The sequence below is a fragment of the Rhipicephalus sanguineus genome, chromosome 1 (assembly GCF_013339695.2).
Source record: "Rhipicephalus sanguineus isolate Rsan-2018 chromosome 1, BIME_Rsan_1.4, whole genome shotgun sequence".
Lineage (NCBI taxonomy): Eukaryota > Metazoa > Arthropoda > Arachnida > Ixodida > Ixodidae > Rhipicephalus > Rhipicephalus sanguineus.
The window spans coordinates 99,366,600-99,438,688 of NC_051176.1; the positions used below are offsets into that span (position 1 = coordinate 99,366,600).

At 48.0% G+C, this 72,089-nt stretch overlaps 1 protein-coding gene across 1 annotated transcript; it reads left to right on the top strand.

Moving 5' to 3' along the window:
* The first annotated feature begins 3,922 nt into the window (after positions 1 to 3,922).
* On the top strand, positions 3,923 to 42,454 carry LOC119394384 (uncharacterized). The gene is made up of 4 exons (XM_037661685.2): positions 3,923 to 4,147; positions 36,418 to 36,561; positions 38,868 to 40,070; positions 42,285 to 42,454. Exons 1-4 carry the CDS (start codon positions 3,940 to 3,942, stop codon positions 42,452 to 42,454), a joined length of 1,725 nt encoding a protein of 574 aa, XP_037517613.1. The 5' UTR covers positions 3,923 to 3,939.
* The last annotated feature ends 29,635 nt before the right edge of the window (positions 42,455 to 72,089 follow it).

Sequence of the window (72,089 nt, forward strand, 5' to 3'; positions counted from 1 at the left end):
TCTTCATACAGTCACATCGCGCAATACCAGTTTTGGTGCATACCAATCTAGCGAAACGGCCACGAGTGCGCCATGAGCATGGCATGTAAATCATGTCGTACATTTCATGCATGTCATGATTATCATGTTACCACCTTTCATTTACGTTTGTCATACAGTGGCGTCGCGCAATACCAATTTTGGTGTGTACCAAGCTAGCGAAGCGGCCGGGAATGCACAATGAGCGCGGCATGTAAATCATGACATACGTAACCTACATGTCATGATTTTCATGTTACCACCTCTCATTTACGTTCGGCATGCAGTCGCGTCGCGCAATACCAATTTTGGTGTGTCAAGCAAGCGAAACGGTACGAGTGCGTCATGAGCATGACATGTAAATCATGTCGTGCATGTCATGCATGTCATGATTTTCATGTTACCACGTCTCATTTACCGTCGTCGTACAGTCGCTTTGCGCAATAGCAATTTTGTTGTACATCGAGCTAGCGAAGCGGCCGCGAATGCATCATGAGCGTGGCAATTAAATCATGACATACATGACGTGCATGTCATGGTTTTTATCTTACCAGCTGTCATTCATATTCTTCATACAGTCACATCGCGCAATACCAATTTTGGTGTATATCAATCTACTGAAACCGCCCCTAGCGCATCATGAGCGTGGCATGTAAATCAGGTCGTACATGACTTGCATGTCGTGATATTCATGTTACCACGTGTCACTTATGTTCGTCAAACAAAAATGTCTCGTCATACCAGTTTTCGTATGTATCCCTTCATTTAAACGGGCGCGAGCGCCCCGAGACCATGTCATGTAAATCATGCTGCACATGACATGCGCGTCATGATTTGCATGTTAGGACCTGTCATTATGTTCGTCATGAACTCTTGTCACGCCGTACCAATTTTGGTATATATGAAATTAACGGAACGGCCGCAAGAGCCCAAAGGCCGTGGAATGTAAATCATGCTGTTCATGACATGCGTGTGATGATTTTCTTGATATGACCTGTCATTTATGTTCGTGATAAGGCCATGTTATGACACACCAATTTTGGTATACATCCGATGAACGGAACGGCCAGGGAGCCCAAAGGCCGTGGAATGTAAATCGTGCTGTTCATGACATGCGTGTCATGGTTTTCATGATATGACATGTCATTTATGTTCGTAATAAGGCCATGTTATGACACACCAATTTTGGTATACATCCGATTAACAAAACGGCCAGGAGAGCACAAAGTCGTAGGCGGCTAGATAGATAGATAGATAGATAGATAGATAGATAGATAGATAGATAGATAGATAGATAGATAGATAGATAGATAGATAGATAGATAGATAGATAGATACGCTCAAAGTCGCAGAAGTTCGCTAAGAAATGCTTCGCATTTAAAAAATATACAAACTAATAAACCCAATCAGGCTTTACGCTAACGCCTTATAGAAAGCTACGGACAGAGGCAAGCTCAAATCATGCAAATACACTTATCTGTCGCTGTCGTTCCGGAGCTCTCGAAAAACACGTCCATCCTGCCTGACAGCCAAGCGTGCCATTGTCGTAAAATGCCTTATAAAAGCCCTCCACTACGGCGTCACTCATAATCAAATCATGGTTTTGGGACGGTTAACACCGACAATTATTATAATAGATAAACGCCGTAATTTTACAATCAAGCAAAGAAGCATTCGCACCACTCAACATAGCATGGCAGAAGGTGGCCAGCGAGGTCACGTGCTAGTATTTGTTCACGAGTAGGCCGAGTACGCCAGGGCGACCTCTAGTGCCCTTCGAAATCAAAACTGCCTCCGGTTGTAACATACGAGCATACATTTAAACGTTCGTTTCGCGCTGAGGCAAATGAATTCTTCACCGCGATAAACGGGTCAGTAGCCACTGAGTAAGAGCAAAACAACAGAGGTTCACAAATATTGTGTCAGTTCTCCTTTATGCTCTCTGCGTCAAGTGTGTAAATTGTTACAAGACTTCAAGCTTGCGAATCGCTAGAGATCGCAGCGGCTCAGCCGAACGAGTTTTCAATTTCTTGCTTCCAACGTACGTGGAAATGTTCCCTTAGACGTAGCACCGGCGACGGATCTGATTGGATATGTACATTCTACGTCGCTAAACCTCCGGTGAAAAGCGAGCGCTGTCTTCCTGAGTTACAACACGAGCTGCTCGACAGTGTTTATCTCGATACTTTTTTTTCTCGGACGCTACAAATTGCCCTAGTTGCGTTGTGTGCTGCAAATCTAGTGATTGGTGACTTCTAAAGCTGCGACATCGTGTAAGGCACGTAGTGCAACTGGCGAGCGGAGTAGCTTCACCTCGTCGGTGCAGCGAGCGTTGGGATCTCGCCATCCGATCAACGCCATAATCCACGCGCCTGCGGCTGTAGCTTCACCCCTGAAGACGAAACCGTTTTGCCGGAGTTTACGCTTATCGGTGACCGTTTACAAATACTTTTTAGGAGCGAAGCTCCCTAGGCCCGCACCCCGCCGTCTCCGTTCAAGCTCCCTTCTCTTAAGAATCGCTTTGCGTTGCAGTGGCCAGTGATTTAAGAGGAAATGTTTAGGCCTTGGGCGATTTGGTTCTAGAGCACCAGAAATTTGAGGTTAAAAGAAATAAGCTCTTGCACAACTGGTTATAATAGTCGTCTTCACTTTCACCACCTTTACCGTGGATTGTGAAATGGCAACCATCAATCTAGCGCACTACGGTCGCTTTGTCGAAGGCAGCAGCAGACGATCTTCCCACCCGGCGCCGGCGCAAAAAGACAATGAAATAGTGCGCTCGCCGAACGCGCGCGGCGTTCCGTCGCCAGCGTCGAAGGTCCCCGCCGTATCATCGCTTGCACCCCTCTCCCACCTGTCTCCCTCTGCCTGCGCTGCGCTCGCCGCTCACTCACTCACGCAGTCGTTCCCGCCACCGAGCGCAGCAGACGCTCTCCCTACCCGCTCTCCACCCTACCGCCTCCATGAAAGCCAGCAGCGAGATCAGGCGCATAGTCGTTTGCGTCCCATTTCTAAGGAGCTCCGCTCATCGGTTGTATTCGTACACGGAACAACTGCTAGTTTTTGTTTGTCCGCATACTTGGTGTTTGCAGATTGTCGGCGTACAGGAAAATAAAATGGGAACGGCTGGTTGTGTTGCGGCACCTGGCGGAGCAGGTCTCAACCACCCTGTGATGCGCTTCGTCTCCGTCGAGCACGCTGCCATGCTGCGCGTTCGACGAGTTAAGGAAGAAAGGAAGTTCTGAGAAGAATAATCAGATATAATTACCCGTAGCTGCGTGTTCCAAGGCGCGTCGCTTAATTTATGGTGCGAATCATTTGATGACGCTCTGGCCTAAACGCTGAGGAACTTTCAAAAGCCGTTTCAGGGTCCCTTTAACTGTACATGCATGTGTACGTACTCTCAGATTCTTTTCCTCAATATATCACGATTTCATAACATCTAAACGCCTGCGCTCAAATTTGGAATCACGGAGTGTCGTAACTGTCGTTGAATGTTTTTGAGCGCTTCTTCCCATAACACTGAATTATCTATCTCGCCCAGCACTTCATCCTTTGAACGCATCTGTTCATGGCGGAAAAAGAGCTACAAAGAAAGAAAAAAAAGACGCACATTTATGTCTTTATATTTGACAGCTAACGAAATCTCGTTTTTCGCTCCTCAGATGCACGCGCGTGGACTCAATATTACTCGTCATTGCGTAGGAGTGAGGTGCGCTGTTTTCACGTCCGCCGAGACTCATTTCCTGCACATGTGTACACGTTCTGCTCAATCTAACCCTAAATGTGTCTGACTACAGACAGATCCAATTAAATCTAGACAGTGCGAAGCTCAAAAGTTACAACGGATCACATGCGACGCTTGTTTCCTCTAAAACGAGTCGGTGGCAACACGCAGGCTACCGCAGCTATCAGTGCGCCATGAGTAGCCACGTTCTGGGACACCACAACGTCGTGGTGGACAGCTGCTGGACGCTGCTTCCGCTGTTTACCCTGTCGGCTATGCTCGCTGCGATGGTCAACAAGAACAGTGCCTTGTTCTACGTGGCGTTTATGGACGAGTTCGGTGTAAGTCACCAGGCTGCCAGTTGGCCGATAACCATGCACGGAGTGGTGACGCATCTGACTGGTACGTAATTTTCTCAGTTATCTTGTGGGGAAGGGTAGACGACGTTGAAAAATTTGTAATCTGCCAAATTTGCTATACTCCCCTTTGGCATCGATGCGCGCAATCGGCGCTCCTTAACTAAACTCTGGGGCTGACTTCGGGCCACAAGAGCCCTGCTGCGCTTTCTCAAAACAACTGAGCTCTGCGACAGTGTGAGATTGCTCGACAAACTGTTGTCAAAGTTGCACACAGGATGGCACTCTCTCGCATGCTCTTCTGTAACCTCTCGTCTGTTTTCTGGTTCGCTACAAGATTTGCTCAACGTAAACTTCAACCAGATAGGCCGAATCGCCCCATTGTTGAATATAGTGGCTCGTTTTACTCCTCCGCATTACTTAATCCGGTAGTTCATGCAGGTTGCACTTATTGATTCTTTACCTGATTTAGTCGGTTGTTCAAACTTCTGTCACGTTTGCGCATCTACGGTTCAGGCTCGAATTTTACTCGAACATGAATATTCTACTGAGATCAGTCTGGTGCGGAAATAATTTAGGTTAGACTAATCGATTCGTGATCGTCTAAGTTATAATAAAGTTTACATCATGGGTCGTCTCTTGCCGCTTCCGTTTTCCACTACTTTGTCCGCCTCATTTCTGCGACTGAACGGCTTGACCACGGTGTATTAAACTGAGTTTGGAAAATGAACGTATCCCAAAAGTGTTCACACCACCGAGCACTGTTTTTTTAGAGCGCAGCTCTTAGGCGACCGTTCCTGTGTTGAGCGGCGTCGCCGTCGGCGTCGGTGGCGTAACCGAGCGAACGAGTATGTACCACAGGAATTGGGCAAGTCCCACTACCGTGTACAGCATGTGCGAGTGTCAGACAAAAATGAACACGGGAAAATGAGAGAGAGAGAGAGAGAGATAAAGAAAAAATAGAAAATAGAGGGAAAGAAACAGAGAGAGAGAGAGTGGAAAAGCAGTAGAAAGAAAGAGAAAAAAATGGAGAGAAATAAAGGGAATAAAGAGATAAAAATATAGAGACAGAGAAAGCAATAGAAAGAGAGCGAAAGAGATAGGAAAAAACAGGCACGAAAAAGCGAAAGAGTAATAAAGAGAAATAAAGAAAGACGGAGAAAGAAGTAGAAGAAAGAAGAAACGAGGACGAACGAGAGCAAACACGGAGTCGACTGGCCTCTAACCTCGCTTTTTTCCTCAGTCACGCGCGCTAGCCCCTCGGTCGGAGCTTGTGGGCATGCAGGGCTGGCACGTGCACTGCGGCTGGCTTCACTTTTCGTAACGGGGCTGTCGGCGTTTCGCTTGGTTCACGAAGTCTGCAATGCAGAGTGGTGTGCGTAGCACTCGAGCACTGGCAGTTTCTGTGGCAATATGTAACGAATGTTACATTGCTACAACTGTGGATAGCCAAAACTTCGAACACAGTTGGCGCTGCCCCAACACGAAGCTGCGCTCAGAATTCGCATGGGGGCGTCGGTAGATTTCTTTTTGGTGTGTCACTGGGACGCTTGAAGGATCCTTACACGTCAACTGCATCGGCTACTGTGAATAGAACAATGTTTTACTGTGACGCTGTGTCCCGTGACCTTATGATTGACAGCTATAGTGCGATTTCTTGCATTTGTTGACATGTCCATAAAGTTTTCTAATTCACGAATGACAGGGGAATGTGTCTTAAAGAAGCATGGCTACTGAAAGGTTGCAGCGCAAGCACGGTTGTGCTGAAGGAAAGACGTAAAAGCGAGGAACGGAAAGCAAAGAGGCACGCTTTCCGTTCCTCGCTTTTACGTCTTTCCTCCAGCACAACCGTGCTTGCGCTGCAACCTTTCAATATGCACTTTAACCAACTAGCCCAAATAGCCGTTCTTCTTCAAGCAAAGCTAGTTGAGGGAGTCGGTAAAGTTTCATCGTTAGTTTTTTGTAGACCGCGCCGCATGTAAAACCTCAGCGATGACGACGCAACACGAGCTCCATACTCACGACTCGAATTTTATTGTTAGTCCGAAAACGTAGAAACTGTGCTACCTTTCAAAATCCTTGGCGTTTAGTTTATTGAAAAGTTGCTGTGGGATGTGCACGTCAGTCAATTTTGCTTAGCTGTCTGACGTTTTATTGGTCTTTTGTACCGTAATATTTATATACTTCCTAATAAAATCAAATTGTTGCTTTTCAAACCTCTGTTCATGTACTAGGTGAATCATTGTCAAATCGTTTGGGGCACTACCACGCAGACAAACTTAGAAAAGGTCTATGTTCTTCAAAAGAAAGCTTTAAGCTTTATTCACAACTAAGCCAGAGATAACCTCTCGGCACAGCCCATTCCAAAGGTTTTTAGTATGTACAAATTACGCCTAGTTTGATATAAATATAAAATAAAAACTAATATTCAATGCTTAGCGAAGCAGCAGGACTAGCCAAATAGGTTTATGCGTACCCTTTTCGGCTTATGGAAATTGTCAAAGAAAGAACTTCACACATGAATGACAGTGCCCAAATGTTAAGAATTAATCTACCCTCTGTTTTAAATATTTTAGGAAGACATTGTGTTGATATTAATGTATGCCGTAAGACTGAGCTTCAAGTTTTTTAAGCTCTTTAAGCGAAGCTCTTAAAGCTCGAGGTAAAACGTCCTGAAGCAAGGTGTGAGTACGGGCTAGTTGGTATTCCATTTCAAATTGCGGTTACAGCGCAGGGGAAGACACGAGACAGGGACCGCATCGCATGCGGTTTTTATCGCATGTGTTGTTTTTCATAAATGCGCTTGTTCTTCACAATGAAATTTTAGTTGGAAGTCAGCGCTTGTCTTCGTCGGTCCCTGTCTCGTGTCTTCCCCTGCGCTGTAACCGCAAATGTAAAACGTCCGCCTTCCGCAAAAAAACCCTGTGCGCCGTTCGCCTAGCCTCGCATGCGCCGACGAGCAGCCGCCGCCAAGCCATGCCCACCGACGGAGACAGCCCACGGAACCGCCGCACTGAGTTTGCCTATGGCGTGGCACGTGCCGAGTACGAGCGACGAAAAGCCCGCGCTTATGCCGGGGGTTCCACAGCGAGGTTTCCACGTTAGTTTCTGGCGATGGAGTTTGGACATTCTTGCAATGTCTGTGACAGGCTGCTATTCGACTCTACTCGGCCTGCGCCTAGGAAGGACCTAGCATCAGCCCAGAAGGCCACGTTAAGCCTCTAAGATTGACCAGCTTCGCTTTTTTTTAAGCTTTGCTCGGGTCGTGTAAACTTCTTCATTTTTTTTTCAAATGAGGCTCATATCTGCAATTTCAAACGTGGAGTGGCCTTGATGATTATGTGTTGTAAGCGCATATTTCTTGCGTCTCTTGAGGACCGTACGGCAAATATGGGCATCTGGAACAACCGCAGCAAAAGTTTCCAACTACCAAAAAGAGGTACGCCGCAGGGATCGGTCATCTCACCGCTACTGTTCAACGTGGCCATGATCAATCTGCCAAAACTTCTAAATAAAATACCAGATGTGCGGCACGCGATGTACGCTGATGACATCACGCTCTGGACCACAGCTTTGAACATCGGAAGACAAGACAACTGCTTAAAAGATGCCGTAGATACCATCGAGAGGTATCTCCGAAACTGCGGCCTCCACTGTGCCCATGAGACGTCCGAGCACATTGTCCTCAAAACAAGAACTAGAGGCAGGCCTCCCATATACGAAGAGCCCGACCCTAGCGTCACCCTAAATGGGACAGTAATTCCAAAAGTCGAGACGCTATGAGTGCTTGGACTTCGCATCCACAAGGATGGATCGGGAGCGGCCACGTTACCGAGACTCCAACGGATACTCTCGCAACTCACACACCTCATCAAGAGGATCGCAAACCAACGAAACGGGCAAAAGGAACATGGCACCCTACGAATAATGCAAGCTCTGCTCACCAGCCGCATCACGTACGGCACGCCGTACCTCACACTGAAGACCGCAGAAATAGAAAAACTTAATATTATGATAAGAAAGGCAACCAAAGTCGCCCTGCTATATTACCCCCCCCCCCCCATGGCTTCTACTACACGTCTTCTTAAAATGGGCGTGCACAACACGTGGTAAGAGCTCGCCGAAGCTCACAAGAGCAGCCAGCTGGAACGACTAAAGCTCACGCCCACCGGGAGGTCGGTGCTCCGGTATCTCAACTACAGCGAGACGTACATCGCCGATGCGGACCTGAAAAAGCGCATCCCGCTGGACATTAGAGAGTCCCTCTCCATCGCGCCTATTCCGCGCAACATGCATCCCACATTCCACAAAAGTAGACGAAAGGCTAGAAGTGGCGCTATTAAACGAAAGTTCAAGCAAGACCCGGACGCCCGCTACACCGACGCGGCCAAGTATTCGCGCAGATACGCGTACGCTGTCAGCGTCGTAGACTCTCGAGGCCGAGAGTTAGCGTCGGCCACGGTCAAGGCACACAACTCAGAAGCAGCGGAAGAAGCGGCAATCTCTCTCGCCACAACCACATGTACAGACGCCACGGTATCTTCACCGACTCGCAAGCAGCTTGCAGGAATTATGTGAAGGGCCGCGTCTCAGCCGATGCACTTAACATCATAAAACGGCGAAGCACTCCACTCCCATACACCTGCGTAATAAGGGTGCCGGACACGAGGGTCTACAGAGAAATGAAGCTACCCATGCCGCTGACCGCGAGCACGTCAGCCGGGCTGTCCTCGACCCACAGGATACCCGACCCGTGGCTGAAGAGGTGGAGGCTGTACAGAACACTTATTCGTCGCTACTTCAGCACTACAGACTGGGGCGACGGGTGTATAGTGATGCAGAACTATCGATGGTACTATCGATACTATTGATAGCTGAGTCACTATCGAACTATCGATGGTGAAAAATACTATCGATAGCGCTATCGATAGTAAAAAATTCGATGGTACTATCGATAGTATAAGATCAACAGCGCGGACTCACTGCAGAATAAACTTGGTTCCCCGCGCGCATTGTACATAGGGGAGCCGGAGGAGCAGGCTCAAGGGCAAGAAAGTTGACATGCTTGTGTTCTTCACCAGAGTGCTTTGCTGACACATGATCATAAAGTAAGATTGTTCAGCTGTAGCGGAAAGGAAGCCTTTACATGTGGTGGGACTGCGCGGCTTCTAATTGATATTGCATTTTATGATTTCCAAATAAAAAAATATCAAAAAGTTAGTTTTAAGGTGTAGCTGGTTGCTTTCGGATACGAATTTATTGATGGATATATTCCGCCATTTACACTGCGAAAATAGTTAGTTTCTCTGCCGAAAATTGCTCATCAATTAAGCGAAGCTGGTAGTAGGCTATCGCAAATATTTTGGTAATATGGCCGGCCAGCAACCGCATACCACTATCAATAGTATTCACGTGGTTGTGACGGTGAAGAATGCTGCAGAAAGAATGGCAAATACGGAGCTCTTTATTTGGGCAAACTTGTGCCCAGAAAATCAAATCTCCAAATACAAGCGATACGCGCTGCGCACTGATAGCGGCGAGAACAGTCGTCGGCCGTTGAGCTCTCTCATCATCGGTGGAACGCGTCGTCCTTTATACATCAGTCATCAAACCTTCCAGCGTTATAACTGGTGCTCGGGTAAGCTCTCGAATGAACTTGACCATTCGCGCCCCGCCATGGTGGTCTAGTGGTTATGGCACTCGACTGCTGACCCGAAAGTCGCGGGATCTAATCCGGGCCGCGGCGGCTGCATTTTCGATGGAGGCGAAAATGTCTGAGGCCCGTGTACTCAGATTTAGGTGCACCTTAAAGAACCCCAGGTTCTCGAACTTTCCGGAGCCCTCCACTACGGCGTCTCTCATAATCATATCGTGGTTTTGGGACGTTAAACCCCAGATATTATTATTATTAAACTTGACTATTCGCGTCCGGTGCGTAATCTTAACAGAATGATCTCAAACAATTGTGAAGCTTCTGAAACATTATGGCGCCGTCTGCGTCAAAACGTTGCTAACAGTCTTTGTGGGTGAAACCCTAATACGTCAAAAAAAGCAATAAACACGCGTGGCAGTAATATCGCTATAGTAATATTAACGATGGTACTACCGATTGCACTATCGATAGTTTGTTTACGCTATCGATAGTTTCAAAAAAACTATCGATACTATCGATAGTCAATTTACCGATAGTTCTGCATCACTACGGGTGTGCCCTCCACCACATCCAAAACTTACTAATGAAGAAAGCGTGATCATCAGACGCCTGCAAAGCAACACACACATACCTGGAATATTAATGCACCGTCTCTACCCAACGAAACATAGCTTCATGTGCCCGCTGTGCAGCGTACCGGACACCCTGGCACATTTGCTCCTGGAATGCCTGTCCGTGTCATGTAAACCGCAGTATGCAACCGGAGACGGACGACAATCCAGCACCAAACACGAACGACAACCACCTAACCGAAACGTGGCAGGCCAAGCTCGCCCTCGAGGACCTGGAAGACCAGCGACAACTTGTCACCATGGCCAAGAGGGCAGTTGAAGCCAGAAGGTTCCTGGACTAAGGAGCCCTCCCAACTTAGGGTGATACCGAGCATCGCCCGGAACACTGTTTCGCAAATAAACGTTTGTTTCTCTCTCTCGAAGACAGCATGCGCACATAATCAATGTTTCTATTTTTCTTATTTGCACAGAATGTATATGCCGCCACTACGTAAAGACGGAACTAACAGGCTGGGAAGCCTAGTCAATCTCTCCTGAGCTTTTTCTTCCCATGCCCTATGCTCTGTGAAGGGTTATATAAATGAAATGAAATAATCGGCATATAAACGGGTAAACTCATCTGCGTGTCAAACAACATTTCAAATTGCTGACTGCTTCGAAGTACAGCGCGGTAAGAACCCGACACCGACAAGACTGCAGATCCAATTAATATTGTCACCTGGTAGTGACGTTGAAGAAGGCGGCAAGAAGACTGCGAAATACGAAATTCTTTATTCGGGCGAACTTGGGCCCGAAAAATGAGAGCTCACAGTACAAGCGATACACGCTGTGAACTGATAGCCGCGGGAGCAGTCGTCGGCCGTCGAGTAATCTGATCTGCGGTTAGGCGCGTCGGCATTTATACACGCGGCACCCAACATTCGAGTGTTTTTGCTAGTGGCCGCGCTAGTTCCACAATAAACTCAACTGTTCGCGTTTGTGCGCTCAAGCCTATCAGACGATTCTAAAATAATCGGGAAGGTTCCTAGACATTCGGGCGCGGTTAGCGAAAGACAGTGGTTATACGTGTGACGGTCGGTTACATCCAGAAAATTCATTCCTAGAAAATTCATTCCTTTGCGGCGTCTCGTTCGTGAAATCTCACTTACGTACGTGCCTCTCCTTTCTTAATCTGCTTGATCCTGTGAAATGAGATGGGCTCTTTACTCTATTTTCCTCAAGGTAATGAAATCACGCTGCATTAAAGACAGGCTTAAGCCCACACGCTGGCCAAAGTGATGCCCAAATGAATCTGGCTTCAGTCCTTTATTATGGAACATTGTCCTTGCACAGTGATATATCTATTCAAGATATTTCGAGGAATCTGTCCAGAAATCTTAAAAAATAAGGTAATACGTAATTTGCTCGTTGCCTTGATAATTACTTTTTCTGTAGCGGTATAAGTGACTAGGGAAATTAATTTCGTCCGTTAGAATGCATGGCAGCTGCGCTCGTAGGCGCTTCGGTTTCACTTTCGCCCGTGAACTTGGTCGAAATAGTTCTTCGCTACGCAAAAATTAGCAAATGACGCTTCTTGGAAATCTGAAAGCGAGCGGCAATGGGCTCTTCGCAGGAAGGACATCACTTCTTCCATTTGACCCGAACGACCGACTCCTCTAATTAAAAATGTTAATAATGTATATATATATATATATATATATATATATATATATATATATATATATATATATATATATGTATATATGTGTGTGTGTGTGTGTGTGTGTGTGTGTGTGTGTGTTTGTGTGTGTGTGTGTGTGTGTGTGTGCGCGTGCGTGTGTGTGTGTGCGCGCGCGGCTCTAATTACTTCCTGTGGTCTTCTTAATATGCCTGCCGCCTCAGAAGAAATAATTACGAAAGCGGCGAGCAAATATCGCATTTCCATTATTTTTAAGGATATCCGGGCACATGCCTTGGAACACCCGGTATACCTACGAGACTGGTCGATGTGACAACGAACAGCACGATCCTTCCTCACTGTTCAGTTCGCTTCATTCTCCCTGTGAACAAAGACGGACACGCGCAGCAGGTCGCACAAGAAAGCTTTGGCGGCTGACTTCGGCAGTGATCTTCGGTTGCTTCTCCCACAATTTTTATTACATGTAGGCACACGTAATGAAAGCACCATCCTTACATGGTTATAGGTGAGCACTAGCCTGTCGTTTTTACAGGTCAGTGCACCTGCAGAAAAGGTTATATCAACAAAACTGCCGAACAGCGATGTTGCAACAGATAGACGATTTGTTGCCTGCAGTACGTAGCACTCAAACCAGAATGACGCCAGCAGTGTAATGCGTTGTTCATTCGTGGTCTTTATAATATTGAACGGAATGATTGCGGAGGTGGCTGGGCACATGTGTCTCCTGCTAAGTGTTGACCGCAGAGCTGCAGCTGCGTTTTAGTTGAGGCAATCTTTGGTTCACAGCATTGCTTTGCAACCAATAACTTGCGATGTTTTCTCGGTAAAGGTGCTGCGCTAAGGCGGCGGCCCTTTGTTGCATAAATACGGAACCAGCTTAGTGCAGTTTCATCGAGCACTGATAGATGGCAAACATGCTGGGAAACCCCCCCAAAAAAGCTTACTTATTGATGTATCATGACGATGCTATATTTCACTGCTGAATTCGGTAAGTTGCCTAGCTGAGGTAACCCTCGTGTCAAAGTTGGCAACCTGGGAATGAAGTTCTATCAAAGTGCGTGTATTACTTTTATGGAGAAAACATATACTGTTAAAACACGATATAACGAAACCTGATTTCACGAAGTTCCCGATCTAAAGGAAACATTTTCGTTCCCCGGCAGGTACCCATAGGGTTCGATGTTATCAACCCGAATCGACGAAACTAGCTTGGCCACCAAACCCGATTTAAAGCAGGTTTTCGTGTGGTAAATGAGTAAGAAAGCGGCGATTTCTTTGTAACTTCGACACAGATGGCGCTTTCCGTCGGTTTACACGCTAACGCTATCGCGTTAAAGCGTAGGAGCCCTAGTTACGGCCCCAGCTTTACTTTGAAGAGGTTGCACTCCGAACGAATCGAACGTAGGTGTTCTGCATGGCAAGCAGGTGTCCTACCAAAGAGTCACGCCGGTGCTTAAAGGTGTTTTTGGGGGAAAAAACTATGTAGGTGTCATGCAGTGCGAGGAGTCGCGTTAACACATGTAAAATTGCGTGGCAGAAGAGTAAAATCGCACCAGGTGTTCACACCACCTGAACTGCACGACGTGTGGGTGGTTTAAATGACACCTATTACAAAGCGCTCAGGCATAATTAGCCATCATCACGATCAGCAGCAGCATCAACAAAGTGCGCAGCTTAGTAAGTGCGCCTAATGGCTCACGAATACGTAGCGGGCACTTACCTAATTCCCAAAATGACGAATTATGGCGCAGTGGGCACCTCGCAACTGTACTTTAGGTAGGCCTTCTAGGGTAATTTAGAAAGGGCGAAAAGTTCTTTTGCACGTGACACGGTTTACGTGTCCATCGAGAAGGCAACCCTGGCAAGCGAATGAGAAGACGATGCGAACGAGGCCCGATCACGCTATCGCATTCTACTCTCGAAGGCGGAGCTCAAGCGTCCTCCAAGCTTTTATTATTTTTTTAGCCCTCCACTAAAAAGAGCCTGAATAAAATTCAGCAAAACGATAACTACTAAACGAATACGCCGGGAGGTTTATAGAAAATCTATGACAAATAAGGAGAAGTACTAACCAAAATGGAAACGTTGAGAACAAGACAATACACAAAAAAACAACAACAAAGAAAAACAAATCGTAGAACGGCATTGTAACGTGCCCGGTGGAAGCCATAACCCGTACGTGTAAGAAAACGTAACGATTATGTGTGGTAGTTATACCTTGATGTGCCTGTTAGATTTTTTTTCCTTATAAATTTGATCTTGAAAAACAAACAAGAAAAGGGACTGCTTACATTAGCTGTGATGAGACGCCGGACTTCATAGCGTACGCCCCTCCGGACAGCATTACATATCCTGTGCAGTCGCACGAGCGTGCCGACGTTACCTCAAACTATAAACTTGTCTTTACAGTAGCGTCCGAAAGCATTCAAGCAGAGACCAAGTTGTATACCCAGAGTAGAGTGTATGGTGAAACTTCGCTACATATTGCTAAGTGCAGCAGACTAGTATAAAGAAGATGTGAGTGAATAAGGCCGGAAGGCGTGTTTCATCAGGTCGATACGGGTGCATGGGTGTTGCGATCCAGCAGCTCTTGACACCACGGCGAAGCGTAATGCATACGTAGTGCAGCCTACACTGGCTGCTCTTCGAGAGGTGAACATAGACTACACTACACGTGTCTGTTTTAAAGCACTATAAGCATTCCTTTCTGAATATGACGAAATCAATTTAAACCAACGCACACAGTACGCGCATTTCCACAGCTCCAACTGTCTCGTAAAAATCACGAACCGTTGGGCTAGTTGGTGTGATATTACCACGTTGAAGAGCGGAATAATTGCCGATAAATAACACACCGAAGAAAGGGATACAGGTCTGACAGGAGAGACGCTCATGACACAGTACTGACAGCGTCTTTCCTGTCAGTCATATGGGCCTTTCTTTGGTGTGTTATTCAGAAACAATTTTTCCTGCTCTTCAACCTAGAAATTGTCTCGTAAAACATTCTCGCCGAACTATGGAAAAAAGGAAGGAAACCGGAAGATATAAGGCAGGGAGGTTAACCAGAATACCATGTGGTTGGCTACCCTGCGATGGGAGAATGGTAAAGGGGAATAAAAAGGTGAGAGAGGAAGGAGGGAAGGAAGGAAATGAGTGGTGAGTGGTAAACTCGCTGACGCCTGCGGAACTGCACCTCTATAGTAGTAAGAGGCGTTCACACAAGCCCGTCGTCCTAAAGTAGCGCAAAAGTGTCTTCACTGCCCTGTCGCGTATCTACAATGTTCGCAATCGCCAGTGCAAGGCGTACTAGGGACATGTTATAGCAACGTTAAAATGGTAAATCGTTGATTACATGTCGAACACGCCCTTGAATTCCGTTATGGTCCAGGCGTACATCGTTCACTTAGAGTGTATTCTGCGCGTGATTGTTTCTTTTTATGTGAGGCAATATATCTTACCGGGAAATGACGGGGAGGGTTACTAAAGCCATTGAAAGCGTAATAATATACGTTTCGTGTTTTGTCGTTGCGTATCAGAGTCCGTGTGCTCTCTCATATGGATAGAAAGCAACCAAAGTTGGTTCTGCCGCATTTTTATAGCGATAGCTTTGCTCCTTCCCGTACAAACCCAGAAAACGATTTCGTGCACCTGTTTGGCCTTGAAGCTCAGTCACGGTCAATTTCTTCTTCTTCCTCCTCGTACTTGCGTCGCCATAGCAACCGTCATGAGCTGTGTCGGTTTGGTCTTCTGTCCCGCCTACCACTCTCCGTCGGCCGGCGAGAGCCGCGCGCCTCGATACCTCAACTCCTGTCACGTGGCTCCCGTAATAGAGTAATGGAGTAATAGAACTGTGGCTGCAGCTTTATTTGATTCCATTGCAAGTGCAGTTGGCGATCCTCGATTTGTAATGCCAACTTTCTTTGGCCCCAAAAGCTCTTTAAATAATTTGACCATAGAAAATAGAACATTCAGCTAGAAATGAAAAGTTGTGCGCTAACGTCATGTGAAAGTAAGACGTAAACATTCAAGGGCATGGTGTAACTGCGGGACAGAACTGACAAATGGAACCAGAATTTTAAGCGAATCCCTTCACAATTCATTGCTACGAGGATGCCTAAGAAATTACACAGATATACACAAAAAATATATCACACAAAGAATATTAGGAAGGCTCTTCAAATTCTGGCTGTTCCACTGCCTTGAATTCCTGCACGGCTCAACGATTTACAGCTACTATCTGATTAAAAAGAAACTGATACTTTGTTGATCGAAAAGTCGAGAAGTGTTTTGTAATATCAAATTTGCTCTTTGTAGAAGCCATGGCTTTTTTCTGATTACTCTTGACGATATCCTTGGATTCAAAATGAAAATATGATCCACTGTTGCTCACTGATTAAAAATTTTAGGAGCCTTGCAAAATGTCGCATGCGTCGAGCACGAACGCATGTATGGCAATGTTACAGTCGCACACTCTAAGAAAAAAAAGAGTATGCGCGACTCTTTTCGGAGAGTTCTGACTTGCCACGTATAGGACTCTCTTTAAATAGTCACGGTGACTCTCTTGGTGGGTCAGGGTCGGCTCGCTCTAGGAGAGTCCCCTGACCCTCTAGGAAGAGTGGAAAGACTCTCATCCGAAGGCTCACGTTACCACTTATAGGGAGTCGGACGACTCTTGCCGGTAACACTCCTACGGGGGTCAAGAGACCCACACCGAAGCGTCAAGCGACTCCACAAGTATTTTAAGCTACTCATTGGACCCTTGCTCTACTTTTGCGCGACTACTATTGAAAATAGTGGAGTATTTATTTTAAGCAAGTCCAATAATACTTGCCGTTCTGCCCAGCGACTGCAAAAAAAGAATAGTTCAGTTTTAGCATCATTTTAATAGAACTCGTCAAAACAACACATATTTTCCAGCAAAGTAATATAGAAAGCGCGTAAAGATGGTCTTTGATTTCCTATTAAGAAGTTTGGGTATTCCTCATTTACATGCTTCTATGAGTAGAGCCAACTAAAATGTGTGACTGGTGTGCATAGTGCCATATAGTGCAAAATTAACTGCAGAAATAGGCATCATGTTTCAATCTTTATTCCTTATGATTAAGAATAAATAAAAAAAAATGGTGACGGCTGGAGGCATCAGACTTGTGGCTTGCTAGGTTGTCGCTCCTGTTCAGCGTGAGCACCCTGAAAAACGGTATCTGAAAAGCAGAACGTGATATTATGATGAGAAAATGAAATTGCAGTAAAGGTTAGCGAAACCTACAAAATAAGTGGTTCACATAGACACAATGAAAGCTCACAACAAAACAACAAATGCAAACAGGCATGGTAAGGAGCCAAGTTTTTTGCCGTTATCGTGTAAAACACAACTTGCAAATAGTACCTTTTGTAACACGTCACTTGGCGACAAACTTGTAGCACAAGATGATGTGAGCCTCTTTTAAACAACAAACGAAATTGGTTTACGCTCCTTTGCGTGGGTGCCACTCACCTCTTTTCCGACGTCGTCTTGTCCAACCAAAAGAAATGTAGGACCGACTGCCTCGTTGACACGGCGAACGCCGCTGTTGATTTTCCCATCACGAGCGGTGAGGCGCCAGACCAACGGGGCACCTTCGTTTCCCCGAGTGTGGCTGTCAACTGGAGTGAAGAGGCGGCAGAAGTGATCCGGGATTCTGGGAATAACCAAAACACACACATTATTTGTATTTAAAATCACCCTTTGTTCAACACACCGTTATTGTACACACATCTGCCACGAGTGTTTCGTTCAAATTTCGCAACGAAAACAAATTTTCACGTAAAAGGCAGCGGGAACATCGTGTCGCAATACGCACTGGCTATACACGAATGAAAGCACTTCTTTTCTGAGAAATCGCTTCAAAATTTGGTTTCAGAATAAACACGGTTTTGCGCCGGCTTATTCCGACACCCAAGCACATCCTCCGGCAGTCAGGGGCACGCCGTGAGCGGTTACTGACCGCATGTTTTACGAACGTAACCCATACTCAGATAAACACATGCGAGTACGCGGGCCCGAACGACACCCAGCGCGTGCGGACGCCGTCTACGTCGAGATCAGACATGTCACATGCTAGAATTAGCACACATAACTCCCACAATCACGTACACTCACTTGATTCTGTTATAGCGACATCGCAGATGTTGGCAAACCATGAAAACAGCGAACAGTAAGGAAAAAAGTGCACGGCGGAGGGCGCAACGGGCGCCGTCGAAAGTCTCTAGCATTTTCGCCTTACCGGCGAGGCGTGTTCAACTTGAATGACTACCGAGTACGTTCTGCAAGCCACCGTACTATATCTGCACCTCAAACTACCGTCTTTAAGCCAACAAAAACCATTATATATAGCGCGTGTGAGCGTTCTGTACACAGGCTTTCTTTTTTTTTCACGTTCCCACGCGAAGAAGCACGCTGTACACTCAAGGTCGATGGAAATGTTATTATGAAGTAGACTAAAGTGCATCTCAAAACGACATCTTGCACCTTCAGTAGTGCTGACACAACGTGCGATCAGCAAGAAATGATCCTCGATAATTGTTTGCATCGCTCACTTTATGGGAGCTTGAACAGCAACGCGCATAACGGTGCCAACTCGTTAACTGACAGCTTTAGTTGGGCATCCGCAACAGCCCCGCGGACACAGGCTGCTGTTGGAAATGGCTGGCAGATAACTTCCGCAGAGCTGCTGCACACGCCCAGCTAAAGCTGTATAATTAGTGCCTACGAAAGCAGTACACTCACCGGTAACTGGCGCCCGTTGTCTGTATCCGCACCTCCATGAATATTCCGCCCTCCAAGCGTCACTTCGTGCACGGAGCCGGCGTCAACACCACCGAAGACGCGCATGAACATGAAACTGATGAAACTTCAAGACACGCAACCCGGGCTGTCAACGCAACCACGCAACGCATTCCAATAGACGACGACACTGAGACTGACTGAGACGACTGAGAGAGAAGCCAGAAGCGGCGCGCCACCCCGGCGCCAACCCCGTCTCCGTCGGCGAGCAACGCGCCACAACGGCGCCAAAGGGCAAGCGCGCGATATGTATGGCGTATCGGCGGCTCTTTCATGACGGAAGGCATTCGAAACGCGCTTCAGGAGCGTCCAGTGACTCCTTGCAAAATGTTAACTCTTTTTCTCTGCCTGTACCTTCCAAAAGGGGTCACATGGACGCCAGAAGAGGGTCACGGTTCCATGACCCTCTTTTGACTCTTTTTTTTCTTAGAGTGCAGAGGAGTGTTTTGAAGGGCCAGTTGGTCATGATACTGCGAGGAAACAGCGCAAAAAACGGGACTAAGTCGAAGTAAAAACCACACAAGCGCTGGGAGAAGCAATACAATCTCTAGGAATACAGTCGCAGTATTCCTAGAGGTTCAGAGAGCATTCGACACTATACAGGGTGCTTTTTTTAGACAACACAGATTTTTTTATAAGAATCCTATGACAGTAAGGCTCTTGTAGTTTTCGTACACGCACTCCACGTCGCGGCGGAAAAACGTTGATGCAGTTAAAATGACATTGTTGCCACTAATTAATAAAAACGCGTTCATTAACTTTTTAATTGTTGACTTGAGGGCAGGTGTTTATATAGAAAGTTGTAGTGTGTGCCAATTTATGGCATACTTATTTTTTACAAATCACAAAAGTTCGAGATATTCTTCATCGAATGTCAAGGGCGAAATCTAAACTGACCGCGCAAAGCGCGCACGAAGAGCGACAGTTCAGCTACGTCAGACTGGAACAACCCGTCACATGGGAGCGAAGAAATTTGAATGAAGGCGCGCCGCGCCCGTATGTGTTCCTGAAAACCTGCAAGCCATCTCACTGGTGCCCGCGCACCGCCTTATTTTCGCGCGTAGTGTTTGGTGCTTATCAGTTTCTTTCGAACTGTGCACAAAAAAACCGCGATATCAACCTCTTCTTTGTCTGGAAAGCATAAAACTCAGGGGCTGCTACTTCGGCGCTTCTTGCACACGCGCGAAACAGTCATTCGCACCTCTTTACAGTTTAAGAAAGAATCACATAAGCACCACCCATCGCACCCCAGACATTGAGCTGCAGGTCTACTTGGGTATTTCAGAATGCTTGCCGATTTTTCTGGCCAGATTCTGCTTCTGCGCGCCTTAATTCGAATTTCGTCACTTCCCTGTCACGTGTCGTCCCGGTGTTCCGCCGCACTTTGTGCGCGCTGGGTGCAATCAGTTTCGACTCCACCCTTGAAATTCGATGATGAATATCTCGAACTATCACTCTAAGCCAAAAATGGGAAACATGAGAGTAACTGCGGGTTTTAATCCTAAAGACCAAGTGTTACTCCCCAAAAAGACCAACTGGAACAAGATGGCTGACATGTCTCAAGGTGGGGGAGTAACCGTTTAGGGTTAGGTTGGAAGGGAGCAACAGAAGGACAAACGGCAACATTTGCTCTCGGCGCGCAACCGTTGCTCTCCTGCAGGACGCACCCTGTATCGGTCGATGCATGGGCCACATTTCCTTGCGGGCTGGCGTAAGGAAACTACTTTTTGTAAACTCAACAGAGATACGCACGCTAATAGGGACATTTAGCTTGTACGTATACTTTTTAACCTTACCGTGTTACCGGAACACATGTTTCAGAAAAGTTTTAGCTCCCCGTATGTAAACGTTTACGTAAGTACGTAAACGGATACCTTTACGTTTGAATAAACCATGAAATGGTGATGATAACTGCACTTCAATTATATTTAATTTAAATAAGATTGTATCACCGCTGCGGCAAAATCACGAGTGGTTTTTAGCGTGTACAGTATCCCGGTATACGCAAAGGGGTGTAGAATACCGAGTTATCCGACGATGGTGTCGCCATCTTGTGACGCTTCGTGCAACCATAGTATGGGCACGTTTGCTTTCGCCTAGAGTTTTTGAGGAAAAAAACGATTGAAAAGATAACTCATTCGTAATTATGCCGCGGCAAGGCATTTACACCAGAAGTAGAATGCACAATGTTTCTGCAATAACAATTTTTTGCTTGCCTGGTTCATCTTGTTCCCGCTAGATGGCGGCACCTATTCAGCCTGTCGGGGTATTTATGTCAAGGCTTCTCACGTGTTTACAGCTTCGGTATTCTATTTCAACTCACTCTAGTGACTTTAGCCGCTGAAACAAGGTGATCGCAATTGGCGCTCGCACTTCGGCTTATTTTTACTCGGCGGCTGGAGCCTCGGTAAAGCGGGTATCGCGAGTAGCCGCGAACGAAGGTGGATTTGCGAGATAGGGCTGTATACATGTAAAGCCAATCCGGCGAGTAGTTCACGTTCCGTAAAGGCCCGCGCATGCACAGATTCCTTCCGGCAACTCGTAACACGGTAACGTAAAGCTAAAAGCCACTAATACAAGCTAAACGTTCCTAATAAAAGGCATGGTTGCACTAGAACGCCAGCACCTGAAGCTGCTGTCGTCGCAAGCTAACTGGTGTGTTTGCGTATAACACTTGGCATAAATATATAGCCTGAGAATGTGGCAATCAAATGCGAAGCTTCGCGAGACTCCGTATATACTCCACGACAAAGAAGCGGTTGAGAGAAGTACACAGTTGATAGACTTTACATTTGCGGTTTTTTACTGAACGGCCGTCTCCAGTACAAATCAGCAAAAGCCCCGACTGCAGGGTTGCAGCAGAGATCACGCAACGAACACTTTTATTGCGATGCGCAGAAAGACTGACAGCGAGCTAATGCCGCTGCCCCCCCCCCCCCTCATCTCTACCTTGTCACTTGCTGATTTTGCTGGAGGGCAGCTATCGCAATCGGGTCCGGTAGTTTGACTTTGTGTTTAATCTCAGAGCAAATGGACGTTATCAGCTCAAGCTGTGTTGTCTTTTCAAAGGGGAGGTGATTCTTCCGCAAAAAAAAATTATTAATATTGATATTAATAATAATAACGATAATAAAGAAGAAAGCGCTCCTTCGGGCAAAAAAAAAAAGAAATTGCTGGCCTTTTAGCTAGCGCAAAAGGGCGCTCTGGCAAAGCCTGTGTTTTCGCGAGAGACTCATTACCCTGACGTTTTCAGATGTTTATACTGTTACTCTCGATTCTCTTTTGAACATCACCAATGGTTCTGCACGCCTATGCTCATTTCCTTAACGTGTCAGAACGCGCAAGGACCCGTCGGTGCATCACAGTTTCCTTTCAAACGGGGCCGTAGCGTGTGGTGGCTTAGACAATAAAGAAAAAAAAAAGCGTGTGGTGGCTTAGTGGTTAGCGTACGCGCATGGAGATTAAGGGGTCACGAGTTCGAATCCTGTGTGTTTGTTGCAAATTTTCTGAAATTTATTTCTGAGTGAGATGTCTGTATATCGTTTCTGCATCCAAACAAATATCTGTATAAACCTCAATATGCTCTGTAAGTCAATCAAAAACGAATTTTTTTTTGGCCCCAGAAGAAATTAAGGAGTAACGGGAAGGAGCATCCGTTGCTCCCTTGAGGAGTGTGGTGGTTCTTGGGCCCTCAGATGCCGGAAAACCAAGGCACGAACAAGAAACACATTTATCGACTTGACACACACAATTACACACACACAATTACACACGCTTTGTCCCACTGAACAATACAAATATCCCTCAAGTCTTAAATCTCAGAGTTTATAACCCACACGCGAGATGATCGGCTCGTCCTGAGGTATAGGCCCGTCGAACGTCACTCACATACCGCAGTCAGGTAGCGATGATGCCAGCACGAAGCGGACAGGTGCGTGGTGCTAAAGTGCCCGAACATACGACGACCTGCTCGTCGCGGAACGTACAGGCCCACGCTGACGACGGCCGACTCGGAGGTGGCACCACGGCCACGATCTCGGCTCGGGAAAAGGTCAGTTTGGGCGTGGCACCGAGGCCACGATCTCGGCTCCAGAAGGGGCCAGCTCGGGTTGCGCCGGAACCGCTTGGACGTGGCACCGAGGCCACGATCTCAGCTCCTGGCCCGCACGCTCGTTCACCACCGGAACAGCTGCTAGGCCCGGCCCGTGGTGCTTCCTCGTTCCCGGGACGCTCGTTCCTGGCCGCCCTCTCCCAGCCCGGCGACGTTCTCCAGCTCTCGAGCTTCGCGAGCGTCTCTCTCGCGCACACCGTCGTCGTCCTCTTTGGTTCCGTTTTCTACTTCGGTTGTGGGTTACAGTCTCTTACTACACTTCCCCCCACTTTCAGTACGTTGTTCCGCGGATAACGTTAGTATGAACGCGAACAACGGGACACAGCAATGGAAATGCAAATGCAAGCATTGCAAATAGTGCCGAGCATATGCAAATAGAGCCAAGGTTGCAAGTCTTCTGTCATTACACAAACACTGTTACTCTGTTCGGCACACTGTCACACAGAAGATAAGACTCGCTAATCGCACGTTTGATACGGCCGGCGGTGGCATATACGGTTTTATCCACCTGCATACCCCGTACACGTCACAACAAGGCGCGCGCACACTGCCGGCTCTGGTGAATAAACACTCGCCGACACACAGCACACACAACGCACGATTCACACCGTGGATGTCTAGTTGTCTTGCTGTCTTCACCTGGTCCTCTTTGCGCAGCGACACCACACCATGCTCGCGGTAGTCGTCCGAGTTGGCTGAGAACTAGGGCTTGAGAAGGCTGAGCTTAGAGAATGGGTAGAGAAAGAGTGTGCCCTAGCTCGCGATGAACGCGCACGGGAAAGAGAAGAAGCTAAAGAAAGCGCTGAGCGGCAACGCCTACTGCAGGAACAAGAGCTCAAGATTTTGGAGCTGAAGCTTAAACTTCAGGAAAGCGCGGGACGACAGTCAACCGAGGCTAATGAACCAGGGGGAGCGACCTCGAGCGTCACCTCGAGCACTACACGTGCACCGGAAATATATAGCCCTCATAAACTGATACCGCCCTTTGACGAAACGCGGGACGATCTCGACGCGTACCTACAGCGGTTCGAACGGGTCGCGACGTGCCAAGGGTGGCCCCGTGAGAAATGGGCTCTTTCGCTGAGTCTGTGCATGACTGGAGAAGCCCTAACTGTGATAGGCCGGTTAGATCCAACAGCTGCGTTAAACTATGACCAGCTAAAAGCGGCGCTACTGCAGCGGTTTCGGTACACTGCAGAGGGCTATCGGGAAAAATTTCGCAAAGCGAAACCCGAAGACAATGAGTCCGGCCTGCAGTATGCTTCTCGGCTTGCTGGGTATTTTGACCATTGGTTGGAGCTATCAAAATCCGACCAGACCTTTAATGGCCTTAGAGACCTGATTATCGCCGAGCAATTCATGGAGAGTTGTCTTCCGGCTCTGAGAGTGTTTCTAAAGGAGAGGAACTGCCGAACGTTGCAGGAGATAGCGCAGACTTCGGACAACTTTATGGATGCTCAGTCACTGGTGAATCTGGGCAAGGAACGCGCATGTAGAGAAACAGGTCCGCCCACATCTCCAAGGATGGAGCTCGCAAGGAAGACGCCTCGGGCGGACGACCGTTGTTTTCTGTGCGATAAAAAAGGGCACAGAGCGGCGGAATGCTGGTCGCGCACGAAAGCATGTTCCCCAGTGCATGGTCACAATAGTGACAAGTATTCCGCCGGCAGAGGGGACAGATGTGAAGCATCTTGCGTGATAACAGGTGAAAGAAACCATGAAAAAGCAGCAGGGAATGCAGAATGCGTCATTCTGAAAGATGGAGAAAAGATCCCTGTTGTCAACACTGCAGTCAGCCGCAGTGTGTTATCTAGGAAAATTGAGAACGTGCCCACTGTGGAAGGGTTTATGGATAAACGGCCAGTTACCGTGCTGCGCGACACTGGCTGCGTTACGGTTATAGTGCGACAGGCATTAGTGTCAAAGGAAAAATTGACCGGTACGTATCAGCCGGTACTCTTCCTTGACCGCACAGTGCGTAACCTACCAGAAGCTGTGGTCTTCCTGGATACACCAATTTTTAAGGGAGAAGTTCGTGCTCACTGCCTGCGAGACTCACTTTATGATGTTGTCCTGGGAAACATCAAGGGAGCCGTGCCATTGAACATCTCGAGAGTGATGGCAACCCAGACTACCAATCCCAGTAGCAGCGCAGACATCGAGGAAAAGACGCCTAAAACCCCTACAAATCGTCCTAATTGGCGACAAGACCAGGTCACCGTAAGTCGCGTCGCGAACCGACTACGTGCCCCTAGGCACGAACCCAGTGACAGCAGTCTATCTACAGCTAACAGCGATAACCAGACGGCATGCGCGAAGAGATGGCAAGCAATGGCACCTCCATCTGGATCGTCCCAGCCATCGACCTCGCCGGGGCTGAATTCGCGACCGGATTGGACACTTTACCGCGGTGCACCTACCCCACATGATGAGACATGGTTGTCTCTGGACACGACGCCCAGGGTACCACAACGTCGTCGACCCAGGCAACACTCCTACTTCGAGGAACGCAATACCGGTCGCCTCAGTCAATCACGTCCGGGTTATCTTACGCTCCGCAGCGATGGCACGGACAGCCTCAGTGCACAGATGGATCAGTCGCCATCATCGCCTCAGCCGCCGCTTCAACCACCACGTTCCCAGAATCACTTTCAACGTCACAAGACTAAGATGTACAAGCGACGTGACAACAATACTTACTGACAACGACTACCGGTGACGACGGCCGACTCGGACGTGGCACCACGGCCACGATCTCGGCTCGGGAAAAGGTCAGTTTGGGCGTGGCACCGAGGCCACGATCTCGGCTCCAGAAGGGGCCAGCTCGGGTTGCGCCGGAACCGCTTGGACGTGGCACCGAGGCCACGATCTCAGCTCCTGGCCCGCACGCTCGTTCACCACCGGAACAGCTGCTAGGCCCGGCCCGTGGTGCTTCCTCGTTCCCGGGACGCTCGTTCCTGGCCGCCCTCTCCCAGCCCGGCGACGTTCTCCAGCTCTCGAGCTTCGCGAGCGTCTCTCTCGCGCACACCGTCGTCGTCCTCTTTGGTTCCGTTTTCTACTTCGGTTGTGGGTTACAGTCTCTTACTACAAGGAGCATCAGGAGGGAGTAACAGCTAGTTGGTCCTCAAGGAGCAAGTGGGGGGACTAACCATTCATCCCCTGAAGGAGCAACTGAAAGGAGAGCAAAGGTTCATCCCCTTGCCGTTGCTCCTTTTAGGAGAGTAATGGGAGTGGCAATGCACTTGCTCCCTCAAAGGAGGAACCCCTATACCCCCGTTGCTCTCTTTTGGCTTAGAGTGTACGTCCAACTTTCGTGATTTAAAAAAAAATGGGAGCGCCATAAATTGACATGCACTACAACCTTCTAATATAAACACCTGCCCTGAAGCCAATAATTAAAAAGTTAATTAACGAGTATTTGTTAATTAATAGCAACAGTGTCATTTCAACTGCGGCAAAGTTTTTACGCTCGACGTTGAGTTCATGTGCGAAAACGGCAAGAGGCTTACTGCCATAGGATTTTTATAAAACATCTGTATTGTCTCAAAAAACACCCTGTGTATATGTCACGGGCTTGCTGGAATGTTAGAGCTTGGCCTATGTGATAGATAGCTCAGATAGATCTCAAGTAGTTTAAGTAAAACGAAAATATTCATGGAAACAACTAAGAGACAAAGTAAATGCCATGCCGCCAGTTAGGGCGTATCCGTAGGGGAGTGTTTAAAGTCCGCTTGTATTCAATTGTGTAATGGCAGCGTTACCCCGAAAGCTACCTTCTGGATTGCGGTATTCCCTGTTCGCAGATGACATCTGCACAGGGGCCTCAGGATCAGATATACACGAGATTCCAACAATTCTGCAGAAAGGTCGTGAAACTATTAAGGTGAAAGCCTTAGATACCTCATCAAGCACGAATGATCGAACACGAGTAATGCAGAAAAATGATCATCACGTGTTGACGTCACAGATGATAGATCGCCAGATTGGTGTCGCGTCATCATGACGTGACGTCACATGCGGACGTCATCACATGACCTCCTTGCTTGGTCAAAGGTGGGCCGATCCAGGAGGCAGTGCAAAACAAGTTGAGCCGCAGAAAGCTTACACTGCCTCCAATCCTGGAGGCACTGCGAAACCCCGTTGGCTGCAGAAAAAAATTTGGAGGGGGGGGGGGAGGTCCAATACTTCGACCTTAAAGAAGAACATGGATTTCGCCATCGAGTCGACTGAGGCGGATGCATAAGGAACCCTGTGAGTTTTAATAACATTTTTAAGGAAAGAGGCATGAATCTCTCATACGCGAAGACAGCTTTAGTACGTTTCACCAGACGTCAGCTGAATAATTTCAAACTTAAGCTGGAAGAACAAACGCTGATGTTCGTGAAAGAAATTAAATTTCTTGTCACTTTCTTGACCGACACTTGTCATGGGCATCACACATCCGTACAATAGAAAGGCACGTCAACACAGTTGTAAATGTACTTCGCCGACTCGCTGGCACAACATGGGCGGGATTAAAACTTCACTTCGACAAGTTCATAACGCAATCACAAAACAGAAAAATTGCTTATTCGGCATCTATTTTTCATGGCGTACCGAAAACTTCCAAGGAGCGTCTTCAATGCTTACAGGTTGAGGGTGTCTCGAGTCGTCCCTCAGGCAACCTCGAGTTCTCTAGTAATCGCTGAAGATCATTATCCGCCATTTTCCGTCATGTGAATTATCGAAGCCTTTCGTCACATTTACCGTATTTTAACTCAACACGAGAAGCATTCATTGAACTTCACACTTAGAGAAGCCCTTAGCGAAAGAAACAAAGTCAAAACTTTCCAATGTTGTTCAAGAACATATTATTATTACTGAGATATGCACAGTGAACATTAGTTACCCTGCTTGGAATCTCGAAAAACCAAAAATACAGTTATCGGTTGAGGGGCAATATCTAAAAGAGGCACGATTCTGATAGCCGGACTGCAACTGGCACTTTTCCAGGTTTACATCATATATCCGCAGTACGTCCATATTTATACACAGTTTTTCTCACATAAATATCTCTACTTAGCTTTTGCAATGCCACATTTGGTGCTCGAGCAGAAATTTAAGACGTCTCGAGTGACACCGCCTACCGTTTCAGAACTGCTCACAGTTGAGTGTGCGTTGCACCTTTATAAGATCAGTAGAAAATGCGCCAAAAAGAGTGATTTTTAGTGCTTCGCAAGGCGCTCTCCCTTAGTTGCTCAACACTCTACGTTATTGTATGACACTCTCAAGGAACACACAGAAGCAAGTACAATGAACGACATAATCGCCTTTCAATGGATACCAGGTCAGTGCAACATTCCCGGTAATACTGCAGCGGACGCAGCTGCACAACGACCGTGCAAAAACGTAGAGGCAATTAATCTTCCTTTTTCACACAATGAAATCCATCTGCTCCCGAGACAGATATCCTGTAGCCTCAGCAATAACAAATGGTTCGATCAACAATTTAAAAGGTCGGACTTGTATTTAATAGACCCTCGTATAAAAGTATCGAAGCCGCCAGATCTGAGCGAAACTAGAAAATTTGAAAAATTTGTGCACCGCCTGCAGCTTGGTACTGCATTTACGCGACACTTCCTACGCAGGATAAAGCGTGCGTCTACCTCACAGTGTTTTGTCCGCCGCGATGGTACCGTCGTTATCAGTGGCGTACCAACTTGTTCGCGAGTGGGGGCGCTGGCCTCCCTCGCTCAGGCCGCCGTACATACATACATATATATATATATATATATATATATATATATATATATATATACATATATACAAAGAGAGAGAGAAAGAGAACTTAATTCGTACTCACTTTGATGTGATTCTTCATATACGCGTACAGAGACGAAATTTGGTTAGCAGCGTTCAATGACATTAGCGAAAAAGCACAGTCAGTCCTGCGTAGCATATACTGGGACAACCATAGATATATATGCTATGCGTGTAATAGCATTGCAAGCAACGCTTTTTATAAATTCCCCACTTTACTTTATGCTTGATGAAAACTTCAGCGCAAACCCGGACGGACCACAAAGAATACATGAGACAAGCACTGGCAGCACAGCGCCAGTGCTTGTCTCATGTATTCTTTGTGGTCCGTCGGGGTTTGCGCTGAAGTTTTCATCTTAAAAGCCATGTACTAATCAGACCCAAAAGAAGTTTTATTGACTTTATGAATAAATACAATGATACCGGTAGCGGCCTCCCCTGTAGTATAGATTAGTATCATTCAATGAAATTTCGTTAACGCACGTCTACGCGCTGCTCACTAATAATTGCGTTTTTTAATGTAGGCAACAGTGACTGTACATTTCCTTTTCCGTAATTAGTACTACACTTTCTTGCAGATACGTAGGTTTATGTATCTTATATTTTGCCTTGTTTGCTCCATGTCAAAATAGTGTTTCTGGTCCATTGTTATTATTATTGTTACTATTGTTATATTAGTATTATTGTTAACATGTCAACCACAAGTTCTTTTTAAGTAAGAACTCGTGGTAATAGGGGCGTAGTACATTCTTTAAACTCCTCGTATTTGTATTTGGAACTTTGTTTGGAGTGTGCGAACTTCATAGTAGAAAACAGCGCAATAATAGAAGACAAGAAAGACCAAACAGGACTAGCGCTGAACAGCGCCGGATCTGTTTGGTCATTGTCTTCGTTGTATTGCGCTGTTTTCTACTTTGCTTGGAAGGCCTTCCGGCCCCTGCAAGTAATTAAGCCTATGCAAACGGTGTAAGCACAAATTTTCTTTGAAAAAAAAATACGGGTGATTATAACATAAAAATATCCCCCTTCCCTTTTTTTTTCTTTCCGCATTCGTCGTTAGCGGTTTATGATTGGTCGAAATATTCTGGGTCATACACACGGCACCTGCTCATAACGCGATGCAACAAATGACCCCCAAATTGTCCACTGCGTAATGACCACTCGAGCACAACAACATAAAAAATAAGAAAGTACGCTATTTTCAATACGGCATATTTTTGATCATTGGTTCTGCGCCGTTCGTCAAAAATTTCCGGTGTGCCTTAAAATCGCGTGCTTGCTACGCGACATCATAAATTTGTGAAATCTCGTGGCGTTGAAATGACGTGCGTGCACTAAACAGCGCTTACTATGCTGAACAATACCCAGACATTTTTTTTTTAATAGACGGACAGTGCCTCATTCTGAATGTAGTTCAAGAAGGCTGCCCGCCAATCACATTGGCATCGGCTACTGATGGATTCATAGATGGATTCACATGAGTATAATAAATATTTTCACTTGTATAGTATAACGATGTTGAGCTGTTTGTGCGCGTGTATAACTCTGTGAACTCATACTTGCTGAGAAAGAGGGAGGGAAATGAACAGCGCTGCGCTTGTGTGCTTCATTGTTGTTCGAGTTGTATTTGGCCTTGCGCAAGTCAGTTCGAGATGACTCAAGACCAACTAACCCGGCTGTCACTACAGTCTCCTTTGTCCAGAAAACCCAAATCGCGGGATGGAATCTCGACTGCGGCGGCCGCACTTTCGATGGAGGCGAAAATGTTTGAGGCGCGCGTGCCTAAATTCAGTTACACCCCAAGTGGTCGAAATTTCCGGAGGCCTCCACTACGGGGTCTCTCCTTTCCTATGAAAGAAAATGAATTTCGTGAAAGAGGAAGAGCGTTTGATCGGTCCATGAAACGTTTACTAGTTCCTTCCCGTATTTGCCTCGTCGTAAATGTAAATTTCAGGCCAGGCGCAGCAGAATAAAATCATGACAGAGTGCTCTAATGTTAAGAGCCCCTAATCAGCATTCTCTGCAATGCTGTAGCGCAAGGCGTTCTATAGGCGGCCTGCACCACAGAGAATCTACAGTGCGTGGGCGTGAGACACGGGAGGCGTTCTCCGCAGCAGGTGCGCAGGACAAATTTTAACGCGATAGCGTTAAAGAGCTCGTATCGCAGAAATTCCGCCGTCGGCGTCGGCGCCGGCACCGTTGGTTGTGAGCGAAAAATCATCATCTTGTCCGTGACCGAAAAATCGAAAAAGCTACAAATAAAATAATAAAAATGTTGGGTCCGAGTGAGAATCGAACCCAGGCCGTCTGCGTGGCAAGCAGGTGTTCTACCACACAGCCATGCCTCTGCTTGGAGCTGCACTGAAAGTAACTTTGATGCTTCCCAAAAATACGCGTCATGTATACAGGTGTCACAGTACGAGATGTAATATGGCAGTAATATTGCGTGGTACAAGCGTACATTGCCATCGGGCGTCACACCACGTCAATATCACAACGACTTGGTGGTTTAAAGACAGCCACCCATTACAAAAGGCACACACATTACTGCGCGTATTCCCTTAAGACCACGTAGTGGGTGCATTGCAACTTAGAAAAAGTTTCTCGCGCATAACTGCTCCTTGTTTAAAGCATGCTACCCATTACATAATTAAGGCACACACCTTATTGCGCGCATTCTATTAAACACTCGTTGTGTTCGAAGTATAGGGGCAGGATATTGCTATCGCGTTCAACTCTTAAAGGCGAAGCTTAAGCGTCCCCCAAATTTTTATTTTACCAGTAGCCAGTACCGAAGCAAAAGTTCGCCTCAGTTCATGGTTTCCCAGTGTGCAGCCGACAGTGAACACTGTCGAAAGTGGGGGAGGCTCCGCCCCCCCCCCCCCAACTTTTCTCAGTTGGGGGGCTAGCGTCCCCCCCCCCTGGTAGATACGCCTATGGTGGTTATGGTGCTGAGCTGCTGGCCCGAAGGTCACGAGTTTAAACCCCGCCGCGGCGGTCGCATTTCGATGGAGGCGAAATGCTAGAGGTCGGTGTGTTGTGCGATGTCAGTGCACGTCAAAGAACCCCAGGGGTCGACATTTCCGGAGCCGTCCACTACGGCGTGCCTTATAATAATATCATGGTTCTGGCACGTAAAACAGCAAAAAAATATTATTATTAGTTCGCAGTGTTCTCGCGGCCACCCAGATGAATATGTGCCCCATGTGCTGCTGGAGTGCGCGAAATATGATTTAGCACAAAGTGTATTACGAGCAAATTGGGTACATTTAAAGTGAAGACAAATCACTCGAAGAAAATACTTAGTCTATGGCGAACAGCCGGTGTTCAGAAAATAGCGCTTGTCGCCTCAAAAAATTTCCACGAGGAAACAAATACTCTCTGGAAATATTAAGCTTCAGTTTATACTGAAATCCAGATGAGTGACACAAATGTATTTATGTCTTCAGATGTGTGTGATCGTGCATGTTACCATGTGTGCGATTGTCTTCTGTGTTCATCGGTGTATGTAAAACTATGCAAAATACTTGACTATGCGTTTACAGGCTGTTTCACACTTAGGGGAAAACTCGGAGCCCATTGCAACGTGCTTCGAGTTACTACTTTACCTAAAATCGTGCTTGAACCTTCGTGACTCACACACTGTTGCAGTGTGTTGTGTTTCCGCATTTCGTGTTGTACAGTGTGACATATTTGCTGCTAGTTCCATTTTTCTGTATATTATATTCCGTTTGTTAAGTGAGAAGGAGTAGCCAGTACCGAAATAAAGGCGCCAACCTCGCCTACACGTCGTTTCAATTAAAAATAAATCACAGTTTCATCGCAAGGGCGAAGCAATGAATGCGATAGCGACAAATTGTAGTGTTACACGAAGTGAGGCTGGCAGCTTACTGTTTTGTATCCGATCTCGCGTAACTACAAAACGCTGGTTTAAGAGAATACGGCCGCTCCACGGAGATGCTCTCCGCATAGTAACTTCGCGTTGAGAGCGCAGCACGTAGAAGGGTATACGAGCCGCCCGCTGTGATGGCTTTCGTGATCGCTCGCGCGCCAGCGATCGCGACTGCGCCCTTAGATCCAAACTTCAAAGTAGTGGCTACTCGCGCGACAACACCCCACCCCGCTCCCCACCTCGCGTCTTTTTCCATGGTCGTTAAAGACGGCGGGGCGTTTCCTGTCTGCTTCGACTGCAGGTCTCCCGAGCGGGGTGATGTTATCGCATGCACCGCCCGAGCGACGGAAACGGGCCGGCTCGTTTGATCTCTGATTCGGCCGCGTTCGTCGCCCCCGCTCGCGCGCTTTTACCCGCGGTAGACCAACAATGCGCGGGTGGATCTTATCAATTTGGACTTCATACCGGAAGGACATGACGGCGACGGCAAAAACCCGTCGAGACTGTTTATATAATTGCTATCACAATAAAAAATAAAAAGAAACAGATGGTCTGTCCTAGCAAGTAAGTGTAGACCGTATACGTCGTTTAGCTACGTATCCCGCTTACTAAATGCGAGTACAAACGATTACAGAATGCTCTGCCAGACGTACTACAACAGACCTTCACCCATGGCTTACGTGGATGGCTCGCCTCAGCAACATAGTCTTTCGTGTCATGAGCTTAGTCCACACGTCAACAGGTTTAAGGGTAAAATGTGGCATAGATCCCATATATGTAAAGACAATATACGCTACGGCAACGTACAGCCGTCAACATGCTTAACACGAACGCTCCGCAGCCTGCCTGGACAGGTTTGACTGATGCCAGCCGCGAAGTGCTGGGCGCTGTTGCCGAGATAATACCTCGGTATGCTTGGATAGTATGTCTTAGTAACATCTAGGCAACAGAACCCAAAGCTACGCGGCGCTGGCGTCAATCAAACCATTTCAGGTCGCGCTACGAAGCGTTCGTGTTAAACGCGCTGACGGCTGCACATAGAAAGGGATATTTCCAAGATAATATTCTGTGCGACACACAAACGCTACGAACGAATCGCTGCGTCCATTTCCTTGTTTATGCCCTCCTGTGTGCCCAAAGTTTTGTTATTAAATGCGAAGCATTTCTTAGCGAACTTCTGCGACTTTGAGCGTATCTATCTATCTATCTATCTATCTATCTATCTATCTATCTATCTATCTATCTATCTATCTATCTATCTATCTATCTATCTATCTATCTATCTATCTATCTATCTATCTATCTATCTATCTATCTATCTATCTATATAGCTAGCCGCCTACGACTTTGTGCTCTCCTGGCCGTTTTGTTAATCGGATGTATACCAAAATTGGTGTGTCATAACATGGCCTTATCACGAACATAAATGACAGGTCATATCAAGAAAATCATCACACGCATGTCATGAACAGCATGATTTACATTCCACGGCCTTTGGGCTCTTGCGGCCGTTCCGTTAATTTCATATATACCAAAATTGGTACGGCGTGACAAGAGTTCATGACGAACATAATGACAGGTCCTAACATGCAAATCATGACGCGCATGTCATGTGCAGCATGATTTACATGATATGGTCTCGGGGCGCTCGCGCCCGTTTAAATGAAGGAATACATACGAAAACTGGTATGACGAGACATTTCTGTTTGACGAACATAACTGACACGTGGTAACATGAAAATCATGACATGCAAGTCATGTACGACCTGATTTACATGCCACGCTCATGATGCGCTAGCGGCAGTTTCAGTAGATTGATATACACCAAAATTGGTATTGCGCGATGTGACTGTATGAAGAATATGAATGACAGTTGGTAAGATAAAAACCATGACATGCATGTCATGTATGTCATAATTTACATGCCACGCTCATGGTGCATTCGCGTCCGTGTCGCTTGCGTGGTATACACCAAAATTGGTGTTACGCGACACGACTGTATGACGAGCGTGAGTGAGACGTGGTAACATGAAAATCATGACATGCAAGTCATCTACGACCTGATTTACATGCCACGCTCATGATGCGCTAGCGGCAGTTTCAGTAGATTGATATACACCAAAATTGGTATTGCGCGATGTGACTGTATGAAGAACATGAATGACAGTTGGTAAGATGAAAACCATGACATGCATGTCATGTATGTCATGATTTAATTGCCACGCTCATGATGCATTCGCGGCCGCTTCGCTAGCTCGATGTACACCAAAATTGCTATTGCGCGAAGCGATTGTACGACGACGGTAAATGAGACGTGGTAACATGAAAATCATGACATGCATGACATGCACGACATGATTTACATGTCATGCTCATGACGCACTCGTGCCGTTTCGCTTGCTTGACACACCAAAATTGGTATTGCGCGACGCGACTGCATGCCGAACGTAAATGAGAGGTGGTAACATGAAAATCATGACATGTAGGTTACGTATGTCATGATTTACATGCCGCGCTGATTGTGCATTCCTGGCCGTTTCGCTAGCTTGGTACACACCAAAATTGGTATTGCGCGACGCCACTGTATGACGAACGTAAATGAAAGGTGGTAAAATGATAATCATGACATGCATGAAATGTACGACGTGATTTACATGCCATGCTCATGGCGCACACGTGGCCGTTTCGCTAGATTGGTATGCACCAAAATTGGTATTGCGCGATGTGACTGTATGAAGAACATAAAAAACTAACATGAAACCTATGACATGCATGCAATGTGTGTCATGACTTACATGCCACGCTCATGGTGCATTCGCGGCCGTTTTGATAGCTTGATATACACCAAAACTGGTATTGCGCGATGTGACTGTATGATGAACATTAGTGACAGGTGGTAACATGAAAAACCATAATATTCATGTCATGTATGGCATGATTTACATGCTCTACTCATGGTGCACTCGCGGCCATTTCGCTCCTTTGATATACACCAAAATTGGTATTGCGCGATGTGACTCTATGACGAACATAAATGAGAGGTCTTTACATACGAATCATGTTATGCATGTCATGTACGGTATGATTTACATGCCACTGTCATGGTGCGCTTCCGGCCGTTTTGTTAACGTGATATATACCAAAATTGGTATGGCATGACACGAGTGCGTGATGAACATAAACGACAGGTCATGCATTTATGTACCCAGAATATGCGTTTTATTGGCATGGTGTACACTAAATTGTGCATGCATACGTGCATGGCAAACATGCGCTATATGGTGGACTATATGCCATAGCATGAATGATTTCGTTTGGCTCAAATACAAACAATGCGATGTATGCAGCTCTTTGCTGGCTGCTTCGCATTACATCGATTCCCACAGTGCGTGGGATCTGCCGAATTTTTTAGATCCAAGCAATGATGTCAGCTTGGTACTGCTTGGTCACTGAACATCGATATGCTTGGTGCTTCGTAGCTGCTCCCCATGGGCCATACGACTTCCTTAAGCTGGCATTGAGTGTAATATTATGCGAGAAGTACCTATTATGTATACATGATGGAGGCACTTCGCCTTTTAGTTTGCTGACAAAATAAAAGCTCGTTTTGAAAGAATTATTGTGTTGCATGCCAGCGAATAAGTTAAGATGTATATAACAAAATTTCTTGAAGAACATTGGCTACGCAGATAATTCTGTGCAGATCTCTGCAATGACTATGCAGATCATGCGCGAAATTATGAACTGATTTTAAAGCGCGCCGTAAATTCTTGTCTCCTATTTTGAAGGTCTGCTCGTCAGCCTACTCCAGAAGAAGCTGTCAACCTACCAAATTACTGTCTCAGGGTGTCTACTGAACTTCACAGCTCTGGTGGCGTCAGCGTTCGCACCCACGATTGTTTGGATGACAATTACGTTGGGTGTTATTGCCGGTAAGGCGAATGCCTTCACTAAAGTAGATTGTTGTTGAATTTTGCAATGAACAAATTTACAACTATCGGGAAGCGATGTTTTTATCGCGCATTGGAGTCATTATTCGCGAAACCTTTGAATTACAGTCAGCTGCTGTTTGACCTTTCAAAATCCTGAAGTCGCTGAAGTGGAGTTAGCTACAGCGGAGTCTGTTCTATGTTTGCACGGGCTTCTTGTCTGTCACAATCTAGAGAAGTTTAAAAATATTAATCTTACTTGTTTGATGCTAGACATAGGAATCACTGCAAAGATGAAGTATTCCATTAAGCCAGGAAAGAAGATCCCGATTTCGTTTTCTTGACTGCTAGAAGCGAACTCATATTTGCACATAAGAATGACAGTTTCTGATTATACAGTATGACGGTACCGTTCTTGCGGTGATATAACTTGGGGCTGTGCGTATGTACGTATACGTACAACAGTAATAATCAACGAACTAAAAGAAAGTGGCCGCTTCGATCGCAGCAAAATGTGGTGAGCGGCAGGCAACATGAAACAACGAGGTGTTTTACGATGCAGACGGACTTTACAAGGTATCCGGTAAATGAAACGTCCTCCAAATCAATTAGATGAGCGTTTAAAATAGCTTTTTTTATGCGTTAAGGCCTGTTTTATGCTTTGTGCTGCTACACTTTTAATGGCCTCATAAATATCTTGTAACACGCTATCATGAGGCACCCTACCTTGCTTAGTAACATGCGCTGCCTCTACTGGTGATAGTTACCAGCTTTACTTTACTTTTCCATGTGGTTGTTCTTATGTATTATTGCCAAATAGAACTAACAAAATTATTCATATTCTGAACAAACGAAAAGAGGTAAATGCTGATGCACTATCTTGAAAACTTTTTGCGTACACTTGATGTCGGCTTGAGACGTCTTTCTGAAAGCGACAAAAAAAATTCGAAAACAGAACTACTTGCGAGAGAACTGGATGTCATGTGCGGGACGAATTCGTTGAACGGGCAATAAAAACGTAGTCGACTATGTGAACAAAAGTGCATGATTTCGAAGGATAGGATACGTTGACATACTGCAATTCTGCAATATTAACCCTCCCGAAACTAACTGGTCCCTAAATACTTTTCAATGATCAGAATCTAGCAAGCTGACATGCTTCAAGCTCTCTTTATTTGCTTTTTTGCTTCAGTCTCAATAAAGAATCAGATGTGGGCTTGAACATAGCTAGCATATATTTGGAAACGTGTCCAATACATAGCGCTCGAAAAGAAGAGCGATTTCAGTGCAATTTCAGAGAGGCCAGTGTTCCGTGCAGGTACGCGGAACCTCACAGAGTATACGCTATGTCCCAATTATCTCTGGCCAAAGAAAAAAAAACAAAAAACAAAGACATACGACAATGGGACCAAATATGTTTTGCTAGCGACTATCTTGCGCAGACTGCCGTATTTCTCTGTCAGGATTGATAACGTAAATAGAAAAATTCATGACGCAAATTATTAACTGATTGCGCAAATGCTTAAGCTCGCATTCATGTATGTGTATAACATTTAAAAGCAGCATGTCCAATTGTTTCTAGCTCGCTTCATTTCGTCTATTTCTCAGTTTAAAAGTTGTTACGCAAAGATCCAACAACGATACGAACTGAACCATCAGCAGTGACCCCAAATGGGACTTAGGGCCAGAACAATGCTCCGTCGCTTACTTGGCGACCGCGAGGATGCGACATGCAGTCGCTTCCTTCTGGTACAAGCAGACGGCCGCTGGCCGCTGTATGCTAGAGCCGTGTGCTGCGGTTTCATTTGAAACCCCTTCAAAAAGTAGTGCTGTCACGCACGTGATCCGGCTTCCCACCGCTATTATCGTTTTGCGGTACAAAATTAGAAGACGAAAGAAACAAAACTAGGTTGTATACCTATAGCGAGTTGGAAAGGTTTGAACCTCATGCTCTCAAAAGGTATGCACAATTGGACGAGCGAGTTTGGGCTAACATGCAAGTAACTGACATTTCGAATAATTGTTTTTTTTTTCTCTAAAAAAGGCAATCAGTACTGACAAGGACATTCACGAGTTTGTGCAAGTCCGAGCTAAGAAAACACTGTTGTCCCCATGTATGCGTTACATTGCCTCTTTTCTCGATTAGTTTGACCCGAGTAAGCTGGGACATGTAATATGCGCATGTTTTGACAAGTGATACCCCATTATTTTCTGTTTTTTTTTTCAGTCTTGACCACGCGAGGATAAATGGTATAGATTGATCGTTTTGCAAGTCACCAGCATCATGCATTGCTCTCTACTCTTTTCAGGGGTCGGGTATGGAATGATCGTGCTCTCATTGTCCATCTACGCTATGGTGTATTTCGACAAGTACAGGGGTACTGCAAGCGGATTCAAGTACACCGGAATGACGTTGGCGCCACTCGCTTTCCCTCTCGCCCTTTCGGCACTCATACGATTGTACAACTTGAGTGGTACACTGCTCCTGTTGTCAGCTATCACACTGCATACTCTGCCTCTTGCCATGCTCATGAACAATCCGCGACCTGTTACCTGCTGGTGCACAAAAAAACAAAGGCGTGAGGCCTTGGCACACACTTTGCACAAAGGCTACGGCACGAAAGGGGAATGCGTTGTAGTGGCATGTAAGAAGCAAAAAGCCTCACTCGTCATCTACAGACAAATGTCTCCAAAAGAAGCTTGGCAGGAAGGTGGCGGCACATTTCGTCATGCCCAGAATGGTACGACGGGAAATCAAGGAAGTGTTCACAAGCGAACGAACCATGCTCCCGTCGTTTCATCTGATACGGCGCGTGTTTCTAGAAAAAGCTTTGAAGAGCATAACGATGGCCTCATCCCGAAGGCACCAGTCGCTATCGTATTCGGGGCAAGCGAGGACAGGCGAAAAGATACAGCTTTGTCGTCTTGCGATGAAAACCAGGGCAATGACTTGAACGGTTTGCTTGAACTGGGAAAAAATCCTCCTGCGATAGAAACAAAAGAGTCCAACGTTAACAAAGGTGCGTCTTCAAAGAGTGAATCCACCAATACCCGGGATCTTTTAAGAAATCCACTTTTGTACCTCCTCGTGGCGGCCTTCACAGCTAATGAGTACACTACAGACACTTTTGAAATGACCGTGCTAGACTACGCCATAGACAAAGGTACTGAGAGGAGTCAGGCTGAACCTATCATCACGTACGTAGCCGCAGCTCAACTGGTAGGACGGCTATCGGTTCCCTTTCTCTGGGAAAGTGCGAGACTTCGTCGAAGCCTCCTCGTTGCGCTAAGCTTAACAGTCGCAGCAATATCCCTGGTTGTTATGCCACACGTCCACAGCTTCACGCTCGTCTTGGTGACGTCTTTGACCATGGGCTGCTCGTCTGGGTGCGTCGTGGTGTTGAAGCCTGTGTTGTTGAGTGACCACCTTGGCGTCCAGATGTTGCCTTTCTGCTGGGGCCTCGCAGGCGTTGCCATGGTACCGTTCTCTTTAGGAGGGTCACTACTTATAGGTAAGATTACTTGTTCACGTGTTAGGGTGGATTCACTAGAAAAAAAATTAGGCATAATAGTTAACATTTGGTATCCTAGTACGACGGCATCTGCAGAGGTGGGAATCGTATCACTGCAGATCCCTTCGTACTACTTCAAATCAATGCTTTAGTTGAAAGCGCAGTTGCAAGCAGACAACGCATTGGCAGTCTACATAACAGAAAAAAACTTGCAGGACGGATGAGCTTGGCCTTCAAGAGTTGAACGCGATAGCGTAGTCGGGCCCCGTAAGCACCGCCTTCTGATTCGCTTGACACGCTTCGCTTCTTGGTGGACACCTCCACCGTCCCGTGAGGAAAGGAGCGTGCGTGCGCGAGATGCCTACTGCAAGTACAATTGCGAAGTGCCCACAGCGCCAAAATTCATCATTTTGCGAAGTAGCGGTGTTTTTTTCTATAGGAATTGTTTTTTTCCACGAAGTAGTTTCACACAATGACGTGGCTTTTTTCTATTTTACAGCGAAAGCTGTTATGAGATCACAACAGCAGCTGATTTTGGTGGTGTAGTTGTCCGCCGCCGCCGCCGCCGGTGTCCGTAACAGCTATCGCGCGAAGTGAGAAAAAGATATCTAGGATCCAATGGGATTTCAACCCGGGCCTTCTTCGTGGCAGTCGAGCATTCTACCACAAAGCCACGCCGGTGCTTGGAACTCCTTCGCAAAAAGACCCTGTACAGGTGTCATGTTGGCCAAGGAATCAGGTTAACATATGTAATGTAGCGTGGTAGAAGAGTAAAATAACATTCTGGCATCACACAATGCGAATTGCCGAACGAGTGCGTAGTTTAAAGCTTCCCACCCATTGCAAAGGGCTCAGCCACAATTCTTCATCGTCATCAGCCACATGCGGTGTCAACAAAGTGCACCTAATGCCTTACAGATCTGTAGCGGGTACTTCGCTTCTCCGCAGAATGACGAATAATTGCATAATAGGTGCTTCCCTACTTCCCAAAAATTATGATAATTTACGGCGTAGTGGGCACCTGGTAAGTATACTTGTATTAGTTGCCCGAAGAGAATTTACAACGGGCTCTAGAAAGGCCGCTCTTCCAGCTTTTGCTGTGACTGCGCTGCGTGTTCCGTGCAGGCCTGGCTCTTTTTCTACGATGAATATCACCAACTTAACTATACTACGGTGTATGTAAGGTAGCGATGTGTTCCACTCGCAGCAGCTCATGGTAGCTTTAAATAGATCAGGTAGCGCACCATCGTTTGAATGTGATCATCATTCATGCACGCGGCACGTTCGAGAGAACTGAGCTGTTGCGGTGCGCAATGGGGAATGTCACGTGCTTTTAAAGTGGAGCTTATTTTGTGAACCCTCCATAACTTCCACGACCATGCTTTTGAGTGGTGCTGCCTTGCCTAATAGCTCACAAACGACAACATTGAATTACATTCTCAATGGCAATGTGAAACCTCTGTCCTACTGCATAGGAGATACCTTAACAATAAGACTGCAATCGTAAGCATGCTACAGATCGTGCCGACGCACAATTTGTAGGTCAGGTATCCGCGCCTTTGTTGCGTGTAAATGTTTAGTCCTCGTCTCTTGCATTTGCAATGTGGTTCCCATATAAGGTCGAGAAAATCGTGGTTTTTGATTTTACACGGATTTACGCATCTAACAATCATCCACGTGCTCTGAGAGGTTTGCCATCTTGCCTGAAATATGCATTTGGCATGTAATCAGCTGCGCGGCCCCTGTCAAGATGTGCCATTTCGCCTTGCTCGCTCATGAAACTTTCGCGCACACCGATACCTACGGTTAGCATAGCCTGCCCAACCTTTCTTCATATCTCGCGGACTTTCCAGTCGCAGACGAAATAATTTCGTAACGAGTTTGAAGTTAGTAGGAGCTTAATTCGGTGTTTTAGCGAACGCTGTATAAATTAATAATGGAATTTTTGGCTTTAACACTACCTGTCAAGTCCGTTATGTAGTCTTGCACCATTTAACAGTTAAGTAGAACACGAAAATGCCATGCCTTCCTCAATAGAAAATTACTTGCCTCTTACTAAAGTATGTTTAAACTTTGGCAAAAGTCGGCTGGAGCATCCTGTTATGTAGGTAATATTTCGTGTCTTGCCGTGAAAGTACTGAACGTTCATTTCCCACATGTACGAGATGAATTGTTGTGTTAGCAATGTATTCCATTTCACCTTCTCAAACGCAGGTCTGTTTCGGGATACCATGGGATCATACGATAATCTGTACAGAACCCTGTCAGCTTTCTGCTTCGTCTTCGCCATCATGCTGTTCATCTTAGCCTTCTTCGAGAGGCGTGCACAAAAGCGCCTTGACAACGTCAAAAAATTGAATGAAACCCATATTGGGCAAAAATAACGTACGCTGTACTCCTTTATTTTTTCTTCATTACACTGCCAGGGCAGCTGTGAAACAAGCGGATAAGTTTATGGAAGTGGTACCAGCGTAATTTATACAAAAACAGCAGAAAGAAAGAAAGAAAGAAAGAAAGAAAGAAAGAAAGAAAGAAAGAAAGAAAGAAAGAGAGAAAGAAAGAAAGAAAGAAAGAAAGAAAGAGAGAAAGAAAGAAATAAAGAAAGAGAGAAAGAAAGAAAATGGAAGAGAGGGCAATTAACTAGTATCGAGCCTGATTGGCTACCTTGCACTAATACCATCTCGAAACGATTGCTGCTCTTGTTGATGACTGCTCTCCTTCTGTTTACGTACCCGTCATTGGACTTAACGCGGCGCGCGTGAGGACGTGCAAAAACTCGCAGGGTCCCTTATGCATTTGCCTAAGACGACTCGACGGCGAAATACATCTTTTTCTACTCAGTCAATGTATTGATCCTCCTCCGCCCCCCTTCTAAAGCTTTCTGCCCCTAACGAGGTTTTGCAGTGTCTCCAGGATCGGCGACATGGCAAGCTTTGTGCACTTCACCTGGCCTTGTACTGCCTCCGTGATCGGCCTACCTTTGAACAGGCGACGATGTCATGTGATGACGTCACAATGTAATGCCACGTTATGTGGCGCCATGGTGACGTCATCACGTAATGGTGATTTTTGCATCACTAACATTGACGCCACCTACGCTGAAGGTCACTTTTCGCGTTTGATTAGGCATCTAAGGCTTCCGCATTATAAAACATTTGCGTAAATTCGTGCGTGACACCATCGGTGACCGTAAGGCACTATATTAAGCCGTAGCGCCCGGCGCCACAACCGACCGAGTTTCGTTTGCTCGCCTTGCCTGCAACGTGCAAGCGCTCAGTCATACGAGCAGCTGCAAGAAAAGTGGCTCCGATAACCGTGTTTCAAACTAATCCTCGCGTGACGGATGTACTTAGAGCCACAAAAATCGCAGCCAGGAAGCAAAGTATGTTTTTTTAATCGCATGTGCCAGGGAAAATACTCATTGGCTAAGAAGAACAAAGAGGACTGCGCATAGATGCCCAGTAAGTGAGCATACGGTTACTTGCAATTCGCCGGTCGTTTTACGTAGCACGCAGCAGTGTTTTTTTCCTAATTATGTTTCTTATTAGGATAATATTACGGTTGCGTTACCGGATCTACCGCAAGAGTTCTCATGGTGCTACAAAACACCGCGGCTGTGGTATATACTGCTGCTAAGTTCAAGGGCTTGGGTTCGATTCTCGTCTACGGCGGGGGCTTTCCCATAAGGGCGGGATGCGAAACACTGACGTAGTTAAAGTGCTCGTTAAAAGCCCCTGGTGGCCACAAGGATGCGTCTCGTATGATACCACGGTGGCACCTAAAAACCACACACATTTCTTTAAGGAAGTGCCCGGTGTCTGAATAAAGAATTTCGGAAAAGCTATTTCTTCGTATAATACTGGGTAGTATAATGAAGCATCATCTCACACAGACGTGTGCATAAAAGACAGAGGTGGCATATGTATCTCCAGAATAAATATGACGGGACGTTATCGTAAAACAAAGGGCATATGTAATTGCGTTCGACCAAGGTCTGAGTTGTACATCGGTCGCCACGAGACCTGTTACATGCGCGTGAACACATTCTTAACGCGATATCGCTAGATCCAGATCCATTCGATAGCAGCCTCCCAGGGCAGTCTCCCAGGGGCGTAGCAAAATAATTTATTTCGACGGGGGGGAGGGGGGGGGGAGGGGGTGTTCGTATTGAAAATTTTCGGGAGTGGGGAGTTGAACCACCCCCCCCAACTCCCCCTGGCTACGCCAGTGCAATCTGCGCGTTGCAATCGAGCACCTGGACCGCGATCGAGGCGTAACCTGCAATGATAAGCTGTTTGCAAGCTTCACAACCGCAGGACATCAGTTTTGGGAAGACACAAGACGGGAGACAAAAGCTGTGTCGCCAAGCTGAATGAGCGCAACCAATTTAGTCCGTATTGTGTCGAAGCGAATATTCTTTATCGCGATCGATCGCTCGATATATACCTGGAGCTTCGTTCCCATACCCAGCACCTCCACCTTTGTTAAGCTGTTTATTGGACGGCATTCAGCGACAATGCGCGATGGCGACAGTCAAGGCAAAAGCATGTACTCTGAGCGCGAGCGGCGCTCAGAAGAGGACGACCCACTAAAGCCACTGGAGAGCGCAACCGTATATATATATATATATATATATATATATATATATATATATATATATATATATATATATATATATATATATATATATATATATATATATATATATATATAGAGAGAGAGAGAGAGAGAGAGAGAGAGAGAGAGAGAGAGAGAGAGAGAGAGGTTTATTAGCGGCGACGATACTCAGCAGCGACAGTCAAGGCGGGGCCGACTCTCAGCGCGAGTTGCGTTCTCTTCGAAAAGAGCCGAAGTGGGCGACCCACTAGAAGGTGTTCGAGAAGACGACCCATTACCAAGTTCGATCGCTTCGCTACAATTACCCCAGATACGAAAAGGGAGCCACCTGGCGACCTAGCAACTTGTCACTATGAGGGGGTCGTGGTAGGGCTTCAGGCGCTCCACGTTGACAATGTCGCGCCCTCGACGGCGCATGTCCGAAGATGGTTCTATGGGTTCGATCAGGTAGTTGACCGGGGATGTGCGTTCGACGATACGGTAGGGGCCTGCGTATTTGGGCAGTAGTTTGGAAGAGAGGCCAGTTGCAGTGGTAGGGACAGAGAGCCAAACGAGCGCTCCAGGGAGGAACGGTGGCGTAGAAGTAGAAGTGGTGGTGTCACCACGAATGCTCTTCTGCCGCTCTTGGTTATGCGTAGTGAAGGTCTTGGAGAGCTCACGACACTTCTCAGCAAGTCTGGATGTGGCAGAAATAGGCGCACATTCAGAGCTATCCGGCTTGTAGGGAAGGATTGTGTCGATTGTGTGCGACGGGTGCCTGCCATACAATAAGAAAAAGGGTGAGAAACCAGTAGTGCTCTGAGGGGCGGTATTGTAGGCGTACGTAACAAAGGGCAGAATGGCATCCCAATTTGTGTGGTCAGCGGCGACGTACATCGAGAGCACGTCGCCGAGCGTGCGGTTAAAGCGTTCGGTGAGGCCATTCGTCTGCGGATGGTAAGCAGTAGTTTTGCGGTGAACAACGTTGCACTCTTTGAGAATGGCTTCGACGACTTCCGACAAGAAGACACGGCCTCGATCACTGAGCAGCTCCTGGGGTGGACCGTGACGCAGCATGAATCGGCGGAGCAGGAAGGAGGCCACATCGCTCGCTGTAGCCGCAGGGAGGGCAGCAGTTTCAGCGTATCGCGTGAGGTAGTCTACAGCGACGATGACCCAGCGGTTACCAGCGGACGTCAGAGGAAGTGGCCCGTACAAATCGATGCCAACGCGCCCAAACGGCCGGTCAGGGCAAGGTAGAGGTTGCAGACCTGCCGGCGACAGGTGCGTTGAAGTTTTGCGGCGCTGACAATCGATGCAGGAGCGAACAAACTTCTGGACGTAGCGGTACATTCCTCGCCAAAAGTACCGTTGGCGAATGCGGTGGTAGGTTTTCGATAACCCAGTGTGTGCACACTGCGGATCAGAGTGAAACGACCGTCGCCGTCGTAACTGCGTCGGTGGAGGAGGTCGTCGCGAACGGCGAAATGGTGGGCTTGACGACGCAATGCGCGAGAGGATGGTGTGGCCGATGGATCGGTCAGCAAGTATATCAGTGAGGCAATCCATTGATCCTTGCGCTGTTCGGTAGCGATGGTGTGAACGTCGATTGAAGCTACAGCTATGTGAGACACTGAGCTGTGGGCATTGTCGTCAGGCAAGGGAGAGCGGGACAGGGCGTCGGAGTCAGCATGCTGGCGTCCGTTGCGGTACAGCACACGGATGTCGTAGTCATGCAGGCGAAGTGCCCACCGGGCGAGACGGCCTGAGGGATCCTTCAAGGACGACAACCAGCATAGTGCATGATGGTCGGTGACGACATCAAATGGGCGACCATACAAATAAGGTCGGAACTTCGTAAGGGCCCAAATGATTGCCAGGCATTCTTTCTCCGTAACGGTATAGTTGGTCTCAGCTTTAGTAAGCGTACGACTTGCATATGCCACGACGTATTCTGGGAACCCAGGTTTGCGCTGCGCAAGGACAGCGCCGAGGCCAACACCGCTGGCGTCCGTGTGTACTTCTGTAGGGGCCGTAGGGTCGTAGTGGCGTAGTATCGGAGGAGACGTCAGCAAACTACGGAGCTTTGCGAAAGCGTCATCGCACTCTGACGACCACGAATTGAGGGGCCCGTTGCTGCCAAGGAACTTCGTCAGCGGCGATATAATAGTCGCGAAGTTGCGGATGAAGCGCCGAAAGTAGGAGCATAGTCCTACGAAACTACGCAGTTCTTTGACCGACGTAGGTTTGGGGAACTCTGACAGGGCCCGAAGCTTGGCTGGATCGGGGAGAATTCCGTCCTTGGACACGACGTAGCCCAGTATCGTCAGCTGCCGTGCTGCAAATCGGCACTTCTTTAGATTCAGTTGTAGCCCGGCGTCGCTGAAACGCGTCAACACATCCCGTAGGCGTTGAAGATGCGTGGAGAAGTCCGGGGCGAAAACTACCACGTCGTCAAGGTAACACAGGCACGTGTGCCATTTCAAGTTGCGCAGAACGGTATCCACCATGCGCTCAAAGGTCGCGGGCGCATTACACAGCCCAAACGGCATGACGTTGAATTCGTACAAGCCATCCGGCGTGACAAAGCCTGTCTTCGGTCGAGCGTCATCAGCCATGGGGACTTGCCAGTACCCTGAGCGCAAATCAAGCGATGAAAAGAATTCTGCTCCTTGCAGGCTGTCGATGGCGTCGTCTATTCGACGTAGGGGATAAACGTCCTTACGGGTGATCTTATTTAGTCGTCGGTAGTCCACACAGAACCGCACAGAGCCGTCCTTTTTCGCAACAAGAACGACAGGAGACGCCCACGGACTGTTTGAGGGTCGAATAACGTCGCGGCGAAGCATGTCGTCGACTTGCTCGTTAATTACACGACGCTCTGCTGGAGATACGCGATATGGACGTTGCCGCAGTGGTGGTTGAGCGCCAGTGTCGATGCAATGGGTGACAGCAGACGTGCGGCCGAGAGGAGTTTGCGCGACATCGAACGAAGAACGAAATTCTTCCAACAGGCATAGAAGCTGGGAACGCTCGACCGACGTAAGGTTGTCAGCAATCGAGGAACGAAATACATCAGCGGATGACGAATCAGATGTGGAAACAGCACTGAGCGTACGCAGTGCGTGTCACTCGGTGCGCCCATAAGTTGTGCGTCTTCCAGGGGTTCCGCTCTGCCGAGACATTCCCCTCGCACCAACGTAACCATGAACGGGGATGGGTTGGTCACAAAAATATCCGTGTCGCCCTGAGTGATTTCCACGCTCGCAAATGGCACCAGCAAGCCTTTCCTAGTGGAAACGCGGTCACATGGAGAAAGAAGTGCAACGGCGTCGCAGAGACCGGTGCAATAGACTGACAACAGCCGTTGACGAATTCGCAGGAACTGTGATGTCGTCTTTGACGAATACCTTGGTAGCAGCCGATGAACTGTTTGCCAGCGTCAAATGTGAGAATGGTGAGAGCTCTAATTCGGCTGGTGCGCAATGAATGACGGCGTCGTGGCGGGCGAGAAAATCCCATCCTAGGATCATGTCGTGAGAGCATGAAGAAATTATGATGAATTTGACGGCGTACAGAGCGTCCTGAATGATGACACGGGCTGTGCATACCGCCGTCGGGTGAATACTTTGGGTGCTGGCTGTACGGAGGGAGAGCCCGGAAAGCGGTGTCGTCACTTTTCGTAGCAGGCGGCTTAGTTTAGCATCCATAACAGATACGGCGGCTCCAGTGTCGATAAGGGCAGATGCGTGAACACCGTCCACAAAAACGTCTATCACGTTCGATGGTCTTCGCTGAGGGCTTTCGCAGTTCGATAGCGTCGCAGCCCTTGCCTCGTGGACTGCGACGACTAGTTTTCCTGGTCGCGTGGGACCGAACGTGGCCGCATCGGTGACAGCGAGCGGCGTCGTGGTGACGGTGAACGGCGGGTAGATGCAGCTGGGCGAGACGGCGGCGACGGAGGCGTAGGTGGGTCGTAATACGGCCGGTTCGACTGGATGGTGGCAGGCGACACGTCTCTAGGCGGCTGCACGCGATTGCAATAGCGCGCCACGTGGCCGGCGTAACCGCATGCAAAGCATATGGGGCGGTTGTCAGGTGTGCGCCATCGGTTCGCTGGGGCAGGGCCCGCCCATGGTGCAGGACGGGATTGACGGGGCGGCAACTGATAGGACTGCATGGTGGGCTGCAGTCGTGGCCTGTGCGTGACGTCGGCGTAGGCTACCGGTACATCAGCTTCGAAAGAGTGAGGTCGAGTGGAGGCTTCGGCGTAAATGTGTGGGGCAGCCGTAGCGATTGATGGGGGCGGTCTTGCGACAACTTGGGCGTAGCTCAAAGGTGCAGGAGCCGGATGGTGCTGGTGGTACTCGGGCATGACCTCCGCGATTTCCTGCTCAATTGCTCGACGGAGGGGAGGCAGAAGGGTGGTCGACGGCTGTTGAGCGTTCGATCGCTTCGCTACAATATATATATATATATATATATATATATATATATATATATATATATATATATATATATATATATATATATATATATATATATATATATATATATATATATATATGGGGCCCAAAGGAAAATAAAAAAGACGAACGGCAATTCTGAGTGTGTACTATACGTCGCAGCGAGCACAACTAGAAAGCTGTTTGATCAGCCACAGGCCCACAGCACTATGCCCCAACGAACAGCACTCAGTCAGCTAGTTGGTGTCCTATTATAAATGTGACTGCAGCGTATATGTAAAGACCGACGAAGACCGGCAGGCAGACCGTCGTTCTGTTGTCTTTACATGCGCTGCAGTCGAAATTTGTGATTTGAGATAGCACTTGCTGGTCGCGGCCGCGTCGGCGTTGAGGCAAGGGTAGGCCCCGCGCTCCGTCTTCCCACAATGCCTTTCGCCTCCCCTGAGGGAGAATGAGCAGCGCTGCGATTCCTGGAAAGGTTCATTAAGCCGTCAGGGAGTAGTGTATATTAGGCTGTCTAAGCCGATGATTTATTCAATTTTATAGCATTCCACCATTCCGCAATAAAGCATCGTCAGTCTCGGGTCATTGAATGCTTGAATGAAATCGGAATTTTAATCAAAGGTTAAACGTACAGTTGTAGCTCGTCGAACTGTGGCATCGTAGTTGAGCAACGAATAATTGAGTGTAGCGCCAAAGGAAATTAAACTCAACCCATCATTGAAGCCGGAATGCGTTTTAGAATTCAGTAAAAGCAGGATTCCAACGTTTTCCACATCGATGTTTCCAGGCCAAGCCTTACTCTCGTACATTTGGTTGCAGAAAATACGAGTCAGTTCATTACAGTAATGCATGACGGTGACGTTTTACCCACGCGCTTCTGGACATTTAGTAGGTCAGCAATTTTCACTGCAGTATAAGATCCACATATAAGGAACCCGAACAAAGAATTCTGAACTCGTCAAGATCTCACAGCGAGGCTTAAGTACTTGACGTCATAGGAGTTCGATTGCGCCATCACGTTGATGTGTCGCATCGAGGAGAAGGTGAGCTCTGCCATTTCTGACAGGCAAGCGTACAAGAGAGAAATCCTGCCTAATGAAAGTGCCTTAGAATGGCAGAGAAACGCTGATATTGGTTTTCTATAGACAACAAACTTTTTGGGTTGGTTCGGTCATCAGCTTCGCATTAACTTTCGCGTGAAATAGTTAAAAAAAAGATAGCATACCAAACGAAATTGAGCATCGCGCCTGTTATATTTTTATTTCATGCCTTAGTTTAATGATAACGATTTTTAGTTACGCCAAGCTACCTCCGAGCTAGGCAAGGTTATATTTCTACATTATCGCATGTGGATTTAAGTAATAGAACTTTCCAAATCTCAGAAAACCACTGTTAAGTAATTGACACTTGGAAGCTGTCATTCTGGTACGTCTTATTGACTCGAAGCCCAGGTAAAAAACAGCAAAACAGTTTGAAGCGACCCCATAAAGGAGGTTAGAAGAGTCTAGAGTAGTACATCTTGCTTCTGGAAATTTCAGCGTATGCTTTCGAAAGAAGACTCAGCTGGTACATTGAACTAGCGTGCAACAGCCGTAACGCGCCTTTACTTTTTAAGGCGAAAGCCATAACTGATTTGTGGCGTGATGGCCTCGAGGAAAACACGACAGGCGAAAAAAGTGCTACAAAAACCCATGTGACCTATATCATCAATGACGCCATGCTGTGACGTCACAGGTCGCCAGTGTTTGCGAATAGGATTGTAATCTGAGCAAGTTGATAATGAATCATAAAAAAACACATGCAAATAGCGCTCTCCAAACGAAGACGAAGGGAGACGTGGACACAACACGAGCGCTGACTTCCACCTGTACGTCTTATTGGCAGAAAAAGTTAAAATACGCTAATTTGCGCATGCCCCTTAGTACAAAGAACATCTCATGACAAGCACTCGTGGTTAGATAAAGTTAAACCAGACAACTACTCTTGAGCGTGGCTATCAATTCTTTCCGTTATCTAATAATTATTGGCCTTTTACGTCCCAAAACCACGGTTTGATTATGAGGTACGCCGTAGTGGAACGCTCCGGAAATTTCGACCCCTTGGGGTTCTTCAGCGTGCACCTAAATCTAAGTACACGGGGTCCTAGCATTTCTGGAGTCGATGCCGCGACCTTCGAAACCACGTGGCTCAATCCCGCGACCTTCGGGTCAGCAGTCGAGTACCATAACCACTATACCACCGTCTAGACACTAGACAAAAGTCTAAAAAGACAACTTCTCTATCCCGGAGAGTGATCGAAAGTGGACTAACACAATTACGACCTGATGTTTGTATTCCGCCACCTACAGAATACAAAAAGCGGGAGTTGAGCTTTGCATGAATGCGCCCCATTTCAAGGCATGACAAGCATACGTTTAAGCAAACTGCGTTGCGTCTGCCTTGGCTAGGGTTTTTTAATTGAAATATTATTTTTTGATCGACTTCGGCTTAGTGCAATCATCATTGAAGAAACACAGGTTCTTATGAAAGAAAACGAGAAAATAAAAAAGAAACATATCAATTCCTTAGAGGGATCCTGTCGGGACTGAGTAATTGCTCTAACTTTCGGAAGGCTGAAGAAACCTTTCAACACGTTTAATGAGCGTCACGTTATCATGAGCCGTCATTGTTATAGGTCACTGCGCGCGCAGCAATTCGCGCAGGGAGGATAGGTGTAAGATATCTTGCAATCAACAAATATGTTACATCCGCGAAACTATTCCCGATAGATGTGGTCCCAGTAAAGTATGGCAAAGTGCTTGTTGGTTTCTTGAATGTTTTTTTTTTTTTCGTTCTTCCAACAGAGGAATGTATCCCATGAAGGAACGCCGCGCGGTAAAAACAGACTTAATTCTGTACTGTGAGAAAATGGCGGCAGCTTGCCGCAAGGCCTCCTCTGTGTGTACGACAAATGTTTCATTTATTTCATATACTCCATTCCTAACTTAAACTGCGTATATACCTATATACGCAACTTATTTTCCGTTTGCATAAACTCCAAGTGTTAGGACCAAACACTTACTGCACTATATATCAGTCTTACTACCAATATATCAGTCTGGACTTCTTCCAGAGAAGCGGTTGCACATCCATCGGGCGTGCAATCTGACGCAGTATTACAGGTACACGAGGGCGACGCGTATTTTCTCGTCAGACTCCCTGCACTACCAGAAATTGGATGCGTCATTTCTTGTTAGAGAGCTCGGGCAGTCGCTTCTCCGAAACCATGCATCACGAGTCTGTAGCGGGCTGCTCCGCTATTGCTTGTCGTCTATTCTTGTTCCGTAAGACGTTCTATATATTTCGAACTTACTCAGCATTTCCGTTTCTGAGGCGAACGACTCCCGAGTACGGCTTATGGCGGCTTTTAAAAGGCCATGGGTTATACTTAAGCTTTTTGTGATATTTACTTTATGCATTTACGTTATGCAGTTTTGACGCAACAAAACTTATAGGTAAATGGTTAACTGCTGCCCAAACGAAGAGGATGAAAGGAGGATGTTTCGGATACAGTGTATCACTTATGTGAATAGGGAAAGTGCGCGTGAAAATCACCGTCCAAGCACTCCTCACAGATAGTGAACCAGTGAATCTGAAACGTGCGGCCCCGGTGCTTATCACTGGCTTAATCCCCACTGTTCATTAAAGTCTTTCTCGAATATTGGTTACGTCTGTCCAGAAATCTTAACTGTTGTTCACCGCCCGTGTGTTGCCTTCTTCACTTTTTGGTGGACCATTGGCGAGTAGGGCTTGCCAAATTTCTGTAGCACATACCCGTTCATGATGATGATAGGTTTTTGCGTGCATCGGACCGCCGGATTTTCCCTTCGCTTTGACATACGAAGCTTCGCTTGAGAAACACAACAGTAAATTTCAATGTGATTATCATCGTTCGGCTATGTTTCGCGCATGCTTTTGTTTCCTGCCACCATCTAACCGGAATACGTTACAGAAGACACAAGATTTATTGCATATTTTCCTGGTGCATGGTGTCCAAAATAAACTCGAAACATTCGCGGAGAGATGCCTATTATGGACAGCACTACTTGATGAGGTCCCAAGCGTTGTCACTTAGCGGCCTCAGTTGTGCTATATAGCTGATCTCAAGAGATAATCCTTGCGGTGCGAGATCCTACGTCAGTGACTCACCTAGAGCAGAAGGTTAATGTAATGGTAACAGGATAAAATACTACGACAGAACCGCCCGGTTGGCATCCAGGGTGAGCCCCTCACCTCGCTGGACGGCTCCATAGCGTCGCCGTCATCACCGACACAACCAAAGCAAGGTGCATTTCTCTTTTGTGTAACGTTATGGCCCCTTGAATAAAGCAATACCTCGGTTATTCGTTTTGCGAAAAGCAATGAGCGTCGCTTTAACGCTTACGTAAGCAATTGAGCTTCGATACTGTTGAACTGAGGATAGGCTCGGCCGGCCGTTAAAGTATCACAATCAACGACGTCGTAAATGTCGATCCATTTTCCCCTTTTTTCGAATAATAATGTTATAGGACGGGACAAAGTGTCAAGTGTAGTAAGAAAGCATCGCATCCTATAGGATGCGATGCTTTCTTGCTACACTTGACACTATATTAGCGCCGATAACTCTTTGCGCTGGCAACAACGTACGCAAATGTCTTCGTGCTGCAGGGCTACAGTACTGATCCAAGTGCACGACTGGGCAAGTTGGTGATTCATGATCTAGGTATACTGCGCGGAATGAAACAAGGACTACAAGGCGATGGGGACAAGCGCAGACTACGAACTGAAGGTTTATTCTTCACAGATCATATATACATGAATTATGACATGACTTAATGAGCGCCTACGTGCACACGTACGTAATGTACGCAGCGGCAATGAAGGTTTCTTGGCACAGCATGTCAGTAGGTGAAATTGCCATGCGCAATTTGAAAGCACAGTTGTAATGCTTAAACACAAAGATGATCTTACCCGTCTAAATATTGAAACGGAGAAAATGGCGCCGGAACTAGACGCCTGTTTCAGCAAACCGACTATTGCTCTCTTGGATAAGTAGCTACAGTTCCTAGCGAACGGCAAGCGGCAATGAGACTTCCTATTTGCGCTGTGCATTGGGTCTGCAAGGTTTATTATTTTGTTTTTAAACCGCTAACTTATCTTGTTCTCTGTCGTTTCCTGTTATAAGTCATATATACATGGTCTGAGTGAAGAATAAAACTTCCGTTGATAGTCTGCGCTTGTCCCCGTCTGCTTGTCGTCCTTGTTTTGTTCCGCGCAGTATACCTGGATTAGGGATACAGACGTAGTTAAGATACCAGCGCCGAAAGGCCAGCGCGGAGGTTAAGTTACCGGCGACGCGACAGTGCATCCGTGGCAACCGAGCTTATTTACCCCATTAGCTTCATCTCTCTGAGGCCGTCCGAAGAATAGCTCACATATAAGGAAGATCTCGCCGTTCGCGAGGAAAATCAGCCATTGGCCGTCTATGCCTGCGAACGGTGAATAGTGAGGCGAGATGTCACACCGGTGGGCTCGATCGCTAAAGAGCGCTGTTTTCAGTAAGTCCTAACTGTATTTCTTGAGTAAGGTTCGTAATGAGGAATATGAAAGCAGTTGCTTGAAGTGTGTTACATTGTTCTTCTTCATTAAATGTAAAAGATAAGTTTGAAAACGTGTGGTGCTGGCTATCATAATCATAGCTTCGAGAGTAAACACAACAACAACAGCTATACTAGAAGAGAAACTTGGGCTAGTTGGTGATTCATCATTGTGAAGGAAAAAACAGCGCTACAAATGGACGAGGACTAAGGAAGAATACACGACACAGGCGCTGAACTCGCAACTGAACTTTTATTGGAAAACACACGCACACATATATACAGCAGCTGACTCGGTCACATGACCCTCCATATCGTCTGCGCAGTAGAGCAAACCAGATCTACATAACTAACAACTCATGACGAATCTATACATTTGTAAGAACACCCGATAAAAAAAGAAAAAAAGGCAACAACAACCCATCTCTATTCTTCCTTAGTCCTCGTCCATTTGTAGCGCTGTTTTTTTCCTTCACAACAACAGCTATATAACAAGAGGGTAATAAAAGTTCGGTAGATCCCACGCTTTGTGGGATTCAGTTTCATGCCAAGCAGTCAGCGAGTGTATAGTTTTATGCTGCAGTTTTTGGCTTTGAGCCAAGAGTTACGAGGTGGATCGACGTGTTCTTGTAAGTGCAGTAGTAGTGTACACATCATGGACTTACCAAACACGTCAACAACAGTGGCATTTAAAGGGTAACTTTTTGTCTGACGTTACGTCAGAACTCACGTTAGAGCCCATACGTCAGTATTATCGAAACGAAGTACACTTTACGGTGCGATGTTGTGAATATCACACGTAACTTTCGTTAGCCTATTCCTCCGGGGTCGAGCAACGCTTGAATATAGCTTGCTGAATCATAGGAATACAAATGTAATGTTTATTAGACTGCCATAAAAGCGGAGCAAACACTGGAACCACCGACTTTAATCTGACATGACGCCTATAGCGTAGGAGTACATCCTATGTAATGTTTATTGCTTTGTTATAAAATAGATAGCCAGAACCACAACCGTAATTGACTTTGCACCGACATTACGCCTGCATAGGGTGTTTTTCCAAAGCAGTTTCTAAACCTGGCGCGGCTCTGTAGTACGATACCTGACTGCCACCCAGAATGCTTGGGTTCGATTCCTGCTGGGATCCTAATTTTTATTCTTTGCATTAGTCGGGTCAACGCTGCCAGTGTCGGAATCCTTAACGCTCTAGGATTTATATTACCAATGTCTGCTCCCTCCGTTCCTGGGTAAAGCTAAACTGTCGGTCACCTGTGGCGCATACTCGTACACCGCAACCCGTGGTAAACGGGTATGTGCCACACGTGTCTGGACGAAAGGGTTTGACGACGTACGCGACAGGATTTTCACGTTATTCATGTCGTGACCAGACAGCCATATGCGTCAAATCCTCTTACCCTCCACTGCTAGTTTTGGTCTACGCAAAGTTAAGGAGGCAATCACGAGAGCACCCAGACGTAGGCGGCTAGATGGATAGATACGTAGAAAGAAACGCTCAAAGTGCCTTGGGTTCGCTAAGAAATGCTTCGCATTAAAAATACCGTTGAAGGCAACATCTACAGAAGAGCGCACAGGAACAAAATAATTCACATTGCCGATCTTGTCAAAACTTTCCTGTTTCCATACATTTATTTCAGCATAAAAAAATTCAGCTTCGGGCCGTCCTTTATACATTGAAACCTTAATATGCCCTTTCATTGAAGTACGCCGGAACAACCGGTACACCGTTCGACAAAATTGAAAATGTCTATCTTTACAGAGGACGTCGCGATTGTTTTGAATAACTTTGAAGACAGGTCTTCTAACATCGCCTGATCCTCATCCTGGTGGCTGAAGACCACTCAAGCAAGAAAGCATTCCATTTACTTGAAATGCCCGACTAAAAAGAGCGGCAGCCGCGCGATGTACTATTTCAGGGGCGTAGCCAAGGGGAGGGTTGGGGGGGTTCAAACCCCCCCCCCCCCGAAATTTTTCAGTTTTGCTTGCGTATATATACACGCACACATACAAACGCACGCACGTACATACATAAAGTATGGTTGAACCCCCCCCTCCCCCGAAAAAAATTTCTGGCTACGCCCCTGTACTATTTCTCATATGCTTTGTTGTGGACGTATATGAAGCTGATGCGATTGGGAAAGTTTGCCCATACGCTGTTTCCTTTCGACTGCAAGCGTGTATAGCACGAAAATGCTGAGAAGCAGACAGTGCTATGCTCATATTTAATGTGGAACGAAGGAGCGCTAAATAAACAGGGACGCAGACAAGAGACACACAGGACAGGCACTCATTTGTTCCACATCAAGTACGAACCAACTTCCCCAAACACATGTCTTATTATGCTGACGTACTTGCCGAAGATCACGTCATCATCTTTGGCCGTTATGCTGATGTCTCGGTGGCTTCTTTAACAATAGTTGACAATTGACTGCAAATCTGCGTGCGCGGTTGTGTCAGAGCCTATGTTGTATATAGCGACCCACGTTGGTATTGAAAATTGCCCTTCTGCAGAGGCCTCGCTGGCATCGCCATACTATTCGCTTTTGGAAAGTCACGTCTGTAGGTGTGCACTGACTGTTCCTGCGCTCCAATGAATTAACTACAACAATATTTATGCATAACAGCAAACAGCTGGTATCTGAGTAGGCGGGCACCAGTCATCACGTGATCGTACCCGATGACCTTCAAGGCTGGTGCAAGAGCATTCGTCGGGACATCGAGACGGCCACCAAGATAGTCAAGACAGACCTCAACATCAAAAAGATGGATAGCAGATTGGCGCACCTGTTGGAGGCCAAAGAATCTATCGCTCGACGCTGGCAGGAGCAAAGACACAACCGGAGACTCCGTAAAAGGATATCCACCCTAAACAAAAAAATCGAGGCGCACTGCGACACCCTTTGCAAACAACAATGGGACGAGCTGTGCGAATCGATTGACGGCCAACTCCGAAACGGGAAAGCGTTGAACTTCATTAAACACCTCCTGGACGAGAAAGGATCGAGATCCAATCAAAATCATAACCTAGCCCGAGCGCTTCACGAAGCATGCAGAAACCAACCGGTGGAAGAAGTCATTGACCAACTGGTATCCAAGTATATGCCAATCGAAGAAGAAGGGGATAGGGTGGTCTTCCCCGAGTACGGAGGACCACCGCTACCCGAAATGGACGAAGCTTTCACGGTAGCCGATATCAGACGCGTCGTCCAAGCACTCAACCGAAAATCAGCACCGGGGCCGGACGGGATCTCAAACAGAACCTTAAGAAATCTCGACGACACATCTATCGAACGGCTCACCGACTTTGTCAACGAAGCGTGGAGCAGGGGCCACGTGCCGGAAGAATGGAAGACTGCCAACACGGTGCTTATTCCAAAACGCGGCAAAGCTCCCAGCATCGACAACATGCGACCGATCGCTCTCACGTCGTGCGTGGGAAAAGTGGCAGAACACGCGATCCTGAACAGGCTAAACGACTACCTCGAAGACAACAATGTTTACACATACAACATGGTCGGCTTCAGAGCCGGCCTCTCAACGCAAGATGCGATGAAACCCATCAAGCACGAAATTCTGGACGGATATTCCAGGGACACCAAGGCCATCCTCGGTCTGGACCTAGAAAAAGCTTTCGACAACGTCAAGCACGAATTCATCTTAGCGACGATCGAAAGTCTCGGGTTGGGACGCAGATTCTACGACTACGTCAGGTCCTTCCTGTCGGGGCGAAAAGCAAAACTACGCATCGGAGACCTGCACACGGAAGAGGTCACATTGGGACACCGAGGGACGCCTCAAGGCGCCGTCATCTCCCCAGTACTCTTCAACCTGTGCATGATCGGCCTCTCCAAGAAACTCGCCAACATCGACAGCATCAAGCACACCATATACGCCGATGACGTCACAATCTGGTGCGCCAGCGCCAGCGAAGGCAAAGTACAAGACGCCCTACAAGAAGCCATCGACACGATAGAATTGTACCTCCGGCCGACGGGTCTGAGGTGCTCGCCCACAAAATCAGAACTGCTGCTATACAGGAAAGAGCGAGGAGCGAGACCCAAGGGTTGGAAGCCGGTGGAAGAAAGCGACATTCGCCTTCACGCGAGCGACGGAGCCGAAATTCCGAGGGTCAACAACATCAGAATCCTCGGCTTCTTCATCGAATCCGGTGGCGGCAACGGCACCGCCTTAAAAAAATTGCCGCCAAGACTGACAATGCTTTTCGTTTGATCAAGAGAATCTCCGGCAGGCATCGAGGACTTAAAGAAGACAATCTGCTAAGGTTAGTAAACGCTTTCGCTCTTTGCCACCTGTCCTATGCGGTGTCAATGCACAACTGGCTAAAGTCGGAGTGGACCAAACTCGACGCCATCGTAAAGAAAACGGTCAAGAAGGCTCTAGGTCTATCGATCCGAACCAGGACTGAAAACCTCCTCAAGCTCGGAGTGCACAACTCGGCGGCCGAGATCGCCGAAGCTCAAGAACGATCGCAACTGGCAAGACTATCTGGCACAACGACCGGCCGAAGAATCCTCGCCGAATTAGGATTAAACCCCACCAGCGATTCCGGCGGCGACGACTATGCAAGAATACCGAAAGCGGCGCTGGAAGAAATCACGGTCGCCCCGATCCCACGCAACATCCATCCTGTCCACAACGAAGGGCGAAGAACGTCGAGGGCCAAGTCCCTACTGAAACAACTGGGCAAGAACGGCGCACCCGCACGCTTCGTCGACGCGGCCGCGCACAAGGACGGCAAGAAATACGCAGTCGCAGTCGTAAATCCACTCGGATCGGTAACCAACTGCGCCACTGTCATAACCTCGAAACCAGAAATTGCAGAACAAGTCGCCATAGCCCTCGCCCTGATCGACGATCGATGCGGGGAGGTGTACAGTGACTCGAAAACCGCCATCAAGGCATTTCAAAGAGGTCGCATCGCTAAGCAAGCGGCCCGTATTCTTAATCTCCGTGGCAATAGCGTGTTTCACACCTGCACCGTTTACTGGTTCCCCGCACACGTCGGCTCGATCGAGGGAGTTGCCGTCAACCCCAACGAGTCCGCCCACGAAGCGGCGCGCGCGTTAACTGACCGCACCGCTCACCTTACGGGCGACGACTCGACAACCGACTTCGACGGGGCACACAAAGATTCTCCAAGCACGTACAACGAGGTCACCAAATATTATTACATAGCCAGAAGAGAGTTTCCACCTCCTCACCCCAAACTCAATAGAGCTCAGGCGGTCTCGTTACGATTATTGCAGACACACTCGTATCCGTCACTCGCACACCTTAACGAAATCTACCCGCATAAGTACCCTGACGCCTCCTGCACCGCGTGTGGTCAGGAGGTCGCTACCCTAGCTCACATGCTCTTGGAGTGCGGGTCGCTAGGCCCAACCTACAGCAAGCCCAGATGGGAAGCCATGCTGCACAGCCCGAAGCCGCAAGACCAAATCCTGGCCGTCCGATACGCCCGCGACAGGGCCCACAGGCTAGACCTGTCGGTCCCCACGTGGGAATAGCCGGGTGGGCGCGGGGGATGCTCTTCCCCACGTCTGTAACGGACTACAATAAAGTTGTTCTCTCTCTCTCTCACGTGATATTCATTCATATATGCTAGATAAATCACCTACGTGATTTCCATCGAAGAAATGCAGCGATATGCCGCAGTCTAAATGTGAAGCTGTATTTCCCCTGCCATCGCATAGTTGAGAAAGGGAAATCAGTGTTGTAATAAAAGGCTGAAACAACCATCGAATGAGCGCAGTTGCGTAGTACACAGTGCAGTGATGGCTTACGTAACAACAACGCAAGAACCTATAGAGCAGACTTATGCATTTAGATGCGCCTTCAGTGTTAGAGCAAAATATTTGGCATAATTGTTACATAATCATTCGCGCCATGGACTACATTGTTAACCAACAATACCAATGCCTAATTCAGTGAAGTCGCCGTTTGAGCTAGAATTACTTCCCTTGTTCTAGAAAATCTGATGAGAAAAATAATGTCAATACCATTGACATCAGAGAGTTTGGCCTGAATACAAAATCTGGCAGATCCCACGCACTGCGGGAATGGATGTTATGCGAAGCATCCAGAAGCGAGCTGCATACATCGCCTTGTTTGTCTTTGAGGCAAATGAAGTCATTTGTGTCATGACATCTAGTTCACTATATATCGCATGTTTGTTATGCATGTATGCGTGTACTATCTGGTATATACCACAATAATTAAATGCATATACAATGCAAAACCTGTCAGTTATGTTCGTTACGCACTTGTTTAATGCCATAACAATTTTGGCGTGTATCTAGTAAACAAAACAGCCTGAGACACACACCCGCATATCCCACGGGCAGTCGAGCGTCTTCCAGGGGAGTTCTGCCTTGAGCTCCCTCACTTGCCTGGTGTTTCAATGTGTATGTTCGCGGTTACTTACTGTGTTGATTGAGACTGTGAATCGCCTGTGGCACATACCCGCATAACATCAACTGCGGTATGCGGGTATGTGCCACACGTGACTGAGGGAAAACATTTCATGACGTACGCGACAGGCGTTTTGCGTTATTAATGTCATGACCAGTGAATCGTGTTCGTCATACACTGATCCCCTGCTATGCCAATTTTGGTATATTACAAGTTATGGAGACGACCAGGAGAGCGCCCAGACGTAGGCGGCTAGATAGATAGATAGATAGATAGATAGATAGATAGATAGATAGATAGATAGATAGATAGATAGATAGATAGATAGATAGATAGATAGATAGATAGATAGATAATCTCTCTGTTACCAGGCACGTCGACAACACGTACATAGTCTAACGTGGTGCGACGTAACGTGAGCCCTCACGTTAGAGTACGTACGTCAATTATCGAAACTGAGTGCACTTTATGGCGCAATCATGTGAATATCATACGTAACTTTCGTTAATGTATTCCTCCGGAGTGGAGCAATGCTTCAATATAGCTTGGTGAATCATAGCAATAGAGGTGTAATGTTTATTAGACTGCTATAAAAGTGGAGCCGACACTGGACCCCCAGACATTAATCTGATATGACGCCTATACCGTAGGGGTTCATGTCTAGCGCTCATTGCTTTCTTGTAAAATTAGATAGCCAGCACCACAACCGCAATTGACGTTGCACCGACATTACGCCTGCATATGCTACTTTTTCGGACCAGTTTATGACCTGGCGTGGCTCTGTGGTAGAATACCTGACTGACACGAACAATGCTTGGGTTCGATTCCTGCTGGGATCCTAGTTTTTTAGATGCGAAGCATCTTATAGCGGAGTTCAAACCGGTGGTGGTGGTGGTGGTGTGCGGCGTGACCACCCTTACAGCGCATGCGCACACCCTCTCCACAGACCTTCCACTTCCCTCTCCGCTTCCCCTTTCCCCTCTCCCACCTTCCCTCTCCACTTTATCTCTCCCCTCCCTCTCTCCACTCTTCCTCTGAAACGCGGGCCGAAATTCTCTCCTGCACAACGCCGTGATGATCGTCAGCGCATGCGCGTCCCCTGCCCCTCTCTCTCCTTTCCTACGCTGCCCCCCTCTCGCGCGCCTGTCGAGCGCGTTCCCCGCTCGCCCTATGAGAATTAACGGCCAGGCTAGAGGGAAGACAAGACGCGCGTAGCGTTCCTCTTCGCGTTCCACGACGCGAGGTCGGTAGCATGCCCAACGAACGCCAACGGAACGCGATCGTGCAAGTGCTCCGACTTCGCATCGCCTCATGGTCCCCTTTAGCGGGAAATGGTGTAATTTTTATTGCGATAGCAATTATATGGACAGTCTCGGCTGATTTTTGCGGTCCAGCGAGTGGCGTTAGACGGTTACGCTGGTTACGCCACCAACAGTACCGTCTTTCAGCCTGCTAACGGCGAGCTATTTATATACAACATTTCCTTCAACATGCTTTCTTATTCGCCACATAGATGGCGCGATGCGCGCGCGTTGCGCGCTTTAAAGATCATCGCCCCGCTCCTGCGAACGCCGTTGGTCTTCGCCCTACAGGGCGTGGCCGCCTTCGTGCGCTTATCTCGAGGAAAGAAGGGGGCGGTCGGGGGGGGGAGGGTGGAGCGGGCGGTTGTATGTCTTGTGCTTTCCCCGCGATGTCCGCGCTGAAGCCGCAGAGCGTACGAAGGTCACTTCGCAGCGGCCGCGTTTGCGAAAGGAGCGCGCTGGTCAAACAGAAATAAGTAACAACTGTGACAGTTCGTGCTCGTCCTGTGTGTACCTGTTTGTTCGTTTCATGCGTCCTGCTTTATGTTTGAGCAGTGCGCTTCAAGTGTCCAGCTGTGACGCATGATAGTTCGCGCTCGTCTTGTGTGCGTTCTTTTCGTGCGTCCTTTGGGCTGGAGCGACGCGCTGGCAATTTCGAGCTGCTTTCCGTTCTTCGCGTTACATTCCAATTTATTGCTATCGCATTCATTGCTTCGCCATTGCGGCGAAACTGTAACTTTTTTATTCCTTCCATTCGTCGGGAGAACGCTGCCGATGTCGGTTTCTCTCAACGCTCTCAAATTTAAATCACCAGTGTCTGCACTCTCCGTTCCTTGGTAGATATAAACTGTCAGTCACCTGTGGCGCATACCCGCACATGTGTCTGGAGGAAAGGGTTTGACGACGTACGTGACGGGATTTTCACGTTATTCATGTCATGCCCCGACAGTAATATTCGTCAAATCCTCCTTCCCTCCCATCCCAACTTTGGTCTACACCAAGATAAGGAGGCGATCAATAGAGCACCCAGACGTAGGCGGCTAGATAGATATATAGATAGATACGTAGATAGAAACGCTCGAAGTGCCAAAGGTTCGTTAAGAAATGCTTCGCATTTAAAATCATCTATCACACGCATTGAATGCAAGTGACCGTGACTGCATATACTGCAATGTATGCGCATCAAAGACGCGTCGCGACTAACGTTGTAAGCTTTCTACATATTTGAACTTCCACGGTGATGTTTCTGTTGGCGGAAAAATAAATACCGCGCTACTGAACCAAAATGCCCAGCGCCAAACTCGAACCTTAAGAATGCTACTCACGTCTCTTTCGAGTCTGCAGTGACACCTCAGTAGCTTCGCTTTCTTTTTACTTAACGCAAGACCTTACGTGTCTTGAGTGAAGACTAAGCTCCGCAGGGTATGTTTACCGCTATTTTGCCGTGAAAAGCTTTTTTATGTTATTCTGTTGGCCTTCCCAAACATATCCTAAAGTTGACAACTTCAATGCCGTGCAGAGTGCAACACTTGCGAAACTTTAGAATTACAGCAAAAACAATATCACGAAATGTTATTAAATACTCCAGAAACGGACCTGCGTGGCTTGAGTCTTCTGCTCGACGCAGAATTTTTAAGCTGACGTCTTTTTTTAGCACGCATAACCCGAAAGAACATCTGGCAGATCTCTACGAATATTTTCACGGGGTCGTGACGTCGACGAAGGCAGCAGTCGGCGTGTCCAAGATGAAACTCTTTTATTTGGCTGAACTTATGGCCGGGAAACTCAAAGTCAAACTACAGCAATACACACTGTTACACTTACAGCGGCGAACAGAGCGTCGGCCGTCGAAAAAAAAACTGATCATGGCTCGGACGCGCCCCCTTTTTATACATCACGCATCGAACTTTTCCAGCCTTATCACTGGTGGTTGCGCAAGCTCTGGAATAATCTAGACTATTCGCATCCTGCGCGCAGTCTTAACAAAGTGGTCTACTATAATCGCGAAGATTCTCAAACGCTGCGGCGCGGTCTGTGTCGAGCGTTGCTAACCGTAGCATCTCGATGTTCGTATCCGACAGAAGAACCTGTTTTCTCGTAAGCAGTTCGTTGCCAATGTTGAAGAGTCGTTCCACCAAGAGATTGAGGTTATCTGCCGTGTTGTAACTTGTACACAAATAGGAACAAACTCAACCGAGGTCGCACGGGCGAGGGCAGGCTCAGCGGGTGCAACAAGAACGTAGCTGTAAATGTAGCACGCGTATCGTTTATTGCATGACAGACGTTATCGGTGCGGCGGCTGTAGAACTGAACTATAACAAAAATTATAGACCAATAGCCACAGAGATAACTCGCATGTTGGAGGTTTTCCTCCCCACGCGCAGTCATCTAAGGCACCGCCAGGCGCCACTGCGGCACCCGCGTCCACTGCGTTTCGGTCCTCTTCCCCGCCATCCACGCAACCGGGTGTAGAAAGACAAATTTGCGTATAGCTGCCGGCTGCGCATGCACGAGATGCTAAAGAGACGATCGAGCCAGCCGCTAAGTACCACGCGACGAGAAAAAACATTCCCATGAGTTGGGTCGAAGCTTCGCAGTCGGCGAGCGCGCAAACATAAAACGAATAAAACGTCGGAAGCGCATGCTGCACGCGGTAAGGCGTTGACTCCCAAGTGATAGAACCAAAGTGTAACTTCGCCACCGTTACGTTGGTGCCCAAGACCATTCATGCGCAGTGGGAGGCAACCGCGCGGGATTTCGGTGGTTAGCACGGTGGTGCTTCACTCACTTTCTACGGTCTCTAGTGTTGTGATTGGTTCATCTGTCCCATGCGCGTCAAACACCAGGTTCGCGACGATGATTGGCGCCGTTCGAGGACTCCGCGAAACCACGTGCAGGCGCCTCGACTACGGTAAGTCGGCTCCCCCACTTTCCCCTATGCCGACAAGGCCACGGGGACGCGTAGTGACACACACACACACACACACACACACACACACACACACACACACACACACACACACACACACACACACACACACACACACACACACACACACGCACGCACGCACACACACACAAAACTACTTTCGAGTTCACCGAACAAAAAAGTCACCGAGGTAAAAAATTGGCCGCGTATCTGCGTGCTTCGCTGCAAATGTCGTCTAAAGACGATAGAAGAGGCGCTGCGTAAGATATGGACGCCATCTGGCAATACGTCGGGAAACATGAGTGCTGTGTTGCGGGCTGGTAGTCCCGGCGCAGCAGCAGGCGAAGACCGGCGGTGACCAACGCGACCGGTGGGGACGCCAGCCAGCCCGAACACGCGATTTGGCGCGATGCGCTGAAGCAGAAGAAACGTCCGCACTCAACGAGTACTCTCCGCGCACTATTTTATTTACACGTCACCTGCGTAAAACAGGAATGCCAGAGCGGCGCCCCATAGCATTTGTACAGTGCAATACAGAACCGAAACCGAAACACAACAATGAGCTCGTGCAGAGGGCACAGAGGAAGGCAAGTTTCAGCGCAGCTTAAGAAAGTAGGGTCTTTGGAATTAAGTATGTATGCATTTTCTATTAAAGGAACACACCACCTAATACTTACCTAGTGATGTTGCGCCTCAGATATGCGTGATATTTACTTTTTGATCGACAACGTTCACAAGTATGAACAGCCGTACCAGTTCAAGATGGCTGGCCCTCGGGCAAGTGGTTCAACTTTGGCCGAGTGGCTGAATCAAGTGACGTGCCGACAAACAGAAAGACATACATCTGTTTCCTACAAGTCACCAGATCAGTCCCGGGGCCACGTCGCGTTGACGGGTGCAAACCTTTGCCCAACAAGATCCCGTGGCCGCGCCCATCCCCCCTGCGCGTGCGACTACCGCACCTGGGTTTCGGGCCCTCCAGCCCGGAGACCCCCCCCCCCCCCATGCCAGGAGAAGCAAGGGCCCCGGACCACTCCTGCTTCCCCGGAGCTCCCTGCCGCGACCCCTGGTGCCACCTGCTGCTGCGCGGCCCCCTGCCTCGGCTGAGCCGCCTCGTGTTCGAGTGTGCAGCAAGGTCAATCTAAATAGGTCGCGAAAGTCGGAACGAAAAGTGGTCGGAAACCTATTGCGACAAACATCAACACCCGCGTGACGATTAAAGCGCTACTAGGTGAGGGGGGGACAAATAATGAAAACAAAAAATTAATTAAACGTTTATTTTCATTAGTTGTAATTTTATTTTTCACGAATTAAATTAGTAGATTACTTTAATCAAACTTTAGTCTTGGGTATGTGGTTGAGGGGCCAATTTTTTTCGTTTATTTTCAGAAACAGCGTGCACATGCAGGCAGGCTGGTAACATGGGCCAACGGTTTTGCGCATTTTCAGATGCAAATGGCGTCGCTCGTTTTTGCGCAGTAGGTTTGTGCCTGTCGTCCGTAGGTGATTTCCTCGCATAAGCGTTGTTTTCTAGTCGTGGTACTTGGCAGAAGGTAATATAGCCATCGCAGCCATCGGGAACCGTTTCAGTGACTGTGTTTTGCCAGCGCACGGCCGGCGTGCTGTCGCCCTTCGGGACGATGAGTCCGCCACGCTACGCGAAGAAACGCTGCGCTGTCTACGGATGCAAGAGCAACACGTGTGCAAGGTTTGTGTGCACGTTGAATTGTTATGCTACTTCTGATTTCTGTGTTATATATTTTGGAGTAATATCCTGTTCAACTGCAATATTTCGCCAATAAAATACACCTTATTTATCAAATCTGTCTTTTTCGTCTTCCCGTTGTCTTGCAGGCTTCCATTATGGAGCCGTCAGAGTGATAAGAAAAAGAACGTGCAGCTATAAAAAAAAAGTAAGAAGCGGCGCCCTGTCAAAAATTTTCATAATTTCGCGCCCATCGCGTTAAAACGTGACGTCATTTCCGCTTCAGGTTGTGACGTCACCTTTTTCTTTTTTTTTAATTCTGTTTGTCCCCTCCTCACATAGATGGCGACTGTTGCAACAACTAGCCACCGGCTTGACACGTGGGCTTCTACGGAAGTTACGCTACCAGTTTAGATATACCTTGTGTGCAGAGCGATCTGCACGTGACTAGTTCCACCAGCCACGCCCCCCGGGCCCGCCGGCTACCTGCCAGCGCGACACGCGGCAACGCCCACCAGTCATGGCTAACCCAAGCAACCTCCCGGTGAGGGAGAACTGTTTTTTGTTTAACGCCCCCGACGGGGACGTCTCTATAGACGATCTAATAGACGCAGTTGAGGAGACGGCTGGCGACGACAGCGTGCTCGTCTTGCAACAAATGGGGGGCTCAAAGTTCCTCGTGTGCACTAGGAATGCAAACCAGGCTACGAGGTTAATGGTAGCGGAGGGCTTCAAAGTGCACCGCGAGCACGTTGCAGTCGAGGCCCTCGACCCCCCGGTAACTTTTGTTAACGTCTACCGGTTTCCGGCTTATTTGCCAGATGACGTCCTGGTCAACGCCCTCGGGCAATATGGCAAAGTTAAAAGTGTCTCCTTTGCAACTGTTTCAAACCGGCAAAATAAATTAAACGGGGTCAGAGTTGTGAGGATGGAGATGTGTAAGCCAGTTCCCAATTTCACGACCATCGCAGGCCACCGTGTCATGTGTGAATATCGCGGGATGCGCCGCGTGTGCGCTAGGTGCAGCGAACCGGGGCACATGGCCACGGCCTGCTCGGCTGCTTATTGCAAGCGATGCGGGGTATTCGGTCACGACACCGAAGGGTGCACCGAGGAATGCAAACGGTGCGGCGGGCGACATGGCACGCGCGAGTGTTTTCGCAAGCGCTCATACGTCGCTGCAGCGCGAGGCTTCCCGTCAGAGATCAGAAACATCACCAGTACGAGTCAGCCTAGTACCTCCCGGTTGCCTACGGGGGCAGCATCGACGTCGGGGCTCCAAGTGTTGAGGCCAAGGTCACGCCCCCCCACGCCAACGAACGCCCCGGATCACTGGGAGCATGAGGAACCTCGAGAGAGGGAAGACGCACGCGGCGCCTCCACGTCCCCCGCACCCATGGCAGTACCCCCCGACGTTGTCGACGAAACGAGCAACACAAGCTCTGAGGGTGACCAGGGAGAGTCGAGCGGGCTCGAATCCGGCTCCCCGGAATCGTCGAGCGACTCGTGGGACCCGTCACAGACGGAAAGTGCGGAACAAGAAGTACCTGGAACCGCACAGAGCCCTTTCACCGACGAGCCTGCGTTCCCAGGACTCGATGCGGAGAACTTCCCGCCGCTGTTATCCGAGCCCACCTCCTCCCCCCAACCCGGACGAGTTGCCCATCGTGAGCTGCGGCCGTTATGTGTTACCCGACGCCGAACACGGGCCGCCAGACCCGAGCTCCTCCGCTGAGAAGCAACCACCAGGCTCAACTTCACCCGCCCCTGCTCCCGCTAACGCCCCTGCACCGCAGCCCGGGCCCGTTAGACGCGACCGTTCGCGTTCAAGGTCTCCGTTAAGGGGAGGAGATGGGCCAGCTGGAGCGGAGCCGAGCCACCCCTCGAGCCTCGACAACAAACACCGCCGGCCTAAAATGCATGGTCTTAGCAGCGACAGTGACGCCCCTCCCACCACGAAGTCACAGAAACTGGATACGCCCCCTTCGGGGAAAGGGCACACGCCGCCAAGTGCTGGCGGTAAACGTAACTGACACAGACTACAATATTAATGAGAACTAACAGACAATAACGCCAAGGAAAGTATAGGGGGTGTTATCTGTAGTATTTAGAATATAAATGTGAAGAAAGTAAAGTGGACGAAAAGATAACCTGCCACCGGCAGGGACCGAACCTGCGACCTTCGAATAACGCGTCCGATGCTCTACCACTGAGCTACGGCGGCGGTCATCCTCCCGTCCACTTTATGGGGTATATATGTGCATTTAAACCTTGGAGTGTTAGTCAGCGCCAGTCGCAGCCATGGCGGCGAGTGTGGAACATTCTTTTTCTGCCTTTCTGGCGTCACGTAGCACGTGATCTTTTTACGAGCTGGCAGCTCGTAAAAAAAAAAAAAAAAAAAAAAAAAAGATCACGTGCTACGTGACGCCAGAAAGGCAGAAAAAGAATGTTCCACACTCGCCGCCATGGCTGCGACTGGCGCTGACTAACACTCCAAGGTTTAAATGCACATATATACCCCATAAAGTGGACGGGAGGATGACCGCCGCCGTAGCTCAGTGGTAGAGCATCGGACGCGTTATTCGAAGGTCGCAGGTTCGGTCCCTGCCGGTGGCAGGTTATCTTTTCGTCCACTTTACTTTCTTCACATTTATATTCTAAATACTACAGATAACACCCCCTATACTTTCCTTGGCGTTATTGTCTGTTAGTTCTCATTAATATTGTGTCTAACAAAGAAAACGAGCCCTTAAGAGTCATCTTTCCTTGACACAGACTACGTAACACGGCTGGTTACCCTCCCCCCTTTTTCGCCCCCCTCCCTTTGGGTGCCTCATCCTGCCCCCCCCCCTGCTCCTCGGCTGCCAGTCGCGGCTTCTCCCCCCCCCCCTCCGTTACCCATGAGGCGAGCTAGTGTCTACATGCTTTCCCTGCTGCCTGTCGCCCCGCCCGCGCCTTAGTCTTTGGTTTCCCCCTCCCCCCTCCCCCACGTCCCGAGGCACCAAGCCATGTCCTTCCTCAAGTTCGCCACATGGAACGTCCGCGGCTTTCGAGACAGAGCCAAACAGCGAGACATCCTCGCCTTTGCACAGGTGCAGAGTATCGATGTCTTGTTTATTCAGGAAACCAACTTTCGGACCCCGCTAGACGTCTCAAGGTTGCGCCGCGAGTTCCAAGTGGACGCTTTCTTTTCTTTGACAACTGCGAGGGCCTGCGGCGTGGGGGTCATCTTCGTAACGGGCCGCTTCCGACAGAAGGCATTCTGCACCTTCGGCGCAAACGGCAGAATGCTAATGCTCGACATCTACGTTAACGGGAAACGGTTCCGCTTCGTCAATGTTTAAGCCCCGGTAACGAGGACGAACACCAACAACTTCTTCCAGGATTTACATCAGACCCTCTCAGAGCCCATCCCGCACGTGCTACTGGGAGATTTCAATTTCGTGATCGACTCGCAGCGGGACGTGAGGGGCCCAGGCCGAGGCAGGTCAACGTACCAGGCCAAAGAACTCGTAAAGATATTGCGCCACCTTTGCCTGACTGCCGTCTGGCTTCACGTCCACGGCGATCTCTTTGTCCCGACACGCTCCTCTCAGATTTCAGCGAGTAGAATAGATCGGACGTATCTGCCCGACTTTCTCCTCCCCTCGGTAGCAACGTGCGAGGTCATTTCCCCCTCCGCCGACCTTGCAGGTAGATCAGACCACCTACCACTCGCTACTACGCTGAGCGGTTTCCCCGGCACTGCAGTGACGGCCAAGGCTGGCGTCTTGACTCGGCGCTGCTGCAAGACGACGACAGCATCAAGCGTATCAGGGAGCGGCTACAGGAGTCTGTGGCGAACGCCCCGGACATGACCCCGCTTTCCTGGGAGACACTGAAAGAGAAGTGGAGAAGGATCCTCCAAGAAGAAGGCAGGGCCAGAAAGCGCCGCATAACCGCCAAGATGAACGAGATCTTACGCAGAATCCGCATCGTTAAGGGGGCGGAGTCGCTCACGGCTTGCACACGAAGCTACGTCAACTCCCTGGAGGTCGAATACGCCCGCTTACTACAACGGCGCGCGCTTAGACCACCTAAGGAGCGGGACAAGCCAGCCAATCCCATTGTCGCGGACCCCAACGATGCGAACGGGAACGGCAGCGTACGTATCACTCGGGTGAAGCGCCCGGACGGCTCATCTGCAACCGATCCGGACGGAATCAGCTTAGTTTTTCGCGACTATTTCTCTGCCCTATTTCGGGACACTGACCACGGCCGCGGTACAAACGAAAAACGGCTGATAGAAGAGGTCTGTCGGAACCTCGTACGACTGGAGGGGGAGGAGACAGCTTTACTTGGCGGCGAGGCGACAGCCGAGGAAGTGTCAGTTGCTATCACGAGCATGCCTCCAAATTCCGCCCCTGGCACAGACGGCCTCACCGCGAACTTTTACGCAACGTTTCTCGACGTTCTAGAGGGCACGTTGCTGGCAATGGTAAACATGGTGGTCACGCGACAAGCGAAACCAAAGTCTTTTGGTGAAGGGAGAATCGTCCTCTTACTGAAAGAGGGAGCCCCGCAGGAGGAGCCGTCGGCGTGGCGCCCCATTACATTATTGAATGTTGACTACGAGATAGTAGCCTCCCTACTAAACAACCGCCTTAAACTCCTCCTGCCGTCCATCGTCGCGCCTCGTCAGTCCTGCGCGGTCCCGGGCCGCTCCATGTTTGCCAACTTAACGGTGACAAGAGACGCATTCGAATACATGACATCGAAATCCCTGCCAGGAGCCTTCGTTTCTCTGGACCAGGCGAAGGCCTTTGATCGCGTCAGACACAGGTATATGTTCGAGGTGCTACGCCAATTCGGCCTTCGGGAGAGCTTCGTCGACCTCGTCTCTAAGCTCTACAGCGATTTAACATGCCACGTCGTCGTAAACGGTGCCCCAACACCTAACTTCGACTATGAGCGA

Coding starts and splice junctions, on each gene's coding strand:
- LOC119394384 (XM_037661685.2), top strand. CDS start 3,940: ATGAGTAGCCACGTTCTGGGACACCACAACGTCGTGGTGGACAGCTGC. Junction 4,148..36,417: donor AGTGGTGACGCATCTGACTG/GTACGTAATTTT, acceptor CCTATTTTGAAG/GTCTGCTCGTCAGCCTACTC. Junction 36,562..38,867: donor TACGTTGGGTGTTATTGCCG/GTAAGGCGAATG, acceptor TACTCTTTTCAG/GGGTCGGGTATGGAATGATC.